Genomic DNA, 57453 nt, shown 5'->3' on the forward strand with positions numbered 1-57453 from the left:
TTCTTGTTCTTATGCAGTTACTGTGAATAATTGAAGGTACAGCATGAGTTTGAATAACTCCTAAAAGAATTGGTGTAAGCACAGTTGTTACAGGCATGTATGCACAAAACTTGATGCCAAATCTAGAGTAAGAAACAGCACCTAAGATATTTTTTTGTAGACAGGAAATTTAAGTCTGTAATTTTGCTCCTGGTTAGAAGAATGCACATCCAAAGTGGAATATATTACCAGTTCTGTATGAACAAAGGTAATTAAATTAAATTCATTCCAGTTGGCTTAGCTAAGTAAACAACTGTTTTGAAACTTGGATTCATCAGTAGTAAGTCTGTGACAATGAGCTGTGTTTATAATCCACTTAGCTTTGCAAAGTGTACAACTGGTTACAGTGTAAGACTTTCAAGTTAATAATTTGGGGAAGATTCCACAGTAAATTAATTACAACAAATTCATAAGCAAAGTTGCTAAGTGTTATTCCTTGAATTGTGTGACTTCTAAACAAAGTTTAACTTCTACAATTCCAGTACTTTACCTGACTGACCTTTAGTATGATTGTTTTCTAATGGAGAACTCTTGTCACAAGACATTAAAATTAAGTCTTGCTCAATGGCAGCTGCAAAGATGATTTGCCCTTTTGTGAAACTCTACACAATTTATACACAGCCTCACTGACCTTTCTGTAGCATAACCAATATGTGACTTCTCTGACATTTCAAAATCAAGGTAGCAACAGTAACACAGACCATCCACACCTCACCTCCTACTGAAAGCCTGGTCATATAAAATGTTAAACAAAAATTAGATCAGGAATTACAAATATGTATGAATATTAGAACAACTACTGCAGTACCCAAGTCAGGAATTTAATCCTTTTCTCTCTGGCAGCAACACTTAAAAAAAAATGTTTTAAATTTGAAAACCAACTCTCAGATGCAGTCTACAAAAGGAAGTTTCACATTCACTGGTGCCTCTCCAAATGCAGGGAACATTCTCTGGCTTGGGAGGAGGAGGATGACAAGAAGTAGCTTTGTGCACTGCTGCAAATTGAGGAGTTCAAGTAAGTGAATAATCTGAGAAAAAGTATGTCTAGAAAGAATTTCAGAAGTACTCTGACTTACAGAAACACTCAATTTCTCTAAGTGTACAAAGCTGGGCCATTCACAGCATTTATAAATTAAAAAAACACCCTGAAATAGATTGGATTACATAATTTTAGGTTTTTTTCCTTGGTAGAAGATGCATGAAATCCTTGTTTTATTTGTTATATCAGAGGCTGGGTTAGCCAGGAAAACTCATGACTTGCTCTCAAGCTGCCTACCCATTTATTTTCTGAGAATATGATACATCCTTTGTGTATTCCATGAGAATGTGTAAACTTGCAACTATTCTCAAATAGTTACATAAAATAAAAACCAGGCTTATGGCTTTTATACAACTTTCAAAAAAATGGGAAGAAAACAGAAAATTAAATTTAAACTTTAGACAGTTATTACATCAGTAAAAAAACAACCAAAAAAAAGCCTTATTGATTCATTATATTGTGAGGATACAAAGCAAAAACCCAGACAGGTTTGTATCTAATTTACTTTGAGACCTTTATTTCAACCTATTTTAACAACTTTTTATGAAGATTTCTTGTTAAGAACGTTCTCACCTGCTTCCCTACCTGACACTCATGTAAATTATCAACTGGCTGATCTCTCCAGATTTTTTAACTGCAAGCATCCAGTCACTTTGTCTTGGAGCCAGTACTTCAGAATATTCAATCTTGCTGACATAAGTAAAAAATGCAAAATGGTTATTGCATAATTTATTAAAATGTTTAGAAAAATGATACAATTTAATGTGGCACTAAAACACTAATTCAAAGTATCCAATTTTCATTAAAAACGTGTAGTTGGCAATACAAAGAGTCTTGATCTGTTAAAATATTTCCCTTTAAATAAACAACTAAAGATAAAAAAAAAATTACTGTGGCACTTAATAAAGGAGAATTTTGGTTTTAATTGCATATCATAATGCTCAAATCAATCAATACACGTTCATCAGCAGCAGGGGCTATGCCTGCAGTCAGATCCTGTTTGCAGGGCAGAGCATTCCCAGCTCTCAGAGCAGCTCCCGTCAGGGCGTCAGGCGTTTGGGGTCCCTGGGGAACATGGAGGTCTGGCGGACGTTGTGCAGCCCCAGGTACAGCATGGTCACCCTCTCCAGCCCTACAGGGGATGAAAACAGCCCATCAGCACCATAAGCCTTTGTCCAAAACCCCAAAGGAGCTGCAGGTCCTTCCCAGCTGGAGCCAGCCCCACACAGCGCATCAGGCAGGCACTTCCTCATCCTCGGGGCTCTAAGCACCCCAGCCACGATGGGTGGAACCCAGATGCACACTTGTTTTTCCACACAGATCCTGTGTTAAGGTTTCCACCTGAAGCAGCTTGAACCCAGTGCTAATTCTCATGGCATCTCCTGTTTGGTGGGTATTTTGCCATGAAAACCATCTACTCTGAAGAAAAGATGCAGCTTCAGCTTCCTTGATGTTATTCTGACTGCCCTAAATTATTCTGGATTACCTGCACATGTTGCATGATCCCAAACAGATGAAGAAGCAATCACTTATTTCTCCTCACTGCAAAACACCTTCATCAAATACACAGAGACCAGTGGCTGCTGGTATGATGGTGACTTTGATAATTCCATACATAATACACTATCTTCTTGCTTCCTTAAATTTTCCTCAGAGGTCAAATTTGAAAGTGATGTGCCTGGCTAGTAATCACTTTTTCTTGTGATCACCTTTTTTTAAAACTCACCAGACTGTGCCATCAGTATTTTGCCTACTTATTTTATGACAATCTTTAAATTTGAACTTCTCTCTTTAAATTCTCCAGGATAAACAGCCCCACAAATGGTGACCTAACAAGGTCACTACTCAGAATTGTATACTGAGCTCTGCTTGGGACTGAGCAGTTTAAGTTAAGCTCAGGCTAAACAAAACCAGACACTCACCTATTCCACCACCTGCGTGTGGAGGCGCACCAAACCGAAAGGAGTCAATGTAAGCCTTGATTTTCTCCAAATCTAGAAAAGAAAAATATTGGTTTCTCACCTGCTTAATGAACCCCAAGCCAAATAGACAAGTGAATCAGGACTAAAAGAACAACAAAAAAATTCCAAACTAACAGTGGGATTTTACTCACTGAACATGTAAATTGTCCAGAGCTATCTAGAATTTATGACTGTAACAGTTTTATTATATAATTTTATTAATAACTAATCAACAAGGTGTTGCTGAAAGATCCAGTAGTTTCCTCATACCTTGCTCCAGATGGTTAAACAGAATTAGATGGATTAACAGTAAGAATGAAACAAAACTCTGATTTTACCACTCATGTAACAAATTCTGTCCCCAATTCTTCCTCTAAAGGACACAAATCAAGCCAGGACTTATGTTCTTTTAAATTGCTTGTTACCAATGCCATGATGCTTGGCTCTTTCTGTCAGCAGCTGGGGGTCATGAATTCTCTGAGCTCCAGACAAAATCTCTTCCCCTCTCATGAACATGTCATACGAGTTAGAGGTTTTCTGGAAACACAAAAAGGAGTTTATTTCCTACCTACAGTTCCATAGTTTGCAAATATTTACCTCTTAATAACTTAATTTTCTGATATCCAAAGCTGTTAAAAAAGCCAATTTTTGCCTACAGTGTCTGCTGTCCTGGAAGAATATTTTTGTCACTTTTCAGTGATGGCAGCAGTGTTTGACCATGAAGATCTCTTCATAAAGCTCTCCCAATTTTTGCTCATTTCTCTGCAGTATCTTTGCACCAGTGAAGAGTAACTGAAAACATTTGACAAGTCATGTAACCCTGACCTGACCTTGTTATCACAATTTTAATTACAGCAAGGCTGGAACTAAATGATCTTTAAGGTCCCTTCCAACCTACACCATTCAATGATTTTGTGGTCATATTAATACACTTTATATGTATTGTCAAGTTATTGCTACATGGAATAATTTAAACTAAAAAAAAAACAGCAAAAACCCCATTGAGAACAGCAAGGAATTTTACTTACAGGGTTGGCTGGGTCTGGCATTGTATAAAAAGGCCTCACAGCAAGAGGATATTTGTCAAGAATGTAGAAGTCTGTGTCATACTGAATAAGTAATTCAGAATAGTTAGTACAAGAGAAGACTACATAAAAAACAAATTACAAGAGAAAGACAGAACCAATGCATCTTTGAAATAAATTAAAACAAATTTCCCAATAGCTTCCCATAATATTGTCTAAGTTATCAATAAAAGTGGTGCATTCTTTCTGAGTTTTTCAATAGTATTTCTAGTGTAAACTTACAAATGCTGAACATTAAAATGTGTTGCTGTAACACATTTTGCTGTAACACAATGTGGGGTTTTTCCCCCAAAAGGTCTCATCTCCTCCTATAGATTTTGTTAGAATTGGGTTTGCATTTTTTTTGAAAGTCTCCTAAGAAGGGTCTTCGGAACATACTAGCCTGTTTGGTGTCCTCAGTACAACATATGATAGAAATAAATATAAAAGATTGAAAATAGTTTGAATCTGCTTATTAATGACAAAGACAAAACTGATGGTAGATGAAATACACGGCACCAAAATGGAAATGCAGTCAATTAAAAAATGGTAATCACCAACTCTTCACAACTTGTGCATGTTCTGAGGTACTGTTTACGTATAGATATTTACATCAACCCTATGACTGCACAGTATCAGGTTTCAGAGTCAGTGACAAATTTATTTACTTTAAAATAATTGTTACCTTTTCCTTTACCAGGCGTCCCAGGAGCTTTTCATTAGGAGTGCTGAAAAGGATTGTCATCATTAAAATGAAGTCATTTGAACTTGTATTGATGATATACTTCACAAAGTCCAAAAGACTACAAGCTACAGATCTGCTGCACCCTGACCCTTAGAAAATCTAGTAGTTGTTTCTGACTGGTTTGGGCTGTACACACAGAAATTGCAAAATAAAGTATATTTATTTGTTTCTAAATACTTGGTATTGGTCCTAGAAATCCCATAAATTCACTGACACCTAAAAATATTCTTGCTCTCAATGTAATTTCTTCCTAGTTACCATATTCTGATTACTAAAGAACTGTGCACTCTATTTCCTATTGCCATACATCTTGTGTATGACACAATAAGTGAGAACCACATGAACACTCATTGAAGAAATTATTTTCCTCCATCAAACTCTTATGATGGAAACTTTATTTGGTGCACAGATCATTTAACTTAAAATCACAAATTTTAGGACCTTAATGGTACTGGTTATATTATGGAGAAGAACAGAAATGTTTTAATTCATTAAATGTCTTTAGTAAAGTTTATATATAAACTGCTAATTAAACCATCTCTCAGTAAATCAATGGGAATTCATCATGATTGTCTAATCATTTTCCTGAGAGATGGAAAAAATAAATAGAAAGGTGTTACTAAAAAGAAAGACCTTAAGGCAGCAGCATCTTTTTGTTTAATCTTATTCAAAGATGTGACAATTCATGTGAAGGACTGCAATTTCTGGACAAACAAACACTTCTCTTCCTTAGAAGGTTCAAGTTGCTCTCACTTTATGTTGTCAGTTATTTTCTGTCAGATTTCAGAGTTTGTACCTATAGTCTGTGTTAAAAGAAAGGATTATTTTCACATACACTCATTTACTTGTCAAGAGGTCTGCACAGAAGTGCTGTTTATTCCCATAAAAGCTGTGGCTCCTCATTGTGGGCTGTCAGGTGCTCAGTACTGACACTTCACTGCCACTTTGCCAAAACTGACACAGTTACATCCTGCCAAGTACCTGAGATCCTCCTCATCACCCATCTCCACACCGGCCTCCCGGAGCATGGCCACACCTTCACGGTATTCCAGCCTCAGAGTTGGCTCCAAAAACTTAAACGGCTCACACGGGAACTGTTTGCTCACTGTCTGAATTTCAGTCTGGAATCTACAGACAAAGAAACAAAAACAGGAGCCAATTACCAAACAGTCAAGGACTCGCACCTAGTAATGATTTTGTGATTTTGCCACTAGAGGTCCCTCTTGCAACGTAGAAACTGTATTAAAACCACTTCAGGAGAAATTCTGTAATGAATTGTCTCAACAAAGTTAATGCATCTACTTCACTGATGCTAATATTTTACTATTACTTCTGTTTAATCCCTCTTGTAAGAAATAATCGACTCGGTCAAATTTTCACAGTAAAGACACTGAAATTACTCCTTAGATGTGTAGTATTTACCTGGGTTCTTTTTTGATTTGAGTAATATTCAAATATATACAAGAAATTTCCTTCTGGACAGACAAAGATTTGCATATCTGCTGGCAAAACAGTCTAATTTGTAAGCAAATGGACACCACTTCTAAACTTCTAGCCTGACTTTTTAATGAGTTAGAATGTGAATAATGGAAAATAATCCTTGCTGTTATCATGGAACAAATGCAGGCTGGTCTAATCACTTTTATTATTTCTTATATAGTAAATATTAAAATAAGTTTTGAAACAGAATAATCTACCACTAGTGGCAAAAAAAAAAAGGACATTTTAAATTAAGGATGGATCAATTATCTTAGGAACTCCTTTCAACAGCAGACAGCAAGTTTCTTAGTGCAAGCCAGCATGCTCCAGGAGATGCTAAAAGTAGTTTACTGGCCTATGGCTTCAGTGAACCTTAGAAGTCAGGCACAAAGTAAGAGCAAAGCCAAAATATGTTTTGAAGTTTGTTGTAAACCAGATTACCAATGATTATCTGGTAAAGTGAGGACAAAAGAGTTGTGTACTTCATTCCACAATGCAAGAGATGTCAAACAAAGAAAGTTGCTCATTAAAAGAAGGAAATGCTTTTATTACCTTTCCTGAAGCCCTTTGAATATCTGCACCATGGTATCTGCAATCTCATCTACCACTTCATGATAGTGATAATTAAAAGCCATTTCAATATCCAGACCAACAAACTCCGTCAGGTGTCTGTGTGTATTGGAGTCCTCAGCTCTAAATACTGTAAAATTAAACAACAGAAATTCTAATTGACCTGAAATTATCATTTCAGTTGGAAAAATAAAAATCATTATTTGGATTAGAAAGACACAATTATAATTAGCAGCCTCAGATCATCCTCTGTAACAGTGACAGCATTACTGCAGCTGTGGTACAGACACAACCCACTGAGAGGCAGGATCTCTGCTTAGATGGACAAACTTGAGTGAAAAAAACAGACAAGCTTTCAAGCACACAAGAACTTTCAGATTTGAAAACTGCCTTTTTCAGAGGAAATGGCCTTGTACAGTGTATGTGTTCTGGGATAGGTATATGAGTTTAATATAAACACATCTTCCCACAAACCATGACTCATCTGTCAGCAATTAACAAGAAATTTGACCTTCTGAATTACCTGGAATTTTTGTTTTGTTTTGTTTTATACATTGTTATTGACTTGTTTTCAGCATTTAGAGGTTAGGTATCTTTAAACCACTTGAGGTCTTCAAAGAAAACTATTGTATTACCACTTAAAGAGGCCATGTCCTATCAGCATTTAAGAAAGAGAGCATGGGACTGGAAATCATTCCTTTTTTAGTATTTACTGACAATTACAAGTAAGCTTGTTCTCAGTAATGCTGTTCAGTACATGTACAGCAACTCCTGTGTCAACTTTACTGTCATCAGTTGCCTCAACTGAAATTTGGTTTGGCAAATGAAACAACACCAAGTGAAACTATTCAAAGCTTTTGTGTGTGCGTGTGTGTGTGTTATCTTACTTGTACCACCTGCTAAAACCAGGGCACACTTCACACGTTGCATAAAACCAAACTTTTCTTACCTGGCCCGACGCAGAAAACCTTTTCAAAGTCAGCACAAATACACATCTGCTTGTACAGCTGTGGGGACTGAGCCAGGTAGGCACTGGTTTTGAAGTAGGATACAGTAAACACATTGGCTCCTCCTTCACTGGCAGCTAGAAAGCAAGTGCTTTTGTAAGGAATTATTGAAATAAAATGAAGCAGTTGTTAAAATAAAAATGCAAAAAATCAATTAGAGGTAGAATGATAGATTATTGGTCTTTAAAGATCAGAAAAAGATTTTTCTTCAAAACATACTAGAGGAATAAGATATATTTGCATCCATCCATTCATGCCAAGGTAAATTTTGCAGCTCAGGAGAGTCACACCTTGCCTTAAATTTCTGCAAATTTAGCTGGGGCAGCTTAAAATGTTGCTGTTTCAGCTGACCTTCACCTTAGAATGAGAACAGCAGAGAACACATATCTGCACTAACACATCTACCTGCACCCCCACATTTCTGTGGAAATGGCTCTTGTGTGACATTGGCTCAGGCCAATGTCATGTCAAATGGCATTTCTGTGACAGTGGCTCAGGCTGCCAGGGGTTCACTGCAGTGAACCAAGTGCATATCCTGTTTTGCCAGGACCATCCTCTCTAACTGGAGGCACACATATCTCTCACAGTCAATCCTAGATTTACCAGAGGGCATGAGCCAAAGCTATAAAGCTTTTTTCAGTTTGAGGCAATTTTCATGGACAGCAACAGGAACAAGGATCACATGCATTTCCCTTACTGCAAAGCACCTACCCAAACTGCATCACTTCACCTTGCCAATTCCCAGTGTGTGACATGAGAGGTGCAGTGGCCTAATACAGGTAACTTTTAAAAACTTCAAATCTTAAAACATTTATGATGTTTAAACTGGAAGTTTAGTGATGATTGAATTGACTTAACTTAGTTAATTTTACAACATATGGTGTCATCCAAACAATGGGATGCTTGCTTGCTTCCAATGGGACCCTGCACACTTCCTCAGAGGTCCTACAAAACTACCTGGAAGCCTTCTAGCACTTCATGCTATATAACTATCTCTATAGGGAAAAGTCATCAAATCTTCTAGTTCAATGACACTTTTCATGTTGAAAGAACAGCTGCTTACATGCATTTTTTAAAAAGGCTCATTTTTTATCTCAATTAAGAGATGTCTTCCAAAATATACAGAAGCATAAAATTCTGTAAGCAAGACATGCACTTTATGAATGTACATATAATAACACAGTAACACAAATGCTCTGCTCTGATTTTCTATGCCATGTATCTTAGTGGCATCAACAAAACCTCAAAGAGCACCAATAAGATGGAAGGAAAACATCCATCAGTAAATCAAGCCATTGGACTTCTGAAAACAATACAGCAAATCAAGAGAACTAGAAACAGTATCGAAATTTTAGACTTTAAGGCTGAAGCTGTTATTCCACATTTCCAAAAAGAAAAAGATCTACCACATTCTAATTGCTAAAGAAGTGACAAATTGTGCCATATAATGGCATCATATTTTATACCACGTGTTTGTTGCAACATCTTTATGATGGAATATACTTTTAATCTAAATTAGACTGGGTTTTTTTAATACTGAGAATGGAACGGGCAGTGCTCAACACTGAGAACACTGATCTGAAGAATAATGCATATGATCAGAACTAAACATTCATATACATTGCAAACTACATAAATCAGGTGTATATATATAATTTTTCTTGTCATTCTTTTAACAGCCTAAGTCAGGAAAAAAGTAAAAGACCAACTCTGGCACCTGAAGTTTGCTATGTTGCATCTAGGCTAGAAAGAAAATTTATGTTTTTTAAATAAAAACTTATTAAATTTTTGTCAGATAAGTACATTGAGCAACTACAAAAGAAGCACACCTGTAGCTGCTGGATCACATATACAATACCTGAAATGATTTTGGGAGTCTGAATTTCCACAAATCCCTTGCGAATAAGAGTTTCTCGGAAAAGCTGACAAATACCAGACTGAAGGCAGAAGATTGCCTGACTAGTGGAGGTCTACAAGAAGAAGATAAAATAATGAATCCTCTGTTAGTTTTTCCTGACTCTATTACTTCTTCTGGACAGCTGGAAGGATGAACTCCTTCCCTCAGGAATACCTAATTATTGTATCTGCCTAAACAGTGAGAAGTGTGAATCCATAATTGTCTGTTACACAGAAGGAAACAGGAAAGGAAGCCAGAGAAATTATTAATTTCAATTTATAGCATATTCAGTTATAAATGAGGCACTATGGTCAATTCTGTATTTTAAAAAAAACCCTGATTTATGAGATGTGCTTCTGCAAATACAGGTTTTACAGTGAGAAATTGAATAAAAGTACTAAATTTATTAAAAGGCTTTCAGCACACGGAACTAGAACAGCTGCACAACACAGTACATGACTAAAAGCCATTAATAACTTACATAAGGTAGAAATGTCTGTCTGTTAAAGGCTACCAAATACAATGTTTTTTATGTAAAAACACAGCCACATGTTAGCCATGTACAGCACTGACACAAAACCATCCAAACCCCAAGGTCTACATTTCCAACAGTTAAGCAGCCCAGATAACACCTGTTGATATGAACTGCAGTTCTTCTGTCTTTTTTTTACCTTACTTTAAAAGTAAATTTAGCTGAAAACAGAAGTAGATTTAACTGAATTGGTATTTTTTTTTGTTTATGCACGTGACACAATTGAGCTGCTCATCTGGGTTAGCAAACACCTGCACTAAACATTCCTGGAACACTTTTGGCATACAGAATAAAACAACCATCTTAGTGACTGACTGCTGCAAGACTGCAAGGTGTCAGCACTGAAGCCATATCTGATTTTGTGCTTTCAGCATCTAAACGTGACAGTGAGCAACCTAAAAGGGTACAAAAAACCCAACAAGTTCCTGCAAACGAGCAAGAGAACGGTTCTTTACAACAACCTGCGTCACAACACTGTTTACCTCTCTTTCTGAACAGCACCCAGCTCCTCAGTCAGGGTTAAGAAAGGCCTTGTGGGCTTTTTCACGACTCCTCTAGCAAACCACAAAACAAAAAACCCCCAACCAAAACATATTATATAAGCAGCCACATTTAGACAGACAGTCAGTAGAAGAGCTGAAATAAAGCTACAGCCATCATCTCTGCAAGATAAAGACATCCCTTTGCCAAGAGACCCAAAGAGAAAGCTGCAGGAACACTGCAGATCTGGAGCTGTTTGCAGTTATTTGCTGTTTTAGCTGACCAATGAAATAGTTCATGTGGGTAAGTGGTTGAGACTAGTAAATAACAGCAGTTCTCACTGTCTGACAAACCACTAGTCTGATAGACCACAGCCACTACTCAAATGTTCCAAATGAAGGAAATGAGGTTTTGAGCAGCAGTTACAAAAGTACCCTAAGAGTTTTTCACCTTTCTCACATTGGTCTCCCAGCACAAGACATATGGTAAGACTCTGCCTGAGTTATGGGCATAATTTGGCATTGTTACATCCAAGTACCAAGATGATTCAAAGGGAGTTTTTCTTCTTAACCATCTCCTACTTGAAAGGTGAAAGAGCTGACACCTTTAAGTCACATTTGAGTTTCGCAATAAAGTTTTTGATGAACTAGACACATCTAAAATTGCTAAGAGAGAAGATTAATATTAACACAATTATGTTAATTAACATTAACATAAAGCAGCATAGAAAAAAATGGCTCTTCCACCCTTGGTGTGAACCAACAGCATTTTCATGCCAGAGCAGGTGAGGCTGCAGTAGTAAGTCAAACAGTCCCAGGAAAAAAAGAAAACTGGTTGCTAAATCCAGTCTGAAAGCAATTACATGGTGGGACCTAAAACTGTGCACAGGAACACAGCCAGCCAATACCCAACACAGCTCTCCAGTAACAAAGGTTGGTCAGGCAGTAACTCCTCCTGTCCTTTGTGAGGATGCAGGACAAGAATTCTGTCTTCCTAAGCCATCTATAATGGTAAGTTAGGCTTAGAAACAGCATTTATGAAAGCAGCCAAATTCACAGAATTGGACACTGAAGCTTTTATTTAACTGCAGACCAAGAACAAGCAGCAATTCTCCATACCTCAAATTAGATCTGACAAGACCACTCTTCTTTCACCAAAGGTGGCTGAGTTTCAGTGTCCATTCATTCAGAGAGTGCCAACATGGGTAACTGTTGGGAATTTGTGATACTGCAGCCTCCTTGTAAGAATTAAACAGACCCACAAGACATCTGAGGTAACTCCTAAAGAACTGCATCTGACAATTTGCAGTGGAGTCAAATCAATGACCTCAGAAGTTTTATGTGCCACTATGAAGAAAAAACTTCTCCAATTTAATAACATTCTTTTCACTGGTGTGATGTTCAGAACACAAAGAGAACAAATTCATTTGAAGAAAATGATTCAGTAACTGAGATGCTGGTATATATAGCCATGTTTCTACAATGGTAAGTAACACAGTCACAATTTGAGCTTCCACACCTAGGTACAATACAGCAAACTAAGGACAGAGACAGCTGTCAAAATTAATTGATTTCTACCTTTGCCTTAAAATAAGATTTTGCCATGGCATTCTTCTTGGGTAGTGTTTACTCCAATAGGAACCTTCCCACATATGTACTGACAAACCATCTTATCTAAGACTATGGCAAAGATAGTCAATATTGCTTCAAGAATTAACCAGAAACAGAAACAAATTTATGATAATTAAATGCTATTGCAGTTAACAGTATTAATGTTTTAACTTGGTCTGCAAAGTTTATTTTACAGAAAACCTCATTATTTTCAATAATCACCTTTGTTACAGAGAGCAGAAGAAAGTTCAGGGAACAATGCTGAAGTAAGAGTTTCAGTTATAACTTCACTTTCATTTCACCTGTGTGTTTATTATTCAGATGCCACGAAAGAAGACATTAATGATAACACTGAGCACTGTAAGCTTATAAAAACAATAATCACTTTTCATCTGGCACAATTTGCAGTGCCAGAACAACAGCCATGTGTGCTGCCAAATGTTTTTCAGTGGAACTGAGGGCAGTTCACACCACCATGATCATCTCAGAGAGGTGAGACCGACACACAGACATGAGAAGTTGTGAACTTTCTTTTTACTTTCACATCAGCAGAATTTGTTCTGCTCTCCCCTCATTTTTGCTTTGCTGTTTGCCTGCTGTAGCTACCTATCTTCCACCAAGAACAACCATAGATACATAGCTGGCTAAATAATGTAATCTATATTCTTCTAAGTAATATACATTATTTTAAATAATGTAACTAATTTTGCAATTCCTCCACTGTATCTAGGACAAGAGAAGGTTTTGCTAGGAAACAGAATTTATCTTAAATAACATTTTTTTAACCCAAATGTGACTGAAGTCAACTTATATTCAAATTTCAGTATTACTTATAGTACAAGAATATATATACATGAAGTTTGTAGTCTAAATTACTGGGACTGTGTATGTACACTCTGCCAAATCACTGCCCACAAGAAAATCTACATTTGCTTTTTCATTACAGCTTGGATTCAGTCAGGAAAAACACACCTTTTGCAATGAGGAAATTGAATCCAACACAATCAAATCAAGCTTGAAGTAATTGAGCATTTGGAAAGAAAGTACATTAAGATCAGTGTACAGCTGGATTATCAGATACACAGTCTGACACCCATAAACTACTAAAGACACAGTTTAATGTTAATGCTCTACCCTGAGCAACAAAAACAGGGTGATATTGACACTAAAAAGGCTTTGCTTTGGTCTCAATGAGCTGGGCAATAGCAGACACAATTGTAGCAACAGGACTGCAAAAAGGCATAACATTCAAATCACATTTGGACAGACACTGTTGAGATAAAAGTCCTGAAGAGCACAAAAAATAAACCGGAGCAAGGACATCAGTCAGGTCCACCATAAACCTGGGTGCATCTGGGCTGTTTCTTTCTTCAGACTTTTTCACGGACAAACTGAGAAGTACAACCCAAGAATTAGCGCTTCTTCCACTGGTCTTTTCTTCATTATTTGTTTTAAATAATGTAAAACTGGAGGAACTTGAATTGGTATTTTTAAGAAGCAAACTACAAGAACCAGTGTTTCGCTATTCTTCATTACTTTTGATGTACCACAGAACTTCATGAAATACAGTTTCTGCAGGTCTTTATACAGACACAGGAAGCCTACACAGTACTGAATACTTCAGTGAAACTTAAGAATAGCAGAAAAGTAAAGATTTAAAAACAGTCAGTGCTCTCTCTACCATTTTTAACTGTTGTGGTAAGTGAATGGTAAATCAAACATCCCTATGATCAAGTGGTTTGACTTCCATTAAACCATTGTGAAAAATAAATAGTTGGGTCAACAGTGGTTTCCTCACAGTCACCCATGGTTATGTGAAAGAAAATTTAGTCCATACAGGACTTCTCTTTCTTATAAGCTCTCTTCTCTCTAAAACCCCAAGTTTTCTACTCCAAGGGTGTGATCTGTATTTCATGAGTTAACCCACCAGGAACAGGTTCATTCTTCTCCAGTAATCATTCTTTAGAAATAATTTTCCAATCCCCTTACCCCTAAATAATCACAATTTTCTCTCCATACCTCACAGTAACAACTACAGCAGTAGCTTGGCATCTTGGCATTTAAGTACTTTCCACCCCCAACCTTAAAAAAACTGAACTATGAGACACTTTTGAGGGACCTTTGTCAGCAAACAAAATGCAAGACTGGTAATGATTCACTGCAATACTCAGTCTATTTCCACATGTACACAAGAGTGGAAGTCTTGCAATCTTTGCAACATACTTTGCATCTTTCATCTCAATTCATGTAATTTCCTTATTATTAATTACACTCCTTGTATTGCATGATAATCAAACCTTCTTTGGTATACATTATAGCTGGATGGAGTGATGCTATTTTCAGAAGTCCAGGTTTTTTCATTCATGTAATTAACTGAGTTTTCCAGCTCCATTTCATTGTGACTTGGCCCTATCCAGTTAACTCCTTTGTTAATCACTATTTAAAATTAGCTAATTACTTAACTGCCTTAAATACTGTGTTTAAATGGACAAAAATTACTTTAGTTGCATACAAACAATTTTTTTTAGCCTCAGCCCAACCAAGATCTATGCATTTAGTCTGGTAAATCTTTCTCAAAATAACAGCATCAATATTTTTGATGTTCAGTGACTTCTGTCTTCCTTAAAAAACTGGGGCCCTGAGGAAATCAGAACTAGATGATACATTTAGCAGTGGCTGGACTTCCTCCCACACTTGTAGGAACAGATATCACAGCATCTCCATTAGAACCATTCTGTTAAAATTTTTCCCTGTTGCCCATGATATGGTTTTCCTAGAAGGAACAACTGGGGGAACAATGGTTTCAGATAACACATCATGTATGCAATCCTCCTTAGAACATGCCTACTTATGCAGTGCATTTGAAACACTAAAGGCTCTTTGAAGCCCCATTTGTACTCCAGTAGTTCCAATCTATGGAACCAAATCCCTGAAAATCAATTACTACTTTCTGGGTTTCTTTGTATTCCTACTCTTGTGATTCCACTACATCCAGTGCTTAGGATGCACATATGTATGTGTATATATATATATATATATATATGCATGTGTTCTCACTGAAATTCCCCCTTTCTTCATTAAATATCTTTTCTGCTTATACAGCACTCTCTTTAAAAAAACAGATTAAAATATCATACTTAGAATCTGCTTTTGTTCTGAAACACATCATGAAAGGTGCAACAGAAAAGACACAGTGTGTGACACAGTCTGAGACAGAAACTTTTCCTGTGCACAGGAGGAAGGCCAAGACAGATACCCAAGCCTAATCCTGGGCAAGCTGTGGCCAGATCACACCCAGGCACAGGTCTATGCAGAGGATGGGACACAGGCACTGCAGTACTGAGATCTGGCATTCCATCCTATCACCAATTCTGTGAAAAGCTAACCTGAATTGCTGTTCAGCATCAAACAGGTGCTTAGCACCACACTGCAGCAGCTGCTGGAGCTAAGGGGAAAAACAGCTTCTTAACACAGAGTTAAGGTTCAGAGCTCAAAACAAGGTGCCAGACATTGCTGAAGAAAAGGTGTCCCAACAGTGGTTGGGACACAGAAGAGGTTACAGCAACACCCAGTTATGTCAGCAGTTGCACCCTGCAGGCAGAATACTGACCACTAATGCCCTTTTGCTGTACTGACAAAGATATTTCAGAAGCATTGGGATGGTCATGCTGAACCACTGGATGTGCACAGGGGCAGAACTTTAGCCCAGCCCTTTCCATTCCATCTCTTGTGTTCATTCTGGCTTGAGTCTTCCTTCTTTTTCCATTACTATTTACCTTCTTTGGCTTTGCTCTGCAGATGCCCTCAACTGCATTACAGCCAAGGATGCCTCCAAGCCATTTTTCACCCAGCATTTTTAAAAGCTATTTCCCTTCATATAATTTCTCTGTTCTCTTTGGGCCTCATGGCTCCTTTCAGTTTATTATACAGGTGTTTCTTCAACATAATGGATTTTCTTAGGTTTCTCTGGAGTGCTGTTGGTTACTTTTATTCATCACCAGATGTTCAAGTAAAGCCTGCAGTTCAAGCATCCCAGATTTGTCCCCTTCAATTCAGCACACTTAGTACCACCATAAGCTGATGATCCTTCACATGATTTTCACTTTCAATCATTAATATAGAATTCCTTTCATTAAAGCTTAATTTAAGACAGATTAAGAGACCAATATGATGAGATACTGAGTACCCTGAAAAGTAACCACAGACTGAAGTTACTCAGTGTGGTACATAAGGTCAAGTGAAAGCCAATTAACTTTGGTACAAGTAAAACAATTGACACAAGTAGTTTTAGTTGCTGAAATAAGGACATCAGCTGTTGAAAAGCTGTAAGTCTCTCAGTGCCAGAACTTTTCCAAATTTTCCAATAAATGACGTTTTTGTTTCATTTCTCAGGTGCAAAGATTGATTTACTAAGAAACTGCCATTATCAAGAACTCTGAAGGCAGTACTAGGTATCAAAAAAAATCAGCTAAGTTTAGTCTTCATTCAATGTTGATTAAAATTTTATTGTGGAGAGCCTAAGATGGCTAAAAAGCCTAGGAAAAGGCCAAGATGCCTCAAGTCAGTAATGCTTAAATTAGTTACACTTAAGTGTTAGCTGCTGTTTAATTAAAAAAGAATTACGTTCTGTAAGTAATTTAGTAGAGAGTATTTTGCTGCTCATTAGAAATGGTAAATATATGGGAAGTTTATGAATTCACAGGCTGGGTCTCCATGACCTGGATCAAGAAAGTGTTTCAGGAAAACAAAGGAAAATACATGAATGCTGTGGAAACAACAAAGAGAATGAGATTGGTGTCGTGGCCTAGTACAATTTCTCTGGCAAGGCATGCATTACAGCACCTAAACTGTCTGTTAAAACTCAGAACTTCCATCTTATACTTCAAACTCTTTACAGGTTTTGGATAACAAAAACTACATCTGAGAAAAAATGTTGTCTCTAAATTGTCCCTATTCAGTCACCTTTGACTTTTGCAGCTAAACAGCCCAGATGTGCACAGCCACATGTCAAATCATCAATGTTTGCCTTTGAACTGCCAATATATGTTCTTTAGTTAATGTTAGTAAAGGCAAACATTTAGGATTCAAAAATCCTGTGCTTTTACAATACCACACAAAACCACAAAAACATATTGTTTGTTTTTCTTCTGGCCAACAATAAAATTCCATCAAATCCATGACTGTTACTGCTTTGTGGATTAGAACTATGAAGAATAAACACTTGCAGGCAAGCCTGCAGCACTGCATGTTCCTTACCCTTAGATCAATGATTCTGTTGTCCAGTCGTGTATCTTGGTTTACAGTAGCTCTTCCATCCTAAACAGTTGCACAAAAGCACATAGTGAATACACACACATCCAAAAAATAAAACAAAACCTAAACTTCAAAAAACCAACATCAATGGAGAAAAACACCCTCTGGCTAAAAGCAAAGGGTAATTTCTATGTTCAGCTGAACATCTAGATCATTCTAGAAAGAATACAGAGCAAACTGGCAGCACAGAAAAGTTCAAGGTGTAACTTCTCCCAGAGGTCACAGGCAGAACCCAACTATGAGGATGCATCAGACACACAGACACGATTGGGAACCCTCTGGTTTCGACCTTCTTCTGCAGTTCAGCAGACATCAAAGCCATAGAGATGTTGAACACAGTTCTGGAGGGCACAAAGGAAGTAAAATGCAAACCCATCAAACCCCCAGAATCACCGCATTAAGGAAGTTGCTTGGCTTTCGTGCTTTTGTTCAGCTACAAAGACAATAAAAAGCATTTGAGGATGCAAAGTTTTCACCTCCTCTCCTTCCACTTCTGGTCGAACAGCATCATCCAGCTGTAAGGGCAGCCGGGGCTCAGCTGAGCTGATCACATAGATCTGAAATTGAGAGAGAACAGAAATAGCATGAGGCTCTGCCCAAAAGGAGGTGTCATTTACAAAAGGATATTTCTAGCAGAGACTTGAAACAGTGTTTGCATAGGCTATTGGCTCTAAGGCTGTGATTTTATTCCACTACTTGAGATACACTGTGCATTCTCATGACAATACTGAAGTGCTTAGTTCTTGCTTTCCCTTAGATTTGAAGTATCTTTTTTTCTTCTGAGAAGCATCAAATTGAGCAAGTTCATACAGCTTGAGGGACAAGCCTTTTGGCATGAATGCCAGCTCTGAATATGCCAGATTTCACTGAGCTTTAGTTTCTGATTCCAGCAAGATCATCCCGTTCTTCTCCTTGTTAATGTATCATTTACTTATCATCTGAATACAGCTGAAAGAGCTATTTCAGATTCAAAAATGTATGAGATAACTAAAATACAATCAGAGAATGAAAACCACCTTGCTGTGCTTTATGGTCTAGTATTGCTCCTAGAGGAGCAGTGAATTTGATGTTCTTTCAGAAAAATCAAGCATGGAATAATCTGCACACATATTAAAACATGTTTCTTCAAAATCTGCAGATTTTCCCCAGTGCTGTTAGCTAAGATTTACCTCACTGCTATAATAGCCATTGTGCTCCAGTCCTGGGGTGACTGGGTTTCAGCTGTATTGTAGGCATACAGTTTGGTTAAAAACCTTCAGAAGTAAAGGATATTACATAAAGGTTTAAATATGCTTTCTATTTAAACAAATTATAAAGTTACACTTCCTCCAGCCCTACAGCACAAGCTCCAGGAACTTGAGATTTCAAAAGTTTCCATACTGTTAAGCCACTAAGAGTTTATTTCTGTGAGAATTATGTATTGCAGCCCATTGTATTGAGGGGAAGATTGTAACTCTGATAAAAGAGAAACTTCTGACTTGCACTTAAAAAGAAGCAAATTTTTTATTCCAGGATCTACTACAGTTAAGAATCAAAAACCAGAATTACAAACTTTTGTAGCCAAATTGTTCTAGAGAGAGATACTTTTTTAAACTTAATACTGTAATTCAAACGGCAGATAAAAACAGGGAAAGATAAACTCCAAGTATCTTAAAACCAGAAGTGTTTAATTTTTGCATATAAAACACTGAAATCTGTAGCTTAAAGCAGTGTATTTCTCTGACATGAGATTCCTTACTGACAAAGTTTATGTATGTAGGCAGACAGACAGTCTCAACAGATAATCTATCAAACAATTAACCAGTGCTCCATTTGCTGAAAAATTTACCCTCTGAACGTGAAGCTCAACATCTTGCTGAGTACAACCTCCAACTTTCTGGTATGCTTTCCTCACAACGCCTTCGATGTCCACAATGCTCTCTTTGGTGATGCTGGCAATGAAGAGAGGACAGGAGGCTCAGTCAGTTCCACTGCACACTGCAGCAGCCTCAGCACTGAGCACCACTCATGCACTGCATGGACAGCTGAGCAACACAACAGGCAAGGCTCTGGAGTTACTTTTATATCTAATAACTGATTAATAAAGGAGTTTGCTGAAATATCCCCAGCCACAATCAATTCAAACTGGGATGGGAGACTTGAGAGGGAAAGATTATGATTGAGCTCAGTGCTCGCCCATTCTCTGTGTGTTGTTTATACACAAACTGACAAGTGGCAGAGCTCTTTTTCTAGGCCACAGACACTCTTCCATGTGTCAGCTGATGCAATTATCTGCAAGATGTGTCTTCACCAGCAGAACAAAAAACTGAAGGGAAGTCCTAGGACTGAAAGGGAAAATCAAAACTAGTTCAGCTTGTTTAAACTACATAACTTGTTACTGAAAGATGCAAGATGCTCCAAAGTCATTTCTCTGTGACAGGGGACATCCTAACTGCTCCCCACTAACAGTCACTAATAGTACATTAGAACAGCACACACTGTCCTGAAACTCTTCCAAAGATATGATATAAAGTATGTGTGCTATAAGCAAACAACAACAAAAGCCTCAAGAGTCAGAGGTGAGAAAAGAATTTGTATGAGCAGTTTTTATTTACACATTTAAGGTACTGGAGTTTAAACCAGCACTTTTCTACAGATAATCTCACCCTCACTGGAAATATATTTTCACTCTGTCTCTCTGCTAGCTTACAAGAAGCCAAATATCTAAAAATATTACTTTCCTTTTTAGGAAAACTAATGTTACAATTAATCTTTCACTTGTGAGTCCTTCTTGAGAAAGCTGCAAGACACTCTACATACATCACTTGACCACCTAAGCCCTTAGACAGCAGGAAAGCATCAGGCCCACAATTTAACTGCAAACAAAAAGAGGTGAGTGAGGATGTCATCAGACAAGCTGGCCACTGCTAAAAGCAGTAAACCAAAGAGCCATTAACAACCCTCAACCTTGCAATGCCAGCACTTTTTTTACTTCGAATAAAAACCTTGAAAAATCTGATGATGTTGAAATAACAGTGGAAAATTCAAGCATCAAATTTTCAAAACCTAACAGTGACACTGTAAGTAAATTCCAATTAACTAAAAAATAAAATGCCAAATTTGAGTATTTTAGCTGATTACACTTTTTTTTAATGGTAATACTTTCAGGTGATAGAACTTATTAGCTCTTCTACAGTTAATACAGACAAGGGTGCTTCATATGCTTGACTTGCTTCACCATTAGGTAATTCCATGTACTGCATTAAACTCATGAACAGCGTGCTCTTCTGGTACATTTACACTTTAGAAGAGCTGCAATTGCTCAAATCACAACTAAATTTGTCCAAAGCAGAGGCTGAGAGCAGGCTTTAAATAAGAATCCATTTCGTTACAGGTGAGCCTCCATTTCCATTAGTTTAGCAGAGGCAACAAATGTGAGAAAGGATAATTGAAATGACACCAAGTGCTTCCAAGTACTTTCTATTACAAATGATTCTGTTTGAAACTCCTCATACAGACTGTGGAACCAATACAGTGCTTTGGATGCAAGACAGTGTCATCATCTATGAGAATGAATGATGCTAAACCAGTATTAAGTGTAACTATAAATTCCCCTTGCTTTTCAAATGAGTGAATGTTTAAAAGAATTAAAGTTTTACTCTTATGTGAACTTTTTTTCCCTAAAAAGTTTTCTATTTTTCCTGCTTCCTTTTCAATGTCAACATTTTGGCAAATGTCCAGAAAACACTACTAATGACATGAACAGCACTGTCTTCACTGAAAATACCAGTTTCTAATCTGCTGAATAAAAGCCTTCTCAGTAATAACAGCAAATAATGTTTTAAACTTATTGAAGGAAATTCTATGAAAAAAATTAGTTAAATATAAATGTGCTGTAAGGACTCATAATTAGATTGGTGATCCCATGGATGAGAAATGTTAGTGAAGTCTGTAACAGAGCTGATCAGAACATGCAAGGAATTCAAGACATGCAAAATGGTATCAGGTTAAAAATACAGGAAGAAACTGCTTTTTACATCACTGGAACTGCAATGAGGCTTTGCAAACTTGCATAACTTTAAAACTTTGCACATAGGATAAACTGAGCTTTCTCTCCATCTCTACACTGGGGTTGCAATTAAAACATGTTTCTTGATCTGGAACATATTTAAAACTGTAGCATTCCTTAGTCATTACATTTGCCACAATTTTAAGATGTATTTTAACTGAGTTCCTAACTGTGTAGGTCCCTGTAACCAAATATTCAAGTAATTGTCTGGGTACACAAAAGCACTAGGAAGGGTCCTACTGCATGTGACCATCTTTGTATTTATAAACATCCATCATCTCCTCTAAACTTTCTTTGATAATTAAAAATGTGCTTTTCCTCATTTGAACTCCACATTTAATGCAGTATGAAAATAAAAGCTTGTGGTTTGAGTTCTGTTTGAACCATGCTCAGCAAGACCTAGAGCTGCAAGTGTCTGAGGTCCATAACACTGCATCAAACACAAACTACAGAAACCTGGAAGGAGCTGCTTTGATCCCAACAGGTCATTCCAAGGATGCTCCTGAAATGGCATTTTCAGTTCAAGTTACAAAAAGGAACTAGATGTTTTAATAAAATGCCAGTAACCACAGCAAAGCATTCTCCACAGCAGCAGGAATAAGTCATCTAGGTGATTTTTGATAGAATTTCCCTGGGTAACAAAAAAACCCCAAACACCAACAAAAGTGAACAAGTAGCAGAAAAACATGCCACAGTACCACCATTTCCATTAAGGACAACAACATTTATATCTGTAATTAATGTTACCAGGGACTAGAAACTAAAGTAGGATGCTTAAAGCATTAAGAAAAGACAGATGGCATCTTTACATTGTTTAATCCATAAAAAAACTATTTAAGTATATAGACTCAAAAAGTCCAACAGTAAAAAATTTCTTTGTATAGGAAACTATTTAGTATTTTGTAATGTTCAAAAAAAAAAAAAAACAAGATTATAATTTCAAAAGTGTCCACTAGATGCCTTACGCCCCTCTTAATTAGCTGCATGTCTATTAGCCAAGACTTTCTCTTTTAACCACAGGATTGCATTCTTGCAGTCTTTATAACAACATCTTTCATCAGCAGCTTCATGTTGCAAGCTGAACCCCATGCTGGCCCCAGAAAGTGAATGACAATCAACATTTTCTTGGTCAAAAGCCCAAAGAATAGGAAGAAACTTGGTTATTTACAGATTTTAAATAGAAAATATTTAATTCTTCTATACCATCTATACTTATTCTGGCATTTTGTTGTTTTTTCTTCGCCACCTTTCTGTAAGCAGACTGCACAAATTATATGAATACATTATTAAATTTAAAATATTAAATAATTCTCTTAATACATAATAATCAATTATCCTTTACCTGAATGCCAGTGAAAGTGAAGGTACTGCTTTACTTTCAAAAAAGGAGTGAATTTTTAAGTAGCTAAGAGTATAAACATTTTGTATTCAACATGAGCAACTGTAATCCTGTCTGCACAAATACAGCAAGTATGCATGAAGCTCCCTGAAAGGAAATTATCTGACCTTGTATACAAAAAGGCCAGGTAAACACCTTTTCTTATTCTGTTCATTCTAAACTTGTAATGATTGTTTCCCTCTACCCACATTCTAACACTTGTTTGAACCTGCATATCTTCTGGGGGAAAAAGAATTCAATCTGCTTTTAAAGATTTTAAGTAACAAAATCCACAACGAATTTTTAGTAATTTTCACTAAAAACCTACACTTTATTTCCTTTCTAAATTCCCCTAATTTCATCCTCTGCTCACTGCATCCTGTCACACCTTTGTATCTGCAGTGTAAAGAATCCCCAGCTGGCAGAAAACCTTGGACAGCAGCAGCAGACTGGAATTTAAATCCCTCACTGATTTCTCCAGGATAGAACAGAGCTTTCCTCAGACTCACAGAAGGCAGAGCTGCCTGACCATGTATCATTGCTTCCTGCAACTTCACCATCAACCTTTTCCAATCTAACACGTATTCAGATACAAAGACAATAAAAGTGGACAGAATATTCCAGAATTGCCTAAACTAGGCACATATTACATGAATGCTATTTTCTAGAAGTCAGAGAACTGCATGGGCTCCTGTCAAGTCAGTTATCTATCACAACCTCACACTTCTCTCTGCACTTTTCTATTTATTAATCCTAAACACCCACAAAATCTGACCAAACAATCACAGAGGTACAAATTCACACTGAAGAGCATTGAAGTGATTATTCTAAATGAGCCCTGGTTACTACACACTCCTGAGTGCCTATTTACCGGTCCAATTTTTGTGTCACCAGCAAATTCAGCTGCAATTTGACATTTTCTTCCAGACTCCTGATATAAGAATTAAACAGAAATGGATAAAGAAAACATTCTGCACTATCCAGCAGTCTTCCTAGCATTACCAATTTATCTAGTGAAAGAACCTACATACATTTTTCTAAATTGTGAATTATTTTCATAAAAGTTAATAATATTCCCCCCCTTCATTTTAATCTCTTTCCTGCCTTTTTGCTCTCTGGTCTACTACACAGAGCCATCAAGTTACTTCCTGTGCAAGGGCAAATTTTTTGAGCAGCTAAATTAGAATCTGTTAACCACCTCTCCCAACTGCTCTGTCAGCTCACATGGCTCTGGCAGAGAGGTGGCAGGAAAGGCTCAAAGCTGAGATAGAAAAGGAGAAAGAAAACCAAAACCAGCCACACCCCATGTTTGATAGAAAAAAGAGGTTGATGAATTACTAAGATAAATTATTAACTAGCACCTCTGCTGGCTAAAAGAGACAATTAACTGTTTCTCTTATGCAGCACCCCTAGCAGGATTGGGCTGAATTGCTTTTTCTGATAAAAGACAAGAACAATTTCCAGCATCTCGACTGGCTCTGTGCTATGTTTGTTTTGCAAGTTCAGCTTGAAACTTTCCACGGTTAAACTCACAGAAATTTCTTTGTAAACCCAAGTTGAACCACTATAAAGTATCTTTAACTAAAAACTCCCATTGTAATGATAATTGTGGTAATTACTGTATGAATGCTGCTGACCACAGAACATTATGAAAGTTCTTGGTTTCCATGTGCCAATATCTAAAAGAGGAACTGGTTTGTTTATAATTTATGAAAATTTGTACCAAAAAAATGCTCATTATTTAATAAACTAAAATTACAAATTCAAGATCCAGAATTTTACAAACTATTTTAAATAAAGTTGTGGACACAGCATGAAAGTATCCAAAAATAGCACATGGGAAACACAGTTTATATACCATAAATATACAGTGAAAACACTTAAAAATTTAATTGAAATTTAAGATATTTGAGTTAAATGTTTTCTTCGAAAAATGTGTATTTCCTCATTTAACATGTAGGAAATGAGATGACAAAAAAAGACACTGAGAAAGGCAGGGAAACAGGATAGTTATTTTTAGACATCTAAGGCCAGCCTCATCTGCTGGAAATAATGGGATCAGCCCAGAGCAGGTGAAAGGCAGCAGGGAAGTGGCTGAGCACAGGCACGTACTGGGCTGTGCTTCAGGTGCTGCTGACACAGTGACCCCAGTGCAGCCAGCAGGGAACAGCAGCAGCCTCTGAAGGACAAGAGGCAGCTGCAGTGCCAGCAGCACACAGAACTGGAGGAGATGAAACACTGGAAAAAGTGAGAGCATGGCAGGATATTAATAAGTTTGTTGGTGGGTAGGAATCCTGAGAACATGACTGCACTAATAGGGTTTAAAAAACCAAGAGCAAACCCCCAAAGGAAAATCCAGACGGCTGTACCAGAGTTACACCACGCAGAGAACATGATGATGAACATGTAATCATTCAGAAGCACAAATAATAAGGGAAACATGAATGCTACAAAGTAAGTGAGGCTGAAGTACCAGGATTTGGCTAGCAAACGTTATCCCAAAAAGGAAGTAGAAGGAAAAGTCAAAACACAGTACAAACATCATCACTCTGGCCACTCTGAGGAATTCAAGTCTGTCTCATCAAGAGGGAAGATGACAAGGACTTGGGAAGAACCTAAGGATGAAGTTCTGCCTGATTTAGCAGCTCACTGCTGCCAGAAAAGTAAGGAGCTTTACCCTCTACTGTTTCCAGATACCCTCTTCCACCACCATTCCTTGTTAGCTCTTGACCTCCATCACCTAATTTAAATCACTAACTGGCAGAAAACTAATTGAGTAAAAAAAGATCAGTGAATCACAAAAATTCACCACAGAAGGTTTGTAAGTGGCAGTCAGCATATGGAAAAATAGAGTAAAGACCAGCTTCCCTCTCATGAGCTCCTAACCACAAAGATCTACCAATCATGAAGTGTAAGAAATTCAGCTGTGCAGGGAAGAATCACAAAGAAAACTGAAAAGGAGAGATATTGGAGAGAACTGGAGAACAGAAGAGTGTGCATCACAACTCTAAGAGTTGTTCCACTGTTCTGTAGCACAAGTTTCTCGAGGGAGCACAGGCAGGCTGCTGGGAGTTCTGAGGGAGATGAATTAGGGGAACAAGTACATTATACACTTAATTCTTTTCAGAGATTCCAAGCGCTGGAGAGAACAAATCATTTCATGAAGAAACAGAACACTTCACTTTGGCTCCTAAACACCTGTGAACAGCATGTTTCACACTGGCACTGCCAGCACTGAGCACACCAAACAACAAACACTGCTGGTTCTGTTTTCCTGCTGCCTTGAACCCCATCAGCACAAGCATTATCCCAACCTTCTTAACTTGGCTTCTGGAAGTCTCTGCTACAATGAATCTTTCCCCTCCCTGACATATTGAAGGTTGAAGGCTGTAGCACTTTGGCAGCTAATTAGTGGGGGCTCCCTTTCCAGGCATGAGAGTAGTGCCAAGAACTCCACAGAAACAACTCAAGTGCCACATGCTAAACATATTCTGCAATAAACTGCACAGAATTGATCCACATTTCTATTTGTGAACAAGCTGATAGACATGATTAAAGTTCTACTATAAAACACATTTGTCACACAAACATATTTATTACAAGACAACCTGAAAGCACAATTTTGAGGCAAACAGAAGGGAAAGGCAATTTTTTTATCTTTAGGAACAAAATTGCTGCAACAAACATTTTTTCAATTGGCAAGTCTAACTATTACCCCACCAAAATTTTTTAAATTAAAATTTTAGTGCCAAAAATAAGGTGTAGATAAGACTAACCCAGTGCACCGAAGCTACTTTTAACTTCTTCAACTCAGTAAGCCACTCTCAATGTGGGACTTCTTCAGATCAGTTCTAAGTATAAAATGTATTACTACACTACATGTCTGGTAGAAGAAAAACGCTGAACATGAGCAGACACAGCACCACCACACACCAAATGAAGTGTCCCACTAAGCTCAGCTTGCCAGACTTTTTGTTAGCCAGCTTGGAAGAAAATGTAGGTTGTCTATGGCGAGAGAATGCTGCTTCAGCAGTTCAGGATGAATTTCAAGCCTGTTCTCTATTTTATCTTTTGTCAGTATAATGTATTCAACGCAATAGAGAGCTGACAATTTAAATAACTACATTTTAAAACAAACGAAGCATTGATGTTAATGTGTGAAAATGGTCCCAACCCCTGGGAGTCCTGGTTCCCACCATTGTTTACTCTGACAACAGGATATAATTGCTTACTTACTTGGCAGCAAACTTTACCATCTGCTTGCTTGCATGCTGTCCCACAGCCACAAGAGCCTGGATATTAAACTGCTGCTGACGCAGGACTAAGAAGCACTGCTTCCCTGAATACAAAGAGAAACAACACAGGTGTATTAAGGACAAGTTACTCGAGGGCTTTGTGAATGAGAAAAAACTCTTTACTACTTAAATATAAACTGAGCTTTTAAGACTGTGCATCTCTCTCTCATTCATCATTGCCCCCCCTCCACAAAGCTGCTTCAAACTTCTCAGCTGTGCATGTACACACAAACACAACCATTGAGATAAATTAAATAATTGTGCCTTACATCTATAAACATTTGAAAGGTCCTTTTCTAAAAATAACAGTAAGCCTTCCAAGATAAAGAATATTTAAACAAAAGAAAAGCAACAAATCATAACTTTTAAAGTAACTTTTCCTTCAACTGCAAGAAATAAATCATACTTTTCCTTGTTTCTTTGCTCACAACTACCTCAAGTCTAAACTATTTTTAAAGAGGTTTTTTTCTCATCTTCTCAAATCAAAACTGTAGAGTTTACAAAGCTGCTCTGAGAGAAATGGGCTTGATTTTGCACCACAAGGACTAAACTAACAATGTTCATTCTATAATACACCACACATTCAGAATGAAGGGGAACAAAAGGAGTATTGATTCTAGTGAATGACAAGAACTTAGAAGACCCAATTAAAAATTCCTGTAAGAGCAATTTATTCATGAACAGCTTAGGGAAAAAGAAGTTAATAGGAATTAATAATAATATACAAAGAACATAGTGCATTTTGTTGACTTTTAAAATGGGTATTTCCAAGTCAACAAAGATCTTTCTAATCTGTTTAGCTGACAGTTATGATCATTTCATACTTCTGCTCAGATTTCTAATAATCATTTATTTCTTAACTTAGTTTTAAGGAAATATGGTGATTTTAAATGCTTCTTTCTAGGGAGAAATTAACAACAAATGTTTCACTGGTGTACCAGTATCTGGTAAAGGCACTGATATCAGTATCAGTAATTCAAGAGTATCAGAAAATAAATGCAGAACCCTTGAACACAATCTCATGGAAATAAAAGCAAACATACAAAACCAGTACCAAATATTATTAAACATTAATTATATTTATTGGAAATGACTAATCTTGTCCTACAACAAAAATGCAACAAGATTAATTACATATTTTCAGAAAACAGAGTACAACTATTTCTGTATTCCAGAGGCTGCAATATCCAATATGATACAGATACATGTATTTCTTGCAGGCAAAGATTAAATAACAGATTTAAATTAGAAAAATACAGGCTGTGTTTCAGATCCAGCAAGTCAACAAAGAAAGTACAATATGATGAGTTTCTTTAGATAAGGGACTCGTATCTCACATCTTTGACATCTCAGTGCTTCTTACAGTGTGGTTGGATACAGTATTTCCTAGAAGATAGTATTTGTCTCATGATTTTAGTCACAAACAATTTAGCAAAATACGATCCAAGTTTCAGCACTGTTCAAGAAAAAGATGCACAGCTGAAGGCAGCTACGATGTAACTCAACTCTAAGAGAGGGAAATAATGAAATGACCTGTTACCACAGAATAGCTGGGGTTGGAAGGGACCTTTAAGGGCCACCCAGTCCAATCCCCTGCAACAAGCAGGGACATCCTCACCAAGACCAACTTGCTCAGATCCTCATCCAAAAGTCTGGTGGTTGTACTTAATCCCAAACACTGCAAGTCTGATGAATATCTGCATTATAAAAGCACTCAAATGTCTTTGCCATGAGTAACAGGAGCTGTTTCCATGAAGGAAGAGGATGTTTTGCAGAAGGCAACCAACTTGTAATCACACAGAAGATAAGTGATCAAACGGACCTCACTCACAGGGCTGGCTAAAATATCCCAGGCACAAAGATTAAAAGAGGGAAGAGAACTTTTCCTGGGAGAGCTGAAGGCATTCAAAATAAAGTATCAAAAAGACCAGCCATAATCAAATCTAGCTCATGCTTAGAAGCCTTTCCAGATCAAGAGATGCAAAAAAGGAAGCATTTGAGTAAGAAAAAATTTGGACAATGGGATCTTCTCTATGTGTTTCAAAATACTTCTGTGGTGTTTAGGTAAAAAGTACAGCACCAAATTTACTCACTTTCAACAGTAAACTACTCTAAGTTCCTACTACAAAAACAATACCATGTCTCACAAGAATGCTTAAAAGACAAAAAGTTTTAAAAGAAATTTGGTTAAAAGCATCTGACATGGTAAAATGAATAGAATGTTCAGGCACGGAACAAATAAGAGAATTCCATCAAAAATAAGCACATCAAGCAAGCAGTAATCCACCATCTGTGTTGGATGAAAGTACCAAATCACACAAGACCTTATGAAAGAAAAGGATATAAGGAAGTAACATGTACAAAGAGTAAAAAAATGTTGGTTATATAAATTAAATGATGGTTACATACATTTGCCAGCAAAGAGAAGACTTTACATGGTTTATTATAAAATCTGGCCCAATCTTTAAATTGCTCTTGGTGGAATTCTTATTTTCAGATGTTTCATAGACCTTTGATTAATAACCCAAAATCTATTTTCAGGTCTAACATTCTGCACAAGTCCCAGCTGCCTGGCCAAATCCAGACCAAATTCCCAAGGGCTTTTCAATGATAAATGTGATCAGTAGATTAGGCTGGCTTTAAAATAAGGCCAGAAATAACATTTATTCAATCCATGATACAAACCACAGGGCCCTGTGCACTTTAATTTTAGTACAACCCACAGAAATTCCCAGCACCCCATTCTTTACACATCCTTCAGTTCATTTCCATCAGACTCTATGAGTGACTTGCTATAGGAGACAGCTGGAATCTGCAGTTGCTCCCATTAATTTTTTTTGGTTTATTGGTCAGGACCAGACAGGGTTAAATAAAGGCTACACTGGTTATTTAGGAGTCAAATTCAAGTTTCTGAGAAAAACTAAAGCTTGTTTTTGGGAAAGATTTTCCTGTTTCCTGCAAGGCTTTCCTTTCCACAGTGGTAGGAATAGTGCCATGTTGTGTGTGGGAAAGGCTAATATTACTTTTTACTCTTAAACATTTGCTTTTCTTGTAAGATTCTTTCCCCAAAGCTTAAGTAAACAAGCATATGGCATTCCCTAGCAGCACTCCCTGAATGTCAGAATTGTTCTGTGTTGTCAGACCAAGAGGAAACAAGAGACACTATCAATAAATTCAGATCATTCATGCTCATGATCAATTCCTTTTGCTTTCATTCTTCAGGTTGTGTTAAAGAGTTTTGAAAATAAGCACTTTTGTTTCATCAAAAACAAAAGTGAAGGATTACAACAGTTTATTTAAAGTTCATGTTGTCCTGTTACAGAGATATTACTGTGTTTGATGTAAATGTATCCATCATACAAGATCCCACACATCAATGTATTACAGAGAGCAATCAACAACCACAGAACTTTACATTGCTTTCAAGGTCTGCACAGATACCTGCTTCTAATATCCTGAATTCTGTTAATAGCCTGAACTCTTCCTACAATTGAAAAAAAAAAAAAAGCCATAAGGATACTCTAATTTATATATGGATGATAGTAACAACAGCAACATTTAAATCAGACGGAGTGCCTTCTGTCTGAACAACTTCATGATGTAATGACCAAGGCTTTCACAGCTTTTGGAGCTGACAATTTCTTTAATTAACTGAGAGATTTCCATTACAAAATTACTCAGGAAATCACAGAGGACTGCTTAAGTTTAAAGATTCTAACACAAATTAAAATGTGCATCATGTGTATATATTGTAATGCAGTTCCTTATTTTAACTGACTCTCATTAAGAGGGGCATGTTTAAAAAAAATGAATTCTCAAAAAGAGAAATGAATCTGGTATCTCTGTATCTCTGATGATATTCTCTACTGGATTCTTGCCCCTAATTTGCATCATTCCCAATTTTAAGACTACTGTTAAGTTTCATTTGTGAAGATAATTTCTTCATGCTTTTTTTTTTTTCAATTCTTGGAAAGACAAGTTATTTATATCTACAGAGCTGCCAAACATAACTGAAACCAGCACAACAGTTGTCAGCATCTGATGTCAACTGCAAAGGCCAAAGCCTATTGAAGTTTGCATATGGCAACCTGGTCTCCAGAGGGAACTTGTGATTCCAGGGAAGAAATATGGCTGTCAGACAGCTAAGGGTGACAGCCCACACTGCTGAGGATCCACAAAAGGGTTTCCCTTTTGTCTTGCTAAAGAAAGATGATGTTTCTTATTTTAAGTCCAAATTGATATTATTAGATACAGGTAATCGAAAGTAAGAACTCTGAAATGTTAACAGATTTTTGTTTCCTGTCAAAGCAAAGGTGTGGTGAAAACATACACGTGCAGCAAAAGAAATATGACCTGTCTGACAACAGGCACACTTACAATACACGTATGCTTTACTGTAGAAGCTTAGAAGTGTTTTATCTCACAATAAATAACACCTTAAGGAGAATTATGACATTTTAAAATTACTATTATTTACAATTGTCCATAGATTATTTAGTAATACAGTAAAAAAAAATCACTTTAACTACAATAATTGATTTCTACACAGCTAACACCAAAATCTTCTCTTCCCTCTTGGGTAAAAGAGAGGTGGAAAAAGAGAAAAGAATCAGTCAAAGTAACATTGAAGCAACCCTGAGTAACCAGGTGGCAAAGTTTTCTTGAATGTAAGACATAAGCTACAGGTCATGAAACCAAAATAAACATTAAGGTTGTACTAATGAAATGAGGAAATAAAACCAGAAACCCTGGAGGCCTCTCACCTTTAGCTCTGCTGGTGTGAACTCTGCCACGAACCCAAACCTCTTTATCAGCCTTCTCCACTGTCAAGTCTTTGATGCGAACCAGAACTCGATCTGAATTACAGAAAAAACACACACCTTAAAACAGTTCCTCACTTCAAACTCCAAATGCACTTTCTACCATTGCTATTGAAAAATTGATAATAAATCCAAAACATTGGGCTTTGTATCAACAGCATAACTGACTTACTGAAAACACACAAAATCCCATTTCCTTTCTTAGTGACTTGTTCTTGATGCAGTAGCTTTAAATTGTTCATTTTTGACTTCCACAGCAGGGTCAAACTGCACTTCACCAACAGCAAGGCTCACTGCAGTTCACGGATGGCAGAACCCAGCATGACTAAACTGGTTTTGATAGCACTTCACTGTGCTACCTGCACTTATTAGTGTGAGCCTCTGCTGCCTCAGGGATGTGTGCCCTGCTGCACTGGGCAGGGTCAGAGCTGCACAGTGAACCCAGCCAAACAAAGGCTCAGAGGGGACAGGACTACTCTCTGCATCTACCTTACATAAGTAGGATTAATATAACAGTAAAGTAACTATTATTTAAAATAAAGAACAGAAAGAAACCACATATCAATGTGCACTATCAATTAAAAAATACTTACTTTGATTAAAACATCAGCATTTTGGAGCAATTAGAGTATTACTGTATAAAATGGCTAACATCCATTTTAAAAAAAATCTCTTTGACAACCTGATCAAGCACTACCATCACTGTCAGAGGCAGGACTTGATCAGAAGAACCCTTCAAATCCAAGGTAGCTGCAAAGCTAGATAACAACAGGAATTGCATGGCTTGGAAAGCACAGATTTTGGATAGCAAAGGGGACAAAAAAGTTATCAAGGAAAATATCTCTAAATAAATCAGGACTAAAAATTTTATACAACCATTACATCCTAATAACATGCTAGGTGCATGCTGGTATTCGTGGCATGATTCTTTCCTCACAAACTTCTCCCATTAAATTTGCTAAGACACACTGTAGACTTTTCCTGACAGAACTTTTCTAAAGTTTTGGAAAAAAAACCAACAACTTTTGCCTGCTCCAGATTACCATCTGCTGCTCTGGACTCCTTCCTTCTGTCTCTGAATACCAGTCACAGCTTGCCCTGCAAGCCTATTATTCTGCACTGGGATTTTAGGGGATTGAAAACTTTTATTAGCTTATGTCAGGGCAATGCAGTTCTTTCTTCACACACACATATCAAATCCAGAGCAGAATGGAGGTGCACAGAGAAATGTGACAGGAAATTGACTCAAACATATTCATACAGTGCGTATGTGTGAGTGTGTGTGGGGCTGCTGGGGAAGGGAGAAATGGGAATAAAGATGTTATCATTTGCCAGCAATTTCTGATATTCAAACTTTGTGTAGAACTATAGGAAACATTCAACCATCACAATCCACAACCTTCATATTTCTAAGAGTGTGATTAATTCAGACAGTTAAAATTACCTCAGTCAACTTGAAACTGTATTGTTACAAAGTTAAAACATTTTCTAGGCAGAAGCATAAAGACAGAATGAGGTGTTACACCTTTCATGGATCCTCAGTGTTTCTTGAACCATCTGCATTAGATAAATATTTTTTAAAGTCTTCTGGACACCTAACAGTTCATATTTCACTAAGGGTAAACAAGACATATTAAACACTAGAATTGTTATATGGATGAGGCTGGGAGGAGTCTCTGGAACTCCTCCCACCCAGGGTGGCATAGAGCCAGCTGTCCAAGATCATGTTCTGATGTTTTTTTAGTATTCTCAAGAAGGGAAACTCTCCCTGAGCAACCTGTACCAAACCCTGGTCACCCTCACAGGAAAAAAAAAACCTCCTGATGTTCATTGTGCCCATTGCCTCTGTTCCTGTCACTGTGCTCCACTGCAATGAGCTGGATGTAGCAACTATGCCACTTTGCTTCCTTCCTCTGACACTTCCCAAATCCAGTTCTTTTTTCCCTTAATGTACAGCCCAATCTCTTCTTTTTCTCTCAGAACTCCAACCTCTTCCAAACATAGGAGGAGAGGATAAAAGTCCAAAAAAACTGTGTGGAATACATAAAACAAACACTTTTTCACCTCCAGACCCCAATCCCTGCCTGTCACATCAACCTGTTTACTAAGATAATTTATCCTGCACCATGGAATTTAGAACACTAGGATCAATATTTGTGCTGTCTCTGTGTAGTGCCAGCATCTTCAAAGTACTGGAAAAATTTGAAAAAGAGAAGGCAAGTTGGACATAAAAACCTGAAAATCAAAAGCAGTATTAGATGAAAGCAGCTTCCAGGGAGGGGATGTGAGATAATGGGTCTGAAGGGAGAAAAAAGGAATGGCCAAAAACGGAGTTTTACTAGCAAACATAGCCTCAAGCTAGCAGGAAGGACTTAAAGACCTGACATGACAGGGGGCAAGAACATCAGATAGCCAGGGCAGCCAACATAAATAGAAGAAAGACTTCAGTGGGCCAAGAAAGAAGGCACAGGTGTGTGTGAGCTCAACAGAGCCAGGTGGAGAAACAAAGTTGTGAACCTGACAAAGTTTCAATTTGCCTGCAGAGGAACAAGAATCCAGCAGCATGGCAAAAGGACAATAAGCTTTAAGCTTGGAAAGGAAGAGTAACTTGTTCTGATCCCTGTAAGCTGGGTGAGTACCCTGTCCAGCCAGTGGTTCCAGGACAGTGCAGTAACTGCAGTGAGCAGAACAGCAGCACTCCTGCAGCCCCCCCGGGCTGCCGGCCAGGGCTGTGCTGGCTCTGCTCACACTGTGCTGGCTGCACACCCCGTACCACCACGGGCTACTCTGAGCCACGAATGGCAGGGGCACCCCAGAGCCCCCACACACACCACAGAAACAAAATGAACACACTGCAGATAGATGGGAACACACCTATCTGGGCTTCTCCACCACTCCCTGTCCCAAGCAGCAGCTCCTCCAAGACACCCAAGGCAAGCAGAACACTTTGGGGAGCTACTGATGACAATATCCCACCCTCCTGTGAGCCCTTTGGCAAGAGCCCTCCCTGGCAGGAATTATTGAACCTGCAAATAAAAGTGCATTAGTCTCAAGGAAGAGACTAGGCTGATCTTCAGCTTGTTTGTTATACACATTTTGTTCTTTATCATTACCTAATTTTGGTGTTCTGGAAAACCACTTTCTAAAATTACAGAACAGCAGAGTGCCACAGATTGCATTTTAAGCCAAATGGAAAACTCACTCAACATTGTCCATACACTGAAGTTTTTTTAAACAAGGATGAGAGGTCAAGGGGACAACACACCTAAATATGACACTCAGCCTTTTTCATATGATTTCCTTTAGCCTTCACCACTTTCCTTCTCAACATAGATTTTTCTCCAGTACTTTTGAGTGTTTCTTTTGAATATGAGACAGTTGGCATTCCTCCATGAAAGCAGGACTTGATCTGCCATCTCAATTTGCCAGCTCAGGTCCCACACACAGTTGTTTGCTCTGGGATGCAAACCCAGGAGAGGAAACACAGAGCTGGGCTGCTTCCAACGTGATTTCAACTCCAGCTCCCTTTCTCTGGCAGCTAGAATGGATTTTATTCAACAATCACTGCTAATGCAGGCTCTGCTGATTTGCTTGTCCCATTACATTCCTGGTATAAAACTCCCCTTCAGTTGTTTCCACCCTGTGAGTGCTTTTGTGACTGCTTCTCCTCCCTGCATTTCTCTGCATTTCCCCTCCTAAAGGGGCATCAACCAAAACAACCACTCAAAGGAGAAAGAAAAATCACCTAATCACAGATGATATTACTGTTCTACATTTTACTATGAGGAAGTTACAAGAAACCAGTCTGTTCCTTTCCCCCATTACCATTTCATGCACTGAATTTAATCCAAAGATTAATATTCCATGGGATATTGGCCTGGGAGAATGTTCTCTGGTCACTAAGTTTTCCTGAATCCCAATTCCCCATCAGGAGAAAATCAGGATTTCCTGAGTTCAGAGTGGCATGGCTGACAAAACCCATAAATATTAATATCCAATATGAATGGATTTGGTGCCCATGTACAGGAGAAATGGCAGGCTGCATAAGCAGACACATCATACTCAGACAGCACTGCTGTAATCAGTCACAGCAGAACTTACTCCAAATGCAGAAAAAACCTGACATCTCAGCACTCAGTACATTATAATTAACAATAATTTTAAAAATAGTCTGCAGTGATGGACAGGCACAAAACTGACAAACTGTTTAAGGCACAGTCCAGGCAAGGGCAAAGACTGAGATTCCTCCCAATCCACAATTGAGCTCCAATATTCAACCAAATTTAATGATTTTTTTTCTTCCCTCCAATCTCAATTTCCTGCTCTGACTCATGTCCACGACCTTCAGTCCAATTACCACACACCTTCAAAGCCTGGCCTTATCTTTCCTACACCCTCCCATGAAGCAGATTGAAGCTGTGAGATTACACAGCCTCCTTTTCTCCAGCCTGAAGAAGCTCAGCTCCCTCAGAAGCTGTGCTCCAGCCCCCTGGTAGCTCTCCACTGGGCTGTTACAAAATGTTAATGCCTTCCTTGCACTGGAGAGCCCAAAGCTGGACATGGCACTCCCTTGTGTCTCACAAGTGCCAAATGTATCCCAATAAAGGGGTAAATTGCCAGTGGGATTTGAATGGAAAAGTTTGGTAAATGATTTCTCAAAGAAGTACTGAAGATACTTGGTAGGTAACTTCTTTTTTCCTTTTTTCCCACCCTCTCTCTTGCAAAAACTTTTTTTATTTTTCAACTGACCTGGTTTCTCTTGGGATTGTATCATTGATGACACTCCATATCTTTCCTTAGCATAATCCTAGAATGGAGGTGAGAAACATATATCAAAGAAGCACACACCAAAAAAACTAACATCATCACAGAATTAACTGAAGGAACACAAAATAATTAGCAATAATATTTTAAAAAATGCATTTTGGACTCATAAGAGATACACAAGGGAGAGAAGACAATTGTGCCCTCGATGAAAAAAATAATTCCAGCAACTGCAACCATGCATGACAATCATTGCCTGTTACACAGAGAGTTAGTGTGATTATCTCTACAAAGAGCCTACTCCTCAAAAAATATCTGAGCCCTATGTTAGAGAGATTAAATATTTCCTTCCCATCTTCAGGCACACTGAATTGTCAGAGGCCAGAGGAGCTGAACTGTTAACACAATCTGCCAGGTAAGGCATAGAGGAAGGCAATTTTCATCAAAATATCACAGTTCTGTTTTCCCATTAATTTCCAAACAAAACCCCTTGGTTTATTTATTTTATTCTATTCAACACATGAACAAAAGTTCCCACTAAACACTTTATTTGGGGAGGGTCTTTGCTTGTCTGCTTTTGATGAATTGTGGCCTATTTGTAACTTTAGGGGAGCCTCCAATACTTGGAATTCCTTATCGCTGATGCAACAATAAGCACAAATTACTTTATAACAAAATGAACTGACGCTCGTTGTTAGTACTTTTTCTTTGAAGAAGCACGGGCCTACAGTTTTTCAGCACTGCTCTGTGATCTTCACGTACAAGGCAGAAGCACCTGCCAGGCCAGCAGGAGCCCCTGCAGAAACCTCGGGCTGGGGAGGAGCAGCCCAGGTGTTTGTGGGGGTTTCAGAGCTCTTCAGGGAATCACAGGCTGGGCCCGGCGAGGGGGGAGTGGGGGGACAGGCAGGGTAAAGCCAAAGGCAGCTGTGCCCCCGGCTCGGCCAAACCGGGGCTCGGCCAAATCCAGCCTGGGCCCAGCCCCCCCACCCCGGGGAGCCTCAACAGCGCGCCCGCCGCGTTCCCTGCGGAGACCCACATCAGCCGCCGAGGAGTCGTCGTTCTCCGAGCGGCGGTCCTGGCCCTGCCCGCGGCCGGCGGCGCTCGGCATCCTGCGGCTGCCGGTGCGGCCCTCACGGTCCCTCACGGTCCCTCACGGCACAGCCCCGCGCACGCCACGCCGCTTCCGCGCGCCCGGCTCTCGCGAGAGCGCCGCGCCTGCCCCTGCACCGCCCGGCGCCGCCCGAGCGTATCGCGAGAGCTGCCCCCGGCACGCGCTGCCCGCTGTGCCCTCAGGGCGGGCTGAGGGCGGGGCTGTGTCCCCTCAGAGCCGGCCCTGCCCTGCCCTGCCAGCGGAGCTGTGCTCCCCTCAGAGCTTGCCCTGCCCTGCCCGCGGGGCTGTGCTCCCCTCAGAGCTTGCCCTGCCCTGCCCGCGGAGCTGTGCTCCCCTCAGAGCTTGCCCTGCCCTGCCCGCGGGGCTGTGCTCCCCTCAGAGCCCTCCCTGCAGGGAGCCGCCGCCTCCGCCATCCCGGCGAGTGTCGGTGCTGCCAATCCCGCGTTGATATGCTGAGGTGAATGCTGCTGGGCTGGGCAGGGCTAAGGCAGGGTGGGTTTGGTCCTCGCTCGCCCTGCTCCACAGTCCATCACATTGTGGCCAGAGGTAACATCAGAGAATCACAGAATTATTTGGGTTGAAAGGGATCTCTGGATATTACTCAGTCCAACCCTCTGACAATGCAGGGTTACCTGGAAGGTGTCCAGGTGGGTTTAGGATGTCTCCAGAGAGGGAGACCCCACAACCTCCCTGGGCTCCAGTTCCAGTGCTCTGCCACCCTCATCGTAAAGTCCTTCCTTGTCTGCACATGAAACTTTCTTTTTTTAGTTCATGGCCAGTTCTCCTTATCCTGCTGCTGGGCACCACCGAAAAGAGTCTGGCACCATTCTCTTGGCACCCACCTTGAAGATATTTATCTGCATATAAATAAACGTGTTGGACTGTGAGGTGGCCAGCTAATGAGCATGGAGCCAAATCAAAGTGCACTTTTGTTCTATTAGCCCAGCAAACGTGGCTTCCCAGTGCTTATCCTGGTAGCAGTTCTGAGCTCTTGCCCAATCACCCTGTTTATAAATAGCTGTTTATTAGTTAGCCACAAGTAGTTCTGGTAGTTTTGAGAGGGTGAGCAATAGTGCAAATGCAGGTGTTTCCCTCCAGCTGGGGGCTTGCTTGAAGCAATGCTACAGTTCTGAGCCAGGGCTGGCTGCAGGTGCCCGCTTTGAAATGACAGAAATCAAACCTGGGTGCAGCTGGCGAATCTATAGATTGTTTATTTTGTGCAGGACGAGAAAGAGTCAGCGGTCCTGATTTAAATTCTAGTTTTGAATTTTCACATTTGACTAACTAATCCCCTTTGCGGTATCGATTAGAGTTCTTCATTTCCTGTCCTACACTTGTTTATTTTGCAGCATTTTGTACTGTACTGGTTCAACATCTCTTCTCGTGGGAATCCCCTAGCAAAGTTCCCCTTCTGCCTCTGTCTCGGAGAATTAACACTTCACCGTGAGACCACATAGCTTTCACAAAACCCTTTCTTCTCATGCACTGTTGAAAAGAATTAAGATTCAATGACAGAGAAGGCAAATCACTGTCAGTTTTCATTCCTCACCACAAGAAACGCAGTTCTGACGGTGGTGTACTGTGCATTGCGTTAAATGCTAGGGTAACAGTAACAAAGCATGTGGATTTCTCTGTGTCAGTTGTGTCTCCTGTTACCTGTCACGTAGAGCCACTGCTCAACCTGAACCTGAGCTAACAGACAGATGCAAATCTTGTGCCTCACCACGGAGCAGACGGTACCACCTGCACAGCGCGGTGCTCTGTAATTCTTGGCATTTCACCGACTTTGCTGTGAAATTCAATCAAAAGAAACCAGCCCTGTAACCCTTATTTCTGTGCTGGGAGCCTTCCAATGGTGACTAGTATGAGTATTTCCTCTGGGCCAAATAACCTGAAGGTGGTTCTGAAGGAAAAACCCTTTCAATATAATGAGGGCGTTAACTGAAAACAAAATATGGCCTTTTAAAGGGCACTGTGGCTAATTATTTCATTGCCAAACTTCCAGAAAAAACATTTTGCAGAGTTCTTGCTGTCAGGTCGTTTGTCCAGGATCCCTTTGTCTTGCAGTGTGGAAACAGGTTTTTTGAGCAAAAATCTGTTACACGCTGAAAATAGAAAACCAGAAAATTGAAATTAAGAATATTTTAGTATGCGGTTAAATAAACCCCTCAAAATTCTCCACTTAGGTCTGCAGCAGAAATTAGTTTTCCAGCTCAGTGAATTGATCAGGGATGCTCTGTGAAGGGCACACAGCATCCCGGGCAGGCGGTGCCGCTCACCTGCCGCACCTTCTGCCGGGCGGCGCTGGCACCGCCAGCCCGCGCTGGGGCAGCTCCTGGGTGAGCGAACCCGGGCGCGATCGGTCCCGCACAGCCGGAGCCGGCCCGGCTGCGGGGCAGCGGCCGGAGCTGTCCCCAGAGACCTGGCCCGGGATTAGCACATGGAAATGACATCACCCACAGCCAATGGCGGGGCCCCGGGGGTGCCGCTGGATGGAGGCCATCCTCCACTTAAGTAACGAGACATGACATACCATGTGCTAATGCTAAATAATTTATCCCTCAGGCATATAGTGAATTGCACAGCCAAGCTGAGGCCTGGTCAACAGTTTGTAGTTTAAATTAAAATTGGCTTTCCCATCTTCAAGGGAGGGAGGGAGTTGTCAACTGTTGTGGTGAAAAGTGGAATGCAGAAAATCTCTTTTTTTTCTCTTCGCTTCACTTCTTTTGCCTGTTACAGTTTGATCTTATAAAAACACTTTTCAGTGATTTTGGAGATGTATCAAACATATCTCTATTATATGAAGGAAATGATAGAGGAAGGTTTAAGATGTTGGGAATAATTATTTCTGATATATCCTTGAAACTTAGGCATTAGCACCTGTAATATCATAAACCAAAGCTATTCCAAGATTTAGTTATGTGTGTTTCAAGTTACAAATAGTATGTGGGTGTTTCCACAGCAGAGCCATAAATTAGTCTCGTTAGGAATCCAGAGGCAGTTGCTGCTGCTCAGGCTGAGGCCCAGCCTGTGTCAGGATGCTGGAGCCAGAGCACACAGAGGTGGGTGTGATGTTAAACCACAGCTGATGCCTGCTGAAACTGAAGCCTTTCCAACTTGGCCAAACCTTTGACATTTGTTAAAATGTTTAGCTGATTTTACTTAAATATGCTAAACAACATTTCCACTGAAACCACAAGAAGCTAAAAAGTAGTCAGCATTTTCCATAACCTGTCCTCACACAGCATCTTACAAAAATGGTGGCTCAAATATTCTTTTATCTTCCAGTATACTATTGGCCAGGAAATCAGAAGTTGCAAATATACACAATGTTGTTGGGGAGGAGAATTATCTATCTAATCACCTTTAAATTATTTTAGGAGATAAAATTAAAACAACCTCTGCCCTATGGAATAAATCAGAACATATTTACCTAGTCTCTACTTGTTTGGCAAGTTAAAACCTAGAGAACCTGAAGTGGTACAGAGATAAAAAGATCATATGGGGAAAAAATAGAAAACAAATTGGTAGTGTCTCTGAAAGGTCTTCAGGGAATTCAGCTTTATTGCCACTATAACACACTTTTTTGTGTGCAATTATTTGTTGTCATGGAAATGGATTTTGAAGATTTCTCCTATTTTGGATGCTGCAAAGCATGCTTAATTTAATTAAGAGGTTGTCTTTGATTTTTTCCTTTCCATATTTGTTTATTTATCTAGGTTCTTGTATGATTGTCAGGCCAGTATCCTGACAATCATACAAGATTTTGCCTTAGATAACAAAAAGAAAAAAATATGCCACTGAAGAAAAAAAAATGCAGGAGCAGCTAAAATATTAATATATTATTTCTTTTGTAGGTTATATAAGTTCACAGTGTGCCTTCTGTGATAGGGAAGCTCTTCTATTAATAATTTCAACCTTGGCAAAAGGGTATTTTTGTAATTGATCATTCTCTTTTTGCTGAAACATTTGTACAATGGATAACAAAGCCTTTGCATCTAGATCCAAGTAGGAACAGAATTTGGCAAATCTAATTCCTTCCTGGATTTTCGCAGCTCTACTTCCTTTAGGAAGTTTTTAGTCAATGGGAAACAAAGGCTTATTGAAAGGATTAAAGTTGCAACTATTCTCTTTGTTTTAGAGCTTCAGTCACGGTTTTCCTCTAGTAAACAACATTTGCAATTAATAAAACTTCTAAAAAAACAGGAACTTTGGGGAAGTACGTGCTTATGATAAGCAGCAGGATTTCTTTTGACAGAACTCTATACAAAGGTGTAGTCTTTTTAAGTTCAGGCAATGATAACAATTGAGTTTCTCAAAGAATTTTGGAAGTGTTCCTTCTGATAAACACCAGACAACATGCTCTGCAGCCAGGGATGGGCAATGCATTTAAACAGGAGATATCTTGTCCACAGTTTTTGTGTCCCAAAATTATTTGAAATAGCTGCAAAAAGCTCACATTTCATATCATACATAAACCCAGGAGTCGTGTCTTACATGATGAAATATCTGTGTGCATTGGGCACACAGTGCTGCATATATTGATGAGCTATTATCATTAAATAGATTGTTAATGAACAATAAATTGTTCATTATTTCCTTTAATATGGCACTTGAAGAAGGCATTTGGATAGCAGTTATTCCTGCATGAATAATTTATGGATTATTTAATCTTTATAATTTACTTTTTACTCTTTTTTTTTTGTCATGAAATACACACATTTTCATGTTTATGTCTGCTGTGTTTCTCTTGCTTGCTTTATGTGTTTGCTGCCAAGGAATTCTGTCCTGCCAGGGGGAAAATGAGGGAAGCACGGTAAGTTTGGTGATGGCCCTCCCTGGAGGGCACTGTGGAGCTGCCAGATGAGTGGGACTGGCTGGCACAGGAGATTTTTCAGGAACAGCCCAGCTATTGTTCTCACCCAAGTGTCCAGTTCTTTTTCTGGGGTGGCTGATGTCCAAAGGGTGCTGGAAACAGCAAAGTGGAGCATAAAGGGACTGCAGTTCTGGCTTGGCCCTTGAGTGCAAGGACATTGTTCTTTCTTACATGACATTTCTCATTTACAGAAACCATCTGAAGCCATTGTCCTGATAATTTTCACGCTTTTATCTCACATGCAGGCAGATTTTTTTCTTCTAGGTTTTGTCAGCTAAGTGTTCTATAACCTTGCTAGCCTCTAACCCAGAGTCAGCTTCTGATGAAGTTATAAACCTTTAGAAACAGAAAGTTTTGATGGGAATCCTGACTCAGACTCGGTTTCAGCAGCGGGAACAGTGCTGTGTTATCAGTAGATGTGAGTCAGGCACCAGCACCAAGTCTGATCTTTGAGATTGCCCATCAGAAGTGTTCCTTGCTGCTCTCTGAAACAAACAAGAAGCAGAGACGAGTCATCTGAATCATTAAATGTGTCACAGAGGATGTTAAATGCTATTTTTGAGCCATTTTCTTAGAGCAATTGTGAAGTACTTTGTAAACAAAGTGTGTTATTGGTCAAGGGTGCTCCGTCAGACATTCTGCATTTACCCATTGGCTCAGGCTGTGACGGCAGTGACACAGAAGTTTGTAGGTTGGTGGAAATGGACAGACTGATTCCTAGAGGAAATAAGCGTTAGCATGAGAACAACAGCTGAGCTGAAATCCCATAAGCCAGGAAGAACAGCTACACAATTACACTAACAGGTGGTTGGTTTCAAAACAAATTTCAAGGTCTGACAGCTCAGTGCACCTGCTTTGGGCTGATTTCTTTTAAGACTTGGTTTTGGCATGAGCCATTGATAAAAACCATAATTCTTTGTGTCTGAGAAAAGTCATCATTACCATATAGTGATGATAAACTGCTAAAGCTTTCTAAAAGTTGTACTTAGCCAGAAGGTAATGTGGATCATTGTGCGCACTCTGTCATTAGAGTTCAATTTTTTCAGCTGAGAGTTTTCTCTCTCAGACCTACCAGGCAAATATGACAGACCTCTCCTTCTGTAAACTGAGATCATTTCATAGATTAGAGTGCTGTGATTTGAATTAGGTAAGACTTCAGCTTTTGCACTCACCATCATAAGAAAAATCCAATTTTATTTTGACAAAGATTTCAGCAAATTCTGGTTATCTATTATATATTATATAATTTATACACTGAATAATTCTGAATAATTATAAAGGTCATAATCTTCTACATTTCTTTTAATTGCAGACTTTTTTTGAGAGAGATTTTTCAATTTTCTTTTATTTTTCCCAGCTTATAGAATTCTCATGAATTTTGGACAAAGGAAGGATGGTCATTTTCATTTTGGAGAAAAAATCAAAAAAAGGTTTTATCATTCAGATGTCTGTACTGGTGGTCCTTTATGGATGGCTCCCACATGTTAGTAAGAAATAGGATAAATCTTAAATTTGGTCAGAACAGAATGATAAATGTAGCTTTTGGGATTGAAGTTGATTGGTTACTACAGAATTGAAAGAGATTTTCACAATGGTCTAAGTACCTAGAAATTCAATTTCCTCCAATTTTCAGCCAGTGGGATCACAGAGTGCCAAGTTCATCACATCTCTAAGATCTGGGCCTTCATTTTCACCTCACTTTGCAAACCTGGTATGTCGGGACTTTATGTGATGCAATCCTGAGTTCTGGAAATGTGTGTGGTTTTATTTTCTTCTAGAGACAGTAAGAAGTATATGATCCCAATTTTCAACTCTGAACAACCAGTGTGATTAAAAGATATGGAGCCTATATACAGGTTTGCAGCCTAGTGCCAGGCTGGGGACAGCAGTGTGACCTGCACTCTGCTCAGACTGCAGCCAACCTTCACTGCTGTGCCTCCTCTCTCTCTTGCCTGATGAGCAAAGCTTGCAGGTATTTATAAACTTCATGGTGTTCCAGATTGTGGAGAGGGCATACAGAACTGCTAGTGTAGCTCTGTAGTGCTACTGTGGGCTTTCCACTCTCCATTTTGCTGGTTTTTAAAGACCTAACATTATGATTATATGGTTAACAGCTGGTACCAGAGAAACAGAAAAATAGTGATTAACTTGGCATCTCCCATCTCCTTTTAACGAATGAAAATGCAAATCTACATAACAGGTTTTTGTTTTAACTGTCCTTCATTCAGAATGACTAAATACATTACCTGACAGCAGTGGTGGTTTTATTCTGAAGATTCTGTTTCTCAGGTCTTCATAGATTACTCTCTCTATTAGATTGTCGAGGGTATTCTTGTTCATTTTCCTTGGCTGCTGTATGTGATTTGGCTATGTGACTGTCAAGGTCTGCCTGTTAGATTTTCAAATTTTTGTAGTTACATTCCGGGTTTCATGATCTGTAGATTTGAACCCATCTAACTGGAAAATAAGATATGAAAGTTACTAAGTTACACCTTGTAAATATACTTCAAATGCCCACCTTTCAATTTGCTGTGTCAGTTATCCAGGTTTGCAGTGGCTTTACCTTTGTTGTAGTGATTCAGTTAGCAAAGACTGGCATGCATTTTTTTTTTGGCTGTTGCTAGCACAGTCACTAGCACAAAGCTAAAACTTCAGCTGCCTTCCTTGAGAAGAGAGTTAGCAAAATTGAACACTAGATTAAAGAACTGGGTACAAGCTTTTATCACTTGAAGGGTCAAGATACCAGAAAAAGCCCAGAAGATCATGTGGATGAAGAATCTGAGGATCTTCAAATTCCCCCTTGTGCACACCTAACAGCGAGCCAGGGACAAGTCTTTTCTGCCACTGACCTGGAGGGACTGGCTCTTCTCAGAGCTGTCTGACAGGTCAGCTTCTGTGGTCACCTAAATTTACACTTAATTAAGTGTGAAGCCACACTCTCAGACAGAACTACCCCTGTAAGGCACCACTGTCCATTGCAGACAAAGTCATCCAGGTCATCAAGCTCTGGTGTTTGTCTACCTGGTGGCCTTACTTGTGAGAAATACAGTGAGAAATGCTCAGGTGAACATGCAGCAGAGATAAGGGTTAGTGATTTCCTCTGATAGAGGTTTGCTTCCTCTGTGGTCAGCCTGATGAGGAGCTGAGGAACAGCCCGTGGGCAGTAGCCTAGGGCACAGCCAGTTTGCAAAGGCATGTTTGTCTGTGCTTGAATCATCCTGAGATGTGCCCTTGGGTTTTCTGAGACTGGAGACTGGTGCTGCTGTGATTAACACTTCCTGTACCCAGTGTGAAGGTGCTCAGAGTTGGGGTGTACTCTAATTCATCAGAAATTACTCTTTGTTGCTTTCTTAGAATGGGGCTCTAAGCTTTCCAGAAAGTCAGGACATCTCAGGACTTAGTTTTGAATGCTGTTCTCAGAGACCTGACTGTTGAAGGGTGCTCAGATTTTAAATTGAAAGGTTTAACCCACTTTGTAGAGGAAGAAGAGCAAATAGAATTGGGAGTGGGAAGGTCACTGTTCATAGCACATGAAGTACTTCTCAGCAAGCTTTAAAATTGCTTTGTTTCTCCCTCTCCTAGTGCTGTAAACATGACAAGCCAAAGGAAGACCTCAGAAAACAACTCAGGGAAGCTACAAGGGCTATTGAGAAAGCAGAGAAGCCAGCTGGACCGGTTAGTGTCAAACACAACATTTTCTAATAGCTGTGGTGGGTTGATTTCTCCACATTTCTCAGTAGATGCACATCACATATTCTGAGCAGTACAGTGAAGCAAGTGAGGATGTTCTCATACAGAAGTTCACTTTTTTAATGCATAACAATAGGCTGCATTCTATTTGGAGCCTTCCTAAATCCCTGGTAAATAGACACCTGCTTAATCCAAGGTTGAATAGAAGATGAAAATTTTAATACATTCTTTTTTTCACTTAGAGTTTAGTTAATAGACTTTCTGTTAAAGATTCGTTTTGCTTGATTTGGGCACAATTACTAAAGCACACGTTTGGCAATTAATTGAGAAATATGTGAATTTTTTAGAAATGTCAAAATTCTGAACCTCATGCTTAGGAGACTATTGCTTAGAAGGAATGTTGCTAGTGGTTTATGATATTTTATATTTGAAGAATCAAAGGATGGGATAATACTGGCAAGTCTTAGGCTAAGCTTATTAGTGAGAATAAATTTGTAGATAGATATCAAATCTCTTATCATGGAATCATCCAGCTCTTCTCAGTTTTTGATGTCTAAAAAAAGGTATTGGCACTAGGATGTATGGTTGATAAATGCAGGGGATATATGCATGTCTGCATCATGTATTTCCAGGGAACCTATTTACCAAGGTCACTGTAAGGCCATGTGGTATCCACAATCTCTGGATATCCACAATCTCCTTCCTTCCTAATTGTGGATAAATGGAAGGATGAGTTGCTTAAGCAATATGCAGTGGCCAGGGTGGTCTGCACAAGAATTTGCACTATGTGCAGTGCACAGGGGGAAGAGCTGATATTTCCTGGCTCCCTGGTTGCTTCTGGTTGCTTTCCTTTCCCTTCTTTCCTCCACTGGACAGCCCATGTCAGTCTCCACAGTGTCTTAACTCCTGCTTGCACACAAATGTGCTCCCTTGGTACCTGTCAGGGAATGGCAGTAGGGCAGGTGTTCTACCTCTTGCCACTGGATTTAGTTTCTCTCCCTCAGTATTCCACTGCCTCCCCTATGAAGTCTAAGAGGCATCTCTGATGTAAATCAAAGGAAGTTTTCTTTTCCTGTTATGTCTCCAAGAGCCCAATTCTCCTTGCCATACACTAACTCCAATTTTTAAATAGCAACTCTTTCTCTGCGGTTGGGTAGGTTATTGAACCACATTTCTCATTCTGCCCTGCAATTTTATTTTCACAAAAGGAACCCATGGCTCTTTACATTAGGAATCAAGGGAAGTTTTTGTTGTTTTGAAAGCTGAAATATTTCTGACAGTGAAAACAAAAGTCTCATCTCTGTTAAGGGTTTAGTTACATTTACAATACAATTTTTTCCAGAACAACTTATTCAGTTTGAAGGGAAATTTGAATTCTGAGGTGATACTAAATGAACTTTAAGTCATATGTATGCACTGCATGAACAAAAGGAAATGGTTCTTTATGAGAAACAGCAAAACTGGGCAGGTAGGAAGAAGGAGAATGCTGGTTTTGCAAAGACAGTACAAAAGGAAATCTTTTGTGCAATCAGTTGAGCAAATAAGATTAATAATAACAGAGACATAAATGTGGCAAAGAAGAAAGAATGAAAAAATATATTGATTGACCTAATTGAGCTAGAATTGCCTTTGTATGATCTACTGGCATGTACTTTAAAGCACATTAACTAATAAAAATGAGGGTAATGCCTAATAAACTGGTTTTGACTTTGAATGTTTGAGCTGTAAAATGTCTTTGTTTCAAGTATTTTTTTGTTTGTGATGATATCCACAAGTGGTGACAGATTTCTTCCTATACAATATCTATTCATAAAGAGGGATGAGACATTCAACCTTTGTCTTTGGAGTGAGAAAATAAATTGTACATGCAAAGAGAATGGATTGTCTGTTACTGCTGTGTCTATCCCAGTGGGTCTATATGAAGCTGTCAGTCCCTGTAAATTATAAATGTCATATAGCTTTTTCTAGACTAGGTTGAATAACATCTTAAATTGTGGTCTAATGATAAAAGTTAAAGCTGTAAACTGAGGTTGACATAGAATTACAAAGGAAAATAATCTCATTTTAACTGGCTCTGTAGGTGGTACAGTGTTCTACAGAATCACTGAGCCATTACTTGCTCTCTAATTGTCCTTCATTTTCCTGTGCTGAGAAGCTATTAGTGCAGGATATAAATTGTGTCTGTGTTGGATTTCTGCAGCTAACTGGTAAGGAATCAAATTTTTAATTTGTCACATAGAGCTCCCCAAACAGCCCTAGAATTTCAGACAATAAAAGCTGCTAAAACCTGAGGAGTTTGGAGTCACCCATCTGAGAGACAGTGTTGATAATTTAAAGGCTTTTTGGCTGATTTCAAATCCAGGGCCCATTTTCTTTGCAGTATACTGCTTCAAGCTAATGGATTTGTAATTAGTGGGGAAGCCAAATTCATAAGGCTGCTTAGTATTTAAAGTATTGCAGTTCAAGCTTAAGAGACAGTTCATTACAGCAATAATACTTCTTTGTCTTCACTGCAGTTATAAAAAGTGATTTTTCCATGTTGTGCTTATTTGACTCAAGTGAAGCCATGGTCCCATCACGAACCCTGTAGCTTTCTTCTATTCTGCTTTGCTTGTCACAAGGTGGTTAATGGTAGGTTTGCTTTGGAAGAGTGTTGGTTCTGCCTTATGGTCTCAAAAGCCGTGGCCTTAAACTGAACTGGGAATAATTCAAATCCTATTGCTTTGTAGAACCTTAAGAAGGCTCATAAAATATAACATGAACTCTGAAGAGACAAATTGAAAGATCTGATGATGAGTGAGAAGAAAAATTTTCTGTCCAGAGCAAATGATTTATCTTCATGTCTCCATTTCCAAACCCACCTCCAAACAGGTTCAAAATCATCCCTAGCATTTGCTTTAGCTATTAAAATCAGTGGTTTAGTTTGCTGTAATTTTTCATTGGATAGCAGAAAATGAATATGATATATTTAAAAAAAAACCTTTTTTTCCTTCATTGTAATCTTTTCCTAGTCTCATCTGGGTTTTTCTGTCTCTCCTTACTCCTGTGTCTCTTTGTAGAAGTTCTCCCAATTTTCTGAGTTTTTTTCTCAGGAATATTCTCAGCCAAAAGTTGCCCATGATATGAAGTCCAATAGATTATTTAATTTTTCTTCTTCCCTTCATAGTCTTCATCTGTTTAGGCAGCTTGGAGAGGTATTGCATTTGAACTTATGCATCATTAGTGAAGATCTGCGTGTGTACAACTGAAACAGAATTGGCTTAAAGTCTGCTCCAAAAGGAAATTGAGTAGGATCCTGCAATTCCGACTTGTTTCCCTTTCCAGCAGCAATGAGCTGAATCAGAAGGGAACTAATGAATTCTGGTCGATTTCCTTCAGTGCACCAAAGCTCTTTAAACACATACTGAAGAAGGGAAATGAAGTAGGATTAGTCCATTTCCCTTTGAAGCCAGCTGTGTGTTCACAGTGCATATACTGGAACATTATTTCACTTGCCAGTTCCTGGCCATGGGCCAAACTGTAGTATCATCTTGAATTGATGCAGGATCCAAAAATCCATAGAAAAACACATGGACTGCCTCTGGACAATAAGTAAGAAGTTAATGTCTGTATGGCAAATTGGCTTGTGTTTTAACTTTAGTTCATTACCTGTTTGGCAAAGGATCATCTAATTATTTTTATTATTATTTTTTTATTAGCTTTGCCATAGCCAGAAGCAGTTCTGGGGCCCTATTTTCCCTTTCAGACTAACTTCAAATGGGAGTGTGAATTTCTAATGTAACATTAAGACACTTTGTTGTTTCTTTACTGCTGTTGTGTTTTTGAGGGAGAAAAGTCCCACGTGTTTCATCTTATAGAGAGAGTTTGGGGAAAAGGGATATTTGAGGAGTTGTGTAATACTGAAAGCTGTCTATGTGTGACTCATGCAAGTCCTAACCTTTGTTGTGCTTGCATATAGCACCTTTCTTTCCAGATGGTCTCAAAACAGTTGGTAAATAATGTGGTGGTTTTGTAGTGTGTAGCACTCTCAGAGACTGAAGAAAGGACTCTTCTACTCCAAAAGGATGAGATTTGCCAGTGCATTTGAGTTTACTGTTGCTGCCACACAGTTGAGCAGTTCTGATTTTTTGTGTAGGATGTAAGCAAAAGATAAGTAGTCTTATCCACAGCTCTACACACGTTAAGTACACTGGAATGAGAAGTGTCTGCTGTCACCTGAGTACTGTGCCATTGGAAAAAATTGAAACATTTGGCCTGGAACCTTTCTTATACAGAGCTATTGGATCTCCCTGTCTTACAGGGCCTTTCTTATAATGTGCTCAGTGACAGTGACCCTGCCTTTATCTATTATAGGGCATCTGTGATTTACATGTTTTCCCATGCCACAGGATTCTGCCTGTTCAATTCCAGGACACTTCTGGAGGCACAAACAAAGCTGACAAATGTGCTGCCCTGGTGGCAGAAAGGAGGGTGAACTGGGCATTTACTGGTGCAGCAGTGGCAGCTGGAGGTTATGCTTTGTCACAGATGTGTTGACGTAGCTATGCTAGAAGAAATCTGCAGTACAGTGCTGACTCCTGGGATCAGTGGATGAGGATTCTTGGCTGCCCTTAAAGTAGATGTGCACGAACCAAATTAGGGATTTGTAAATTAGGACTGGGACTTCAGGCTTGATCCAGAAGTGAGAGGAGGATTGGTGGAATACCCAGAGCACCAGAGCAATATTAGACTCTGTCAGGCTGAATACAGTGCAGTCCTCTCTGAGGTTCAGCTTTGCTTGCAGGTTGAGTGAGCTGCTGAGTTGGTACCACAGCTGACAACAGGCAACTGGCATAGGGAACCTTCCTATGGAAAACGTGCTAACAGGAAATTTAAGGAAGCTAGCAGTAGATGTAAGGAAACTTGCCTCTTATCTGACTGCTGGTTTTTACCTAATAATAATACTGTCTGTAACAGACAGTGGAGGATTGTGATTGAAGGGCTGAGTTCAAACCACAAAATCTGAATACATATTGGTCTGCCTTTTGAGAAGATTAGGCAGTTCCAAAACTAAATCCATGGATAAAGCAGTGATCTTTCTTCAGGCTTTGGAAAAACCAAAGGAATTTCTTAGTTTGCTGTTCTTTGTTCCCAGGAAAGCATAGTGAAAGGAGGGGAAATAAGAAAGGCTGTACTTGCATTCCCTATGGAGGCCTTTAAAAAAACCCAACCAGGCAATAAAGAGTCAGGTAGGAAAAGATGAATGGCCTTGAGAATTTAAATGCAAAACTGTGTTTGTGGGAGAGCTACAGGGAAGCTTAAGAGATCTCCATAAGTACTATTAGCTCAGCCAAAAGCTAACAGAAAGTTGTCAGTATTCTGCGAGCCCAGGGAGCAGTCCCAAACGCATGCATGCAGATTAGACATGCATGACTTCTGGGGGCCCTCGGATGGAAGGGGATGCACCCGATCAGGAGAGCGGGGAAAAACAAACAACAACAAAAAAAACCTGCAGAGAATTCAGTACTCCCTAACCCTCAACTCTGGAGATGTTCCCTTTTGTATCCAGCACAAGAGAGGTAGAAATTAGGCCACAGCATCACTGGAGCAGACGGGCACGCTCTGTCTGCGCCGCAGCAGCATGTGCTGCTTTTCGGGGAGTTGCCTGGCAACGGAATGCTGTCCGCCCGAGTGACTGCAGGAGCCCATTGAAACCCCGCCACGGGCAGGCCGAGGGGGGAAAGGAGGAGAGGAAGGAGGCGGGGGAGAGTGAGCTCACCACTTTAGAAACTGCTGGCACCAAAGCCGGGACACCAAGAATGAGACAGAGAAAGGAGAGAAAAACTCTTGCTATTCAAGAGTAAATCTTTCCATACAAGTGGAATTTGATTTAGTATAAGTCAGAGGGAGGGTGTCTAATTCCGTTGATTTTATATGATATGTGAGGATGGACACACCCAAAGAATTTTATATATCTAATATGTGTATGATATGTGAGGATGGGCACACCCAAAGAATATATTCTATCTAATATGTAGAATATCCAGGCTTAGGCTTCTGAGAAACAAAAGGTGCTAGTGGGAAGCTGAATGCACATTCACAACCTTGCTCCAGGTAGTGAGAGGCTCTTCAAGTGCACCCCTTCCCTCGAACCCCACACCAGATAATGGCTCTGGGCTCCTCTGTGCCCAGGGACAGGACATGGGAGCTTCTAATGATGTCATTAATGCTGTGCTGGGGACGAGTTTGTTCTGGTGACCAGCAATCCCATTGCATCATTCTGCCAAATGACTGATTTCTGTTTGTGTGGGAATTAGTTAAATATCACTTCATCTGGGATTTTAAAGATCCTGAGGGAGTCAAGTGTTTAGCTCTCACTGAATTTCAATTGCATATCTCTCTGGGAAAATTAATGAGCTGAGTCCTAAAGAGCCTTGCTGTTTTCTAAAGAGCTAAATGTATTGTTTGTTGTCCAAGTCTCTTTTTCCTTTCATGTATACATACTGAGTGTTCATTTTTATATGCAGAAACTTCAGAAATTTCAGTTTGTAACAGCTGGGAAATTTGGAGTCCTTGCTTTTATGGAACAAGCTTTCAGGATGATTCCAACTAAATTTTGCTGTGAGGGTTGTGAAGTAAATAGTTGTGGGGACAGACATCTTGACCACTTTAAGAGTTAGCAGCTCTCTAAACTAAATGGATAATTCTCTCAGAAGTCAAGATCAGACTCAGGAAATGAGCACCAAAACAGCCTTCACTGGAGCCTCTTGCAAGATGCTTTCCCAGTGAAAACTCAAGCCCTGGAGAAAAAATTGGAATTAGTTAAATATTCAAACAGGAAATGCTGTATTAAATCAGACCAATATTCCATTTGATATGAAGCCAATTTTTGACAGTTACCGGAAGCACAGGAATGTATATTAGGAATAATTTTGAAGAGGGTTTTCTGTAAGGGTATCTCTTAAACTGTGATTTCTTTGTGGTAGGATTATTTTTAAAAATGTAAATCTTAAAGAAAATATATGTCAATATGGTTGGTCATAGTAAGAACTCTGGAAGGGTTGTAATTCCCTACAAACAAGTTTGTAATATTTTTTCAGAGTGAACCATTTCTATGGTGCATGCTGCCAGGAACTTGTCACACTCAGTTGTCCAATCTCTGATTTTCCTCTAGGTATATATGGGAATCCAGATAGCAATATGAATCTGCTTAGTAAATTCAAAGTAATTGGACAGGAGTTATTGTATCTGAGGCTGGTGAGGTATTAGGGATTGAATACACTCTCTGAGAATATGAATTGGTTGTCATACTGTCCTGTTGTGTGCAGGCCACCATCCTGCAACAGCCAACAACTTTTGAAATTCAGGTGTGGTACTAACAGATTCAGGTAGAATCAGCATGGATCATTTCTCAATTAAATAATTCATTTTATGGTGACAGCAGAAGAAACTCTCTTTTAAAAAAGATACACCAGGAATTGGAAATAATATTTCCATTATATCTAAAAAATTATATTCTATGAAGTAACAAAACCTGTCTGTTACACTTTTATTCTTTGCATCACAAGGCATGAGAAGCTGTAATAAAATAAAATTTAGATGAAAAAAATTTGTTTCCTTTGGAAACTAGAACATAAGTTACTGGATTTTGTAGTCTTTTAATAAATGTTGGGATCTTTTGAGAAGCAAGTTAGAATGGGGAGAATTAACTATCCAAGCAATGGGTGGTTGACAGCTACAGCTGTAGCTTATAGAGTACTGAAAGAAAGAAACCTTTTGGGATCAAACATCCTGTGTGCTCTCCCTATGACATTCATACTTTAATTCAAAAGTGCAGTCTTCTGAGATATGTTTCAGATTCTATGTTGCTGCTGTCATCAAGCATATCATTCCTATTATTCTCAGTTCACTGGGTTGTGCAAGAAACAGTTTTTCTCCCAAAGCCCAGGAAATGAGCCATGTTGATTGTTCATCAGAGAATGCGACTGAAGTTTAGCTTTGTGTGGGACTGCAGGAGTATTTTCTGTAATCAAAAACTGTGTATCCATTCTGTGTCTGAAAGTAGGATCAGAAGTTCCCAGGTTCTCCAGGATATGTAATTATTTTAGCCATTCTGATACAATAAGACTGGGCTCAGTCGTTGCTTTTCTCTTATCAGAGTTGCCATACTCTGCAATACAATAAACGCCCACACAAAAACAATGTTAAAATAAGGTTAAGGTGAGGACATATACTCCCAAAGGAAGGAAGTTCTGAAATACTGTTTTCATTAAAATCTTCGCTCAACAAGCAGAATGTTACGAAAGATGAGGGGTCTGTGGCTGAGGACTGAAAGTATCCTACATTTTTTACTACTGTGGTATGATTGTTATTGTAGAAAGGAATTCTTCAGTGATCTGACCATCTTCATATTCCCATCCACTATCAAAATGCATGAAGAGTTACTGCATTAGATTAGTTGCAATACTTACTGCTGTATTTTTCATGCATCAGTAGTTTTTTTCTTTGCTATCCAGAGATAGCATTCAGAACTGAGAGCCTGTGTTCCATTCTGAATTTCTCTGCCTTTCAGAAGCATCCTCTGGTCATCCTATTCTGCACCTGCAGCTCAGAAATGGCAGATGCAGTACCTGATTTGAAGCCTCCATTGCTGTCAGTTGTTGTTCTTTTACAGCCCCACATGGAGCTATTTAGTCTTGTTGAGACATAGATTTCCAAGCACATTTACTCAGTTTCACTTGGACATCACAAAAACTGCCTTTGATACAAATCTTGTTCACTTTGATGAGGTTTCCATAGATTCCACAAATGTGATTTGACCCCTAGATTTTTTTGTTTATTGACTTCCTCTTATGCTTGTCTTCACTTTGGCATGATATTATTCCTACATATCATTTAACATTTGCCTAGATTATTTTGAGGAATTTTGTACTGTTTTGTTTGAGCTTGCTTTGCTGGAAAGCCACAGCATATTTGAACTGCTACATCATATGCCTGTGGCAAAGTATTATAAAAAGCATAAATAGTTACTTCAATATATTTTTCCTACTGTATTTGCTATCAAGAAACAGAATTTTGCAGTTAATTTAATATAATCATCCAGTAAGTATATTTTGATGATAAAATAGTTACCTGATGATAAATATACATCAAGCCGAAGCTACAGTTTGCTAATAATGAGATTGTGTGCAAGAACCATGAGGAAACTGCAATGACTGTACTAGCATCAAAAACTCACACCTTTGCAAATGTTTTGTGCTCTCAAATGAGCTATGAACAAAAATGTGTGATGTTTATTGAGCTATCTGAACAGTGTAGAAGGAGCTATGATCTTTCTTTTGTTAAAGGTAAGTTATGACTGTCTAATTTTCTCACCTTCTACAGCAGGGTTCCAGCCTTGATGGATAAAGGTAGAGCAACTGGTGTCATCTGCTGAACTTGTGCAAAGCTCAGTTGGACACTGTCCCACACAACATCCTTGTCTCTAAACTGGAGAGAGATGCATTTGATGGCTGGAGCACTTGGTGGATAAGGAATTGGCTGGCTGGTTGCTCTCAAAGGGTTGCAGTCAGTGGCTGAATGTCCAAGTGGACACCAGAATGAGTGCTGTTTGTTGGGGCTGGCATCAGGACTGGTGCTGTTCAATGTGGACAGTGGGGCTGAGTGCACCCTCAGCAGTTTTGCTGATGGCACCAACCTGTGTGGTGTGGTGAACACAGCAGAGGGAAGGGATGGAGAAAACAAAGTTCTGGAAAGACCTTACACCCCCTTCCACTACCTAAAGGGGCTACAAGTGAACTGGAGAGGGACTTCTTACAAGGGCATGGAGGGACAGGTCAAGGGGAATGGCTTTAAACTGGAGGAGGGTAGATTTTAGATTAAGTTTTCTGGAGAAATTCTTCCCTGTGGTGATGGGGAGGCCCTGGCACAGGTTGCTCAGAGAAGCTGTGGCTATCCCATCCTGGAAGTGTTCAAGGCCAGGCTGGATGGGGGCCTGGGTGATCTGGTCTGGTGGAAGGTGTTCCAGCCCATGGCAGGGTGGTTAAAATGAGACAAGCTTTAAGGTTCCTTCCAAACCAAGGCATTCTGTGATTCCAAGGTTGTGTACAGGAGACAAATTATGAACTGTGTTAAAACAATTCTGAGGTTTTTCTTGTTACTGTCACTCTTGGATGTTTTTATTTGGGAATAAAAATATCCATATTGAGAGAGTTTAGATTTTTGGAATTTTTTAAAAGTAATTGTTCTACTTTAAATGTGTACTTTATCTTACTTGGATAAGAGAGTTTAGGCAAGGCCTTAGCTTTTATCAGCATGCTGTTCCAGTATATGCAGGTTTTTATTGCAAGGTGCTATGGAAAGCTGTGGGACAAAGTAGAATATATTCAGTTTAAAAACTCTGTAGTAAAGACTGAACTTGTATGTATGTTTGCAATTCAAGATACTGCTGCCATGAGGAGATCTGTGTTTTTTTCTCATTTTACTTTATATCTTGTTTTGTTTTGTTTTTCTGTTTCTGTCTCTTGTCTGTTCTATTTGTATTTTTTTTCCCACTTGTATTAGAAAATAAAATCAGTGAATTAACAGAAAAAAAAATATAAGGTAAGAAATAAACAGATTTTCTGTTACAGGGGCCATTTTAATTATCATTAATAGGGATATGCTTCTTTAAATGAACATAAATATCTTTCAAAATATGAAGGGTGTTAGATTGACAACAAATCTGATTTCATTTATTCTGTCTATAGGTACAGAT

General features: G+C 39.0%; 1 protein-coding gene across 1 annotated transcript; it reads right to left on the reverse strand.

Moving 5' to 3' along the window:
* Nucleotides 1–1557: 1557 nt before the first annotated feature.
* On the reverse strand, nucleotides 1558–38205 carry DARS1 (aspartyl-tRNA synthetase 1). The gene is made up of 16 exons (XM_058809493.1): nucleotides 38078–38205; nucleotides 37027–37084; nucleotides 32221–32313; nucleotides 27399–27501; nucleotides 19565–19667; nucleotides 18213–18293; nucleotides 17680–17739; nucleotides 9763–9874; nucleotides 7847–7981; nucleotides 6880–7027; nucleotides 5830–5976; nucleotides 4789–4831; nucleotides 4068–4148; nucleotides 3465–3576; nucleotides 3001–3072; nucleotides 1558–2210 (listed from the first exon to the last, which is right to left on the reverse strand). Exons 1-16 carry the CDS (start codon nucleotides 38147–38149, stop codon nucleotides 2119–2121), a joined length of 1512 nt encoding a protein of 503 aa, XP_058665476.1. The 5' UTR covers nucleotides 38150–38205; the 3' UTR covers nucleotides 1558–2118.
* Nucleotides 38206–57453: the final 19248 nt, after the last annotated feature.

This window comes from Ammospiza caudacuta, chromosome 8 (assembly GCF_027887145.1).
Source record: "Ammospiza caudacuta isolate bAmmCau1 chromosome 8, bAmmCau1.pri, whole genome shotgun sequence".
NCBI lineage: Eukaryota > Metazoa > Chordata > Aves > Passeriformes > Passerellidae > Ammospiza > Ammospiza caudacuta.

Excerpts from the sequence above, each read along its gene's own strand:
- DARS1 (XM_058809493.1), bottom strand. The coding sequence starts at position 38,149 with ATGCCGAGCGCCGCCGGCCGCGGGCAGGGCCAGGACCGCCGCTCGGAG. Across the intron at positions 27,502-32,220 it reads TCACACCAGCAGAGCTAAAG|GGAAGCAGTGCTTCTTAGTC; the intron begins GTGAGAGGCCTC and ends CTTTGTATTCAG. Across the intron at positions 7,028-7,846 it reads GGTTTTCTGCGTCGGGCCAG|TATTTAGAGCTGAGGACTCC; the intron begins GTAAGAAAAGTT and ends TTAATTTTACAG.